This window comes from Rhipicephalus sanguineus, chromosome 9 (assembly GCF_013339695.2).
Source record: "Rhipicephalus sanguineus isolate Rsan-2018 chromosome 9, BIME_Rsan_1.4, whole genome shotgun sequence".
Lineage (NCBI taxonomy): Eukaryota > Metazoa > Arthropoda > Arachnida > Ixodida > Ixodidae > Rhipicephalus > Rhipicephalus sanguineus.
The window spans coordinates 37,639,430-37,707,359 of NC_051184.2; the positions used below are offsets into that span (position 1 = coordinate 37,639,430).

General features: G+C 47.1%; 2 protein-coding genes across 2 annotated transcripts; one reads left to right on the plus strand and one right to left on the minus strand.

The window, feature by feature from the left end:
- The first annotated feature begins 8,525 nt into the window (after positions 1 to 8,525).
- LOC119405004 (uncharacterized) lies at positions 8,526 to 29,899 on the plus strand. The gene is given in 15 exon segments (XM_037671752.2): positions 8,526 to 8,647; positions 10,889 to 11,078; positions 13,511 to 13,572; positions 14,331 to 14,362; positions 14,364 to 14,424; positions 15,185 to 15,397; positions 18,048 to 18,151; positions 20,253 to 20,358; positions 20,893 to 21,109; positions 21,814 to 21,878; positions 23,582 to 23,671; positions 24,233 to 24,472; positions 24,894 to 25,000; positions 25,401 to 25,542; positions 26,366 to 29,899. Coding segments are annotated over 15 exon segments (1,875 nt in total). The 5' UTR covers positions 8,526 to 8,556; the 3' UTR covers positions 26,521 to 29,899.
- Positions 29,900 to 40,826: 10,927 nt separating this feature from the next.
- Positions 40,827 to 53,084, minus strand: LOC119405005 (uncharacterized). The gene is made up of 8 exons (XM_049419154.1): positions 52,494 to 53,084; positions 52,215 to 52,400; positions 51,894 to 52,121; positions 50,575 to 50,703; positions 45,213 to 45,473; positions 44,208 to 44,683; positions 43,171 to 43,342; positions 40,827 to 41,346 (listed from the first exon to the last, which is right to left on the minus strand). Exons 1-8 carry the CDS (start codon positions 52,896 to 52,898, stop codon positions 41,233 to 41,235), a joined length of 1,971 nt encoding a protein of 656 aa, XP_049275111.1. The 5' UTR covers positions 52,899 to 53,084; the 3' UTR covers positions 40,827 to 41,232.
- Between the last annotated feature and the right edge of the window lie 14,846 nt (positions 53,085 to 67,930).

Genomic DNA, 67,930 nt, shown 5'->3' on the forward strand with positions numbered 1-67,930 from the left:
ACACTTCAGTAGGTCCTGAACACAAAGCTGGTCAGACGAAAAGCAGAGGATACCTCCCCTGCCGAACTGGCGGACCTCCGAAATGGTCTGAAAGTGTGCTGTGGCGGCTCGCAGCTCCGCTTGTATTACTTTGGGATTCTTCATCCTTATGTTACCATCATGGGTTGGGACAAGGGCCACAGGAACAGAAGAGATGCCGTTTCGCAAGAACAGGGCCACTGGTATCTCCTGCGGCGGAAGAGAAGTGGACCAGAGGAAAGCCCCTGGTCCAGGTGAGGAAAACGGCATGTCTGTTCTTACAAGCGCAAAAAAGCACTCACTGATCGGCAAGAGCACTAAAGGAGCACTGAGCAAGATAAAAATTAAGCAGCAACCACAGAAACTTCGGCCACAACCCCCAGATCGAGGGCCTCGGTCGCAAGTATGGCGGCGTTCTCGACCCCTCAGCAAGCTTCCATGACGCTTGCGCCTTCTCCGGTCCGCCGCCTTGTCTTCTTCGTTCATGCTATTATTATCGAAGCGCACTGCCAGAGTGGAGCGAGCGCCGCATGCTACAGTTGGCTATGCTATATGTGGTTTTGCCTGCGTTATTATCATCATCAAGGCTCTCGAAGAACAAGAGGAAGAAGACTTCTCTTTCGCGCGAGCGTGCGCATGCTACAGTTGGCTATGCTATACAATGAAACCTCGGTGATACGATCACGGCTCATGCGAATTTCGGGGCGATAAGAATTTTTCTTTGGTCCCGGCCAAGGCTCATTGGCCTGCAGTGTAATGGAGTACGGTTGTTTCGAACTGATTTTCACCCCGCGACGTTTGATATGAACGTACGCTACCGCGCAGGTACGAAGAGGCGCTGTCCGTGCTGTCGCGGAAGACGCGCCAAGCACGTGCGGGCGCAGAAACGCAAGCTCGGGCATGCGCGCCGCGCCGCCAATCAAGGGCGTCCGCATAACTTTTTGCAGGGGGGTGCATCCGCAAGGAGGGGGGGGGTGTGTGGGGGGGGGGGCATCTAACACAGGCAGCCTTTCTTTCACTACCGTGATATGCATGACCGACAAGATTAGTCAGTAGTAATGTGTAACGTGCGAAGTTGGCTCGCAATATTGAAGGATCTTTCACACGAATATATGGGGCCGGAGTGTGCTAATCAGGCTAAGTAGCTCTGCAAAGAAAACTTTAAGGATGCAAGGGGGGGTGCCCCCCCTTGCACCCCCTTCCGGACGCCCATGCCGCCAAGTGGTCAGAATCACGGTCTAATAAAAAAATTTGGCAGATCCCTCGTACCGTGAAATAGATGTTATGCGAAGCATGCGCGGGATGGTGACTGTTGCGTAATTTTTCACATTGAGCGAAACGTTACGGAATTACGCTATAGAGAAATGTGGAAGTGGTATACGCACACTCATATATTGAAGAGTCATATATGTATTATGTAACCAGTTGTTTAGAGTTGCGTAATTATGCCAACAGCAACATGGGTGTTACCAACACCAGACGTGGTAAGCTGATATGTGGTGCTTATATTCTTCAATACTGGGTAGCGCGAATCCGAACAGGACAAAGAAGGAACACAGATGCACAGGACAGGCGTCACTTTCAACTAAGCTTTATTCAGGAAAGGTTTCCTAGATATATACACAGCCGAGTGGCACAGGCAGGCGCACTGCACGTACGTTACAGTCACACTTCCAGTCGTTACAGTTGTTATGCTTGCACTTGTCTGTTATGACGGAGAACGTACGCACGTTTCACGAACCCGTGTGCATATGTGGAAGGGGTTCTTGACAGCTCTCGAGCAAAGTCATCATCACCGTGATCAGTGAGCACCAGCAGCTGGACCGGACTTGTTAATCGGATCCATTCGTGATCGCTGTTTGGGTCTAAGTGTAGTGAAGTGCGAGGTATATGGGAAATCCTGGATGCCTCTTACGATGAAATGCTCTATGATGCCCCCGGTCCTCGACGTGGCAGCGCGGTCTATTGATGCCCTGTCCACATCCAAGCCGTCTTTCATGCAGTATAAGGACCAGACGTTGTTGGGTCTTTCTAAATCAATGTTGAAGTCACCGGTAATGATGAGAGGCCTGGTACTCTCGGCATATTTATTGTAGAAAACATTGGCCCCGGTTTCTGCGTAATCCACGTGGTCCACGTTGCGGACCACGTGAACGAGTGGATAATATAGTTGAGCGTCTTCCAGGGGTGTTCTCTTCAGCTTCCACACTTTCTATGCGTCGGCCGCGGTGGTGTAGCGGTTACGGTGCTCGGCTGCTGACTCGAAGGTCGCGGGTTCGATCCCGGCCGCGGCGGTCGAATTTCGATAGAGGCTAGATGCCCATGTACCGCGCGATCACGCAACACGTTAAAGAATACCAGATGGTCAAAATTTCCGGAGCCCTTCGCTACGGCGTCTTACATATTCATTTAGGACATAAAACCCCAACAATTATTATTCTTTTATCACTTTCCTTCCGTGTCAGTGTGTGTGTGTTCGCGATTACTGTGTTGGTTGAGACTCTGTATCATCTGTGGCACATACCCGCATAACATGAACTCTGATATGCGGGTATGTGCCACACGTGACTGAGAGAAAGGGTTTCATGACGTACGCTACAGGTATTTTGCGTTATTGAAGTCATGACCAGTGAATCGTGTTTGTCATACACTGATCCCCTGCTATGCCAATTTTGGTATATTACAAGTTAGGGAGACGACCAGGAGAGCGCCCAGACGTAGGCGGCTAGATAGATAAATAGATAGATAGATACGTAGATAGAAACGGCCAAAATGTCTGAGGTTCGCTAAGAAATGCTTCGCATTTAAAATAATTCTCTTTTACAGTGATCAGAGTAAACCTTCAGTGACGTGTCGTAGCCTCCGAGATTGTGTGCGTGAATCTTGGAGGCCCTAATGCGCCTCCGTGCGCCTTCGCGTTTAGATTACAAGCCATGTCTTCCATGCAAGCGATGTCCTCGTGAATCAGACACACTATAAAGGTGGACGAGGATCCAAAGACGACAAGGGCGGTCTTGGCGAAGGAGCTAGGCGTCACAACGTCAACATGCACGACTGTTGGGGACGCACTTGTGCGGGCATGGCGGTAAATCTCTCGAAAAACATCCCCAACACCACCGCGATCAGAAAATAATAACGTAGGACCACGTTCGGGAAATTTTCTTGCTTTCATCTATCGCGTCAAAGCGCTCCTCAAGTCACTTTTGCCGCAGTACTCTGTGTCATGCGGAAAAGCATATATTAAGATTAGGAAGGGGCTATAGCTGTCGCGAGTCAACAACACGCCTGGTTCAATAATTACACACGCGCGCACGGGCTGTATATATATGAGTGCAGGTATAATTGTTGACGTCTAAAAACTTCACTGGCAATCATTCAGAGCTGTTCGTGACTTTGCTACGGCACTGAAAAAGAATAAATGAAAATGTCCGCCAGCTTTCTTTTGTCGCATGCTAATTTTGCATACTTTCTGGTGATACGAATTTCGGATGATGCGAATATTTTTGGTGGTCCCGCGAGATTAGTATCACCGAGGTTTTACTGTATGTGGTTTTGCCTGCGTTAATGTCATCATCAAGGCGCTAGAAGAACAAGAGGAAGAAGACTTCTCTTTCGCGCGAGCGTGCGCATGGTACAGTTGGCTATGCTATATGTGGTTTTGCCTGCGTTAATATCATCATCAAGGCGCTCGAAGAACAAGAGGGAGAAGACTTCTCTTTCTAGTGTGCCTCGATGTGTGCGAGGACAAAACGCGCATCAAGGCACCCTATCTCTTTCGCGCGAGCTGCGCCTGTAGCGGTCGCCTCTGGAACTAAGGTTACGCTTACGGCGCGAGCTGCCCCAGCTTAAGAACCTGGCGAGCCAGCTCTTAAAAATTAATTAAGAAATAATATCCAGGATGGAACGGGGTTCGAACCTGGGCCCTCTGCGTGGGAGCTCCGTATTTTATCTCAGAGCCATGCGGTGCTTGACTCTGCTTTGCAAAAAGGCCCTATGTCGGGAAGTAACAACATTAACGTATGTAATATAGCGTGGTAGAAGAGTAAAATAGCAACTAGGCGTCACACAATGCGAATTCTGTATCCAGGCGTAACACAATGCGAATTGCGCAACGAGTGAGTTGTTGAAGGCTTCCAACCCATTGCAAAGGACTCTGCCATAATTCTTCATCGTCATCAGCCGTAGCATCAATAAAGGGCACATGCCTTACAGACGGTACTTCGCTTTTCCGCGGAATTACGAATAATGGCGTAGTGGGTGCTTCCCAACTTCACAAAAATTATTATTTGTAGTGTAGTGGGTACGTTGCTAGTGTACTTGCCCCAAGAGAGTTTATAACGGGCTCTAGAAATGCCGCTCTCCCAGCTTTCTCTGTGACTGGGCTGCGCTTTCCGCGCAGGCCTGGCGTTTTTCCTCTTGTCCGGCCGTTACCACAAAGCAACCACAAAGGTTTGTTTTACTTTCGTGTTATACCGATTAATATGACGGAGGGATGAACCGTGTTTTTTTTTATTTCTTTGACTCTCTCTCTTATTTCACCCCCTCTCCTCCGTTCCCTCCTCCTACCCCTCACATCCCTCCTCCTCGATTCCCCACCAGCTGATATGCGATATCGTACGTTATTATGCTATGGTTTACCCTCTCGCTTTCTCCTTTCCCTCCTCACCCTAACATCAGGCCTCCTAACCCTCACTGCCCTTTCCAATTCCCTTGCTAAACTATACTCTACAAGGCTATGCCATTCTTTACCCTCTCCCCTCTTCCTTTCCTTCCTCCTCACCTTCACATCACTCCTACCCACCCTTAATACCATTTCCCACCCCCTTGCTATACTATACTATGCATGGAGGCCCTAATGCTATGCTAGCAGCTGCTGTGAAACGGGCACGCATTAGCTATGTTTTACTGTGTAGGTAAGAATGCCCAATACTCGTCATTCAAATGTTCGCCGTGGCTGAATATCAGGGAAAATCGAAATACGCATTTTTCGAATCGAATGTGTATCGAAACGCGCGGAATATATATATATATATATATATATATATTGTGAGACGACGGTCAAGCCGAAAGACTTTATTTTTTCGAGCCTGAGCCCCGCTACCCAGACCCAAGTGGTGATGATGAGTATTTAGCATATGAATAATTCTCACAATATATATATATATATATATATATATTGTAGGTGCGACAGCTAAGAAAAGCATTGTGTAGCCGGGCTGTCATTGTACGCTATAGTTAATTGATGCACGTGATCAGCGACTTTTTTTGACGGCCACATCAGTCATAAAGTATGTCCATGCCTTGCCTATTTAAACAAACAGATGAAACACACAGAACGTGGAGCGGCTCGCGCAGCAACAACGTTGCTTTCGACGAAGGGTCTTATTTAGTGCGTGCGCGGTGTGCATACACCTGATGCGCCTTTTTATCGCGAAAGCAGAGCAATTCTTTAGCAACGCAAGGTTACCTTGCAAGTTTGAACCTCATATTTCTTCGATTACGAACAATTTCCTCCAGCACTTACCTCAGATCCAAAGTACGTGAACGTCGCCATCAACAGAACAAGGTTTGGCGTCAAGTGAGTTTGCGAAGTGAAACCGCATTTTGCCCCGATACTATGTTCTCGTCGATTTGCGGAACCGCAGGAAAGTCCGCCGACTGCTCGCCGCTTGATGTCGAAGGAAAAAATTCGGCAGATCCCACGCATTGTGGGAATCGATGTAATGCGAAGCAGCCAGCAAAGAGCTGCATACATGGCCTTGTTTGTCTTTGAGCCAAATGAAATCATTCATGCCATGGCATCTAGTCCACTATATATCACATGTTTGCCATGCACGCATGCATGCACAATATAGTGTACACCATGCCAATGAAACGCATATTCTGGTATATAAATGCATGACCTGTCGCTTGTGTTCATTACGCACTCGTGTCATGCCATACCAATTTTGGTATATATCAGGTTAACAAAACGGCCGGAAGCGCACCATGACAGTGGCATGTAAATCATACCGTACATGACATGCATACCATGATTCGCATGTTAAGACCTCTCATTTATGTTCGTCATACAGTCACATCGCGCAATACCAATTTTGGTGTATATCAAAGGAGCGAAGTGGCCGCAAGTGCACCATAAGTAGAGCATGTAAATCATGCCATACATGACATGCATATTATAGTTTTTCTTGTTACCACCTGTCACTAATGTTCATCATACAGTCACAGCGCGCAATACCAGTTTTGGTGTATATCAAGCTATCGAAACGGCCGCGAATGCATCATGAGCGTGGCATGCAGGCCATGACATACATGGCATGCATGTCATAGTTTTCATGTTACCACCTGTTATTCATGTTCCTCATACAGTCAGATCGCGCAATACCAATTTCGGTGCATATCAATCTAGCGAAACAGCCGGGAATGCACCATGAGCGCGGCATTTAAATCATGACATACATAACCTACATGTCATGATTTCCACGTTACCACCTCTCATTTACGTTCGTCATGCAGTCGCGTCGCGAAATACCAATTTTGGTGTATGTCAAGCAAGCGAAACGGCACGAGTGCGTCATGAGCATGACATGTAAATCATGTCGTGCATGTAATGCATGTCATGATTTTCATGTTACCACGTCTCATTTACCTTCGTCATACAGTCGCTTCGCGCAATATAAATTTTGGTTACATAAGGCTAGCGAAGTGGCCGCGAATGCATCATGAGCGTGGCAATTAAATCATGATATGCATGACATGCATGTCATGGTTTTCATCTTACCAACTGTTATTCATGTTCCTCATACAGTCACATCGCGCAATACCAATTTTGGTGTATATCAATCTAGTGAAACGGCCGCTAGCGCATCATGAGCGTGGCATGTAAATCAGGTCGTACATGACTTGCATGTCATGATTATCATGTTACCACGTCTCACTAACGTTCGTCATACAGTCGTGTCGCGTAACACCAATTTTGGTGTATATCACGCAAGCGAGACGGACGCGAATGCACAACGAGCGTGGCATGTAAATCATGACATACATGTCATGGATGTCATGGTTTTCATGCTACCACCTGTTATTCATGTTCTTCATAAAGTCACATCGCAAAATACCAATTTTGGTGTATATCAATCTAGCGAAACGGCCGCGAGTGCGCCATGAGCGTGGCATGTAAATCATGTCATACATGACATGCAAATCATGATTTTCATGTTACCACGTGTCAGTTATGTTCGTCATACAGAAATGTCTCGTCATACCAGTTTTCGTATGTATCCCTTTATTTAAACGGCCGCGAGCGCCCCGAGACCATGTCATGTAAATCATGCTGCACATGACATGCGCGTCATGATTTGCATGTTAGGACCTGTCATTATGTTCGTCATGAACTGTTGTCACGCCGTACCAATTTTGGTATATATGAAATTAACGGAACGGCCGCAAGAGCCCAAAAGCCGTGAAATGTAAATCACGCTGTTCATGACATGCGTGTCACGATTTTCATGATATGACCTGTCATTTATATTTGTGATAAGGCCATGTTATGACACACCAATTTTGGTATACATCCTATTAACGGAACGGCCAGGGAGCCCAAAGGCCGTGGAATGTAAATCATGCTGTTCATGACATGCGTGTCATGATTTTCATGATATGACCTGTCATTTATGTTCGTAATAAGGCCATGTTATGACACACCAATTTTGGTATACATCCGATTAACGAAACGGCCAGGAGAGCACAAAGTCGTAGGCGGCTAGATAGATAGATAGATAGATAGATAGATAGATAGATAGATAGATAGATAGATAGATAGATAGATAGATAGATAGATAGATAGATAGATAGATAGATAGATAGATAGATAGATAGATAGATAGATAGATAGATACGCTCAAAGTCGCAGAAGTTCGCTAAGAAATGCTTCGCATTTAAGATGCTTCGCATTTAATAGCTGCATTTTCTAGGCCGAAGAGTTCTGCAATCGGCTGCCGCTCGGAATCTCCAATGGAAGCACAAGCAGACGATACCGCAACTGCATCCATCGCAAGATGGCGGACGATTAACCATGATAAAGATTGACTGTTATAAAACTATTCCAGGGATCGTAATAACAATGCACTTACCGACTCCCGGCTGTCAAGCTTATACTACAGTGGTGCGAGCTAGAATTCTTGCTCGTTACCTCCATTTCATCGAACAAGAGAACGGAGAAGGCAAAACGAAACCGCTTTTCTTCCGAATGTAATGGAATGTGAGCTTTCGACGTCTGCTTACTGCAGCTTCCCGAGCTCACTTTAAGAAATCAATTTTAGACCGGTATTTCTTTCTCCATACTTTTTAATGTTAAATTTTTTACTGCAATTGCCACCCCAGTTTTTCTGACAAAATGTTCGTAAGCTCAAAAATTACCTAGCGTAAATACGGCCTCCAAGATTATATACCGACAACTCTTTTTTTTTTTTGAGCGTTATCTCGGAGGCCACGCGTAAACCGGAAATATGGAGCGTTGGCAACAACGTCGCTGCAAACATGGCGCCTCCCTCGGAATGTCAGCGTTGGGGAGGTGGCTATCGTTCGCACTTTCTTAGGATTTTACTCTTATCTTCGGTTTTATCCGCTGGTGAGTACTGCACGAGCTATCTATCGCGAATCCTATCGCAGCGTTAGCGTTCGATCGCAATGTTTCCGTAAAGACATCCGTGCGCCGATCGCATATGAGATAGGCGTTGTCCGGAGCATTGAACCGTTGATTCGTTGAGCCGTTATCGCTGTTTGTGTCGCTATCATCAGTGGCTCCCGGTTTTCGAAACGGGAAGAGGCATTAGTGCACAGTAGGCTAGAACATCTTTGTAAGAGCTGTCGTTGAAGATGAGATAAAGGGGACGTTTTCTAGTTTGCGCTGTACTTGTGACGGGCATATGTTTACGTCGTGTTTACCGCTCTTCAGTTTGAATACTTATGTGTTACTTGCGTGTCTGTACCTTGATGCATTGTCATATTGCTGCCTTTGAGCCTTAACTCACTGAATCCAAGGAATTCTGTGCGCTGTTTGCTTTAACTTGTACCCTACTTCCCAAGTTTGTTCTGTCGTGATCCCATTTCTTATAAGCACGCAGTTGTGTTCACCCAGTTTGTGTTTGTCGCTGCAATTTGACTTCGTAGCGGCGCGCCCCATGCTACAGACGGAATCCTGTACTGCTTGCGTATCAAATGTTATACGAAACCGTTGTTTACGACAGGCGCGCCGCGTTTTCCACGTCACCGTTTGACTCAGCTTGCAAGCACGCATGATATGCCGTTTCCTGGCGGGAGCATTGAGTGTTCTATGCCGAGCTGCGTTCCACAGAACCTCGTCGTAGCGTGTGTCGGTGTCTGATAGAAACGTAGAAGTTAGAAGTCGTTGCGCTTCACTTGGTGGTCTGTCTTTCCTGTAATGCGAAGGTTGTGGGTTCGGTACCCACCGGCGGCGAGCTGGTTTTGCATCCGCTTTAAATCATTTTTTTTTTACCTTTATCGCATAATTAGTGCATTTCAATTGAAAGCTACAAATGACACCCTTTATGCTTTTATTAGCGTCATTTGTTGGCTTCGTACGGCTGTGCTTAACAAAAAATAAAACGGCTTTTTGTTTTATTCCTCTTTTGTTATGTAAGGTGGTTGGTCACGTGACCTGTATAAGCCTGTTTCAGCTGAAACATTTTGTTTTTCTATTTAATAGGAGTAGGAGTGCATTGATGAAATACTCTGCATGAAGCTTCTTTGCCGATCGCATTATCTTGCTGTCTTAGAGCACTGCATCGCAAGCTAAATAGTTGTAGTTGGTGTTGTGCAGTTGTCACAGTGCAGCAAACTCTACGGGAATGAGAATTTAACGAGTGCAAGATTTAGCACTCCCAAACGCTGGAAACTGCACAACTGGCAAAGTCATGAAAATCTGTATTTCGAAATCCAAAAAAAGGCAGGAGTCGGGGAAAGACTAAAAATTCTGGAAGAGATTGAAAAATTGACTCCAGCACACACCCTGTTCACGAATTTTTCATCTCTTCTTTATTTCGAAATGTCACTTAGCAGCAATGTGCAGTCTGGGTGTTCCCCAGCAGTTCCGTGTTCACAAGAAAGCTGAACGTGCCTTCGTATGAGTGTCTTTCTCTTCTTAAATGCAGCCACGCTTTTGTGTGGCTAATACCCCTGTAGCACGTGAAGGCTTAATGTCATTTGTAGCTAATGACATTCGACACATCAAATGATATTAGTTGTCGTGAGCCAATACACAGCAGGATATAATGTAATCTGTAGGTGATGTCACTCGCGATGTAGCGAAGACCAGAATGAACAAAAATGTCACAGTGTGTGTGCAAAAAAGATGTTCTTATGTATATAAAATCCTAATAAAAATTGTTTACAGCAGATAACTGTCAGACTGCGTTGACGCCATCGGTGGTAGACAGGCTGTATGTCAGACTGACAGCTACATGGCTGGTGACATTTGTTACTGTTTCGCTGGGAACTAGAACATCCGTACTTTTTAGAACAAATAAGTTAAATTGTTCGGTAAAAAATAAAACAATATGTTTAAAAATAAGAGCATAATGATTGTTATAATGAATTATTTACCATTTATTATATATTTGCACGCGGACCCTCTTTGGTGAGAGTACTTTCACAACAGAAACGCGTTAAAATGAGTTCAGCAAACTCACTCGTTTGCACAAGTAATTTTCGTGTAATGACATTACTTTTCCCGTGTGGCAGCCAACTAACCATACTAAATGTAAATGCCATTAGGTACAAATGACATTAAACCTTCTCGTGTGACAGAGGTATAAGCCAAGCTTTTTCTTGAACCTTTTCTTTTTCTCAGGACATGCCTACTACCAGAGGCCTTCAGAGAGGTGCACGATACCTCAGACGTTACAGGGCGAATGGTACTCCAAGGAGCGCGGTGACGACACTTACACGACCATCGACAACAACCGCATGTCGAACCGGGGCGACTGCCTGCATCTTGTCAACAGAAATAATGACAACTTTACCATCATATTCGAATACAGGTTGGTGCCCCTTCTACCCTGTGCATCTTTAGTGCGAATAAAACCTGGTAGTGAATGTGCCTTTCAGTGGCAAATTTAGTAGTGAGCTTCCTAGACTTTAATCATAGTACATTTACGACCGAACCTCATTATAACGAAGAAGCATCGGGACCATAAATTAGTTCAGTACGTCCAATATTCGTTATAACAGTAGCGACAAAAATCGGCTTGAACAAGTCGCCAATCAGGCTTGCAAAAAATCTTAGGTACAAAATGCCCTAGTGTAGGCTTCACAACTATAAACGGGACAAACACCTTGTTTATAGTGGCTAATCTGCCTCTTTCATGGTGCCATGGTGCATGCACCCTTCCCCTAGCGGAAAGGTCATACAGTGCCCTTTCATCTCGGAGGCTTTCTTTCTGGCAATACTGGCTGTCCTGGCCCCTACCAAAGCCCTACCAGAACGGCAAAGGGCAGCACAGGAAAATGAAAAAGGCAGATTACCCCCTTGCGCCATTTCAAACTTCGGTTCATGTGGTGCCACAACCAGTCAAATGCACTTTTCTTTGCACTAGATGACCAAAATTTCTGTAAACTTTTGAAATATTTCAAAAGAATAGTGGTTGCGAATTGTCTTTCAATATATATTTTACCTTTTTTGCTAGATTCCGCGTTTTGACCAAGCCGATATCGAGGGCACCTCTTGCGTTTTCGGTTTTGTTATGAAAAGAATAAATGCCGCTGAGATAAAGCATGACCAAGCAAGGTTCGAACTACTTAGTTCTCTATAGCCAATGATTCGCTATACAGTGCAGACCACTTATAACGTAACCGCATATAGTGCAGGACCGGTTATAATGCGGTCTTTTTCTTTGCCTTTTTTTGCTACCTTCCGCGTTTTGACCAAGTCGCGAGCCAAATGTTTTTTCTTTACAGTTGATATCACGGCACCTCTTGTGTTTTCGGTTTTGTTATAAAAAGAATAAATGTCACTGAGATAAAGCGTGACCAAGCAAGGTTCGAACTACTTAGTTCTCTGTAGCCAATGATTCGCAATATTAGTGTTCATTATAACGAGGTTTAGCTACGTTGTATGCTTTTGTAGGCAGAGAGAGTCGTTGCTGCTGCCAGATGTGGCGCTGCCCAACTTTCTAAAAAATTATGTTTCGCGTGTGTGTCTACTGTCAAAAACGACACACGATTGTTGCAAGTTTTAGGGTGTGCAACTTTTGGGGAGACACACTGCACCACCCTCAGTGGCTGTGGCATACTGCTAAGCTCAAGGTTGTGGGTTTGATACCCACTGCAGAGGTCGCATTCCGATTGGTGCAGAATGCAAAAACGACCATGCACCTTAGCTTTGAGATGTGGCGTGTTGAAATGTAATCTTAAGTCTTCCATTACACCATGCCATATAATACAACTGTAGTTTTCGAACATAATACAGCAAAATTGAATTGGTTATTGCAGTGAACCAGGACAAAAATGTAGAACTGTAAGATTAAAGAGAAAAAAAGTAAACAGTTGCACTTGAGGGTAGTTCACTACAGAAGCCAGTAAAAGAGGACTGTGCTTTATTGTTCGCATATATTTTTGGGCAGGGCTGGTAAGCCAAATTCCAAATTGTAGAGGTGTATAGCTTTTCCTTGATAACCTATGTAGTATGTAAATTCTTGTGATTGACTGTGCTTTCACATGCTGCAATTGTACCTTGTTTTTAACACTGCCTGTCGCATGCCAGTCACTGGACTGATAGCATAGAAGCCATGTAGACATTCGTCTACTTTATCTTCAGCGGGTTGTGTATCGGCCATTCCTGCTGAATAAATATCGCCAAGAATTAAGAGGTATTGAAGGGCTTCACACGAACAGTATTCACATTATGTTAGTCGGCATAATGGCTTGAACCAGTCATGGATATTTTCTTTGTGTTGCATAAGTAGTCACTTCCAGATGCGTGAGTCGGATACCCAGCCACAGCAAAAAGGCTCGCTAACCTAGATTTGGGTACATGTTGAAGAACCCCAGCTGGTCAAAATTAATCTTGAGATCCCCGCTACGGCATGCCTCGTAATGATATCCTATGGTTTTGGCACATAAAGCCCCAAAATTTAACTTTAATTACAACTGGTTTAACTTCGTGCGTACCTGAACATCAATTTACTTGGGTGCTGGCACCATTTTTTCTGTATTGCAGCGCACATTTCTGGTGCTCCAAGCTCACTGTGCTCTAATTAATGGCCATCCAAATTGAGTAGTGGGGAGCCAAGTATGCCAGGGTTACCGAAAATTCGACACCTATTATGTGGGGGCATGTGAAAAATGCATATATATGCTGACGGAAACCAGAGAATGATTCCGCATTTTTAGAATTGATGATGGCCAAAGGACTAACACTTTACTGTACTTTCAGTTGCTACTGACCTAACAAAAACCATTATATTTTTTGCAGTGCCTGTTACTACTGCGTCCGCATATTTGTGCGGACCCTGAATGTCTTGGAAAAGATTGAGAGTAAGTCGTCTTGCCTAGTCTCGTAGCACACCTTGGCATCAACGCGTCGTATGGCTTTTGATGATAATAACGATTCCTTAATTATGTTCGCACATGCACACTATGGGAAACGGACCATGAACCAGGTAGTTTATGATGATGATGATGATGGTGCAAACTTTATTGGGGTCCAGAGAAGACGCACGAGAGACCCCATGCCACCCGGCTAGTCCCACGTAGGGACCGCCAAGCCGAGCTTGGCGGTCCCTAATAACGAAAAGGAATGTGTAGATAAAAATGTGAGAGAAGCTTTACTAAATCAGATGACGTAAGTGATACTACGTAGATAGTCAACCTTGTTTCAGTATTAAGTGTAGACAAATCGTGATAACCCAATAACAAACATAAAGGAAAACAAATCTCAACGCATGCATTATCAGAACGTCAAAACAACCAAGCTCTATTTATCGAACCTTCCTGTCCTCGGAAAACACAGCAGTACCCCCAAATTCTGAGAGCAAAGCATACCATAGCTCGTATGTAAAAGCACAGATGATATCAAGTCAATACTGAACACAACTTTTTGAGTAACTCCACTCCAGTGTTTCGTATGATTTCTGAAAGATGGTTAACATACATGGGGCTATATTTTTAACATAGCAATTTTAAGGCTAATGTACAAGCTTAAGTTGCTAAAAATTTTGTACTTGGCAAACAGTTGTTTGTCATGGTATTTGTGTTTATGTACATTGTTATTAAATTTTCTCTCTTGTCTCTAGCTGGCTGCGTCAATCTCAATGAAGGTGAAGTAGCCTGACATCAAGACTGTGTGCCGCTCTCTTGATATCAACCAGGAGAGGATCACTCTTTTCTGTGAGCATTGCACGATCTTTCAAAGATGCACAGCTTTAAAGGGTCCCTCACCAGGCCACCCAGCAAATTGCATTAGCTATGCACTGGAAATTGTTAGATGCCCAATAGAAAGTGGCATGCAACAACAATGTGAGGAGGGGAGCTTCACACGCTTGCCACTTGCTGCGTCGAGCCTTCCCTCCGTTCTGCCGTACCGGAGCCGGAGGATCGCATAGTGCACACGCGTCAGCACGTGGGCCACGTGCTTACGGTGCAGCACGTGGCCTACATGCACGGCCACTCCCACGACCACGTGCAGTGCGTGATGCGCCCTCCTTCTTTCTCTGGAGCTTATGCTGCACTTGAGTGCCTCGATGTCTTCCTCACCAGCCACTCTGTGCGGCGGGCGATGGGACATTGAAGTTCCTTTTGCTGCACGGCACAGCACCTTTATCTACGTAGACGCACTCTGTGTTGTACACCATCACCCCATGTTGAAGCGTGGTGTCCGCGAGGACAAGGGCAAATGACATTCAGTTTGAAATTTGAGGTCTTTTCACGACTGCGTCACGATGTAATTCTTGGCAAACACAATCATGAGCATGCAGTGAAAGCATTCTGCTTGTCTGTTCATAATAGCCAGACCTGATGAGAGGCCCTTTCAAGGGGAGCACAGTAGTCTCCTCGCTTCGCAAAATTCATATTTCCTCTGTGTACATTGCCTCTTGTTCTTTCTTTAATGTGTGCCCCCTTCTTCTCCCGGGCCCTTTTAAATGTCCAGCAACCAACCCGACGGCAAAGAACTGTCGTTCGAGCTTGGAAGGCGTGTGGAAGTTTGCGTACCGAAACACGTACAAGTTCACGGGCGAGTGCAAACATCCGGACGCCAACATAACAGCCTGTCAGATGCCGGGAACTCAGTTCTTCGTCGTCAACCAGCAGTTCACCATCAACTACAAGCAGTGCGAGGGCATGCAGGAGACCGAGGAGGGAGGTGAGCTGTGCTTTTACTCGAGCCAGTTAAAGGGACACTAAAGGGACACTAAAGGTGTTGTATGTCAAGAACGCAGGATCAGAGGGCGGAAGAGGAACTTTATTGAGCTGCTCGTAGTTACAGAGCCTCGAGCTGACTGCCCTGATGGAGGCAGAGTCCTCGAAGAGGATAAGGGCAGTTACATTGCTCTCTGTTTACGATACATAGCGAGAGCAGCGTCCCTGGAAAAACGTGACTATACATGTCTGGAGTTCGCGGCAGCTGCAGTAGAACATAATTCACAGCCGCGCTCAGATGTAAGCACGGAGGCGCCATGTGATCTCTCACTATACTCACGTTGTTAAACACGCACACTTTGTTGCTTATATGTGTGTGGCTTTTTAGTTCCCAATAAAAGGGAAATATTAAGTTGAGCTTGATTGAAAGATTGGGCTTGTGTAATAACCAGTTCACCATTCATGACAAGAACAGAGGATTTGTTAGTGAGGAAAGAACAAAATTGATAAATCAGTGTGGCGCCCTCTGTCATGCTCTGTGGGAACCTCAGTAAGTGACGTCAGATCATCTCTGATTACTGAAGGGCTTATACATAAAAACTGAACCGCATAAATTTTGACAATAAGTAGACGTCTATAGACGTGCAGTGTCTATGGAGAGTACCTTAGTAACCTGCAATTCGCTGATGACATTGCATTAATGAGTAATTCAGGGGACGAATTGCAACTCATGATTACTGAATTGGACAAGGAAAGCAGAACTGTAGGTCTGAAAATTAATATGCAGAAAACTAAAGTAATGTGCAACAGTCTCAGAAGAGAACAGCGCTTTTCGATAGGTAGTGAGGCAGTGCAATTTGTAAAGGAATACGTCTACTTAGGACAGGTAGTAGCAAGCATTCTCAAATCATGAATGGTAGTTTACCACTGTCACTCAAGAGGAAGGTATGTAACAGCTGCATCTTACCGGTACTTACCTACAGAGCAGAAACCTGGAGGCTTACAAAGAGGGTTCAACTTAAAGGGGTGGTGCCACCATGTTTGTGGCTTGCGCGTTCTTTGCTGTAAGCGTTTCCTAAAGCTCCAGGAAGAACGATGCACGCACCAAGATTCATGTATTCTCGCTAAATAATTTAATATCGCCTTTTGATGTGGACAACTTTCGTTTTCAGTTTCTGGGCGCCGAGGTTGGGCAGTGACGTAGAAGTGTAGGAGGCGTGGTCACGTGACCACACAAGGCTGTGACGCACTTAGCCAGAAAACGATCGAAACTCGGCGAGTGATGTAGCAACCGATGCTTTGCCGGTACTATAGTGAACTAGAATATATTCTAGTTCACTGCAGCCGGTACGTACGTTGCGGAGGTGGCGGAGGTCCGCAGGTCACTCACGTCATTACAGCAGATCTGGTGTGACGTCACTACAACTTTCGTTGTCCATCCTACAGATCTATGTCAGTGTTGGCGCGCTAGCGATGGGTTTTGATCGGGAGAACGGGCATTTAGGTACACTTTGGAAGTGAAATAAAATATATTCTAAACATTTGCTGTGTCCAACCCTTCGTGTGGAGTGTCCTTGCATACAGAGGAAACCCACAACAGGCTTGTTATAGCCTCGAAATTTGATGGTACCACCCCTTTAAACTGAGGACCATGCAGCGAGCAATGAAAAGGAATGTTAGGTGTAACCTTAAGGGACAGGAAGAGAGCAAAGAGTGGGTCAGGGAACAGATGGGTATTAAGGACATCTTAGTTGAAATCAAGAAGAAGAAATGGACATAGGCAGTGCTTGTAGCGCGTAGGCAAGATAACTGCTGGTCATTAAGAGTAGCTAACTGGATTCCAAGAGAAGGCAAACGCGAGGGGGAGACAGAAAGTTAGGTGGGCAGATGAGATTAAGAAGTTTGCAGGTATAACATGGTAGCAGCAAACACAGGACCGGGTCGATTGGCGGAACATGGGAGAGGCCTTTGCCCTGCAAAGGGCGTAGTCAGGTTGATGATGGTGATGAGACGTGCAGTAAGCCAGAGCTGATGCTACATATGGCTGTGGAGCTCTCGGACGCCCGCTGATTCACAGAAATCGGCAGCCGCGGTGGTGGTGTCAAGTCCTCCATTAGGTGTGGGTGATTCAAATTGAGCAGTGGCACCAGAGACTTTTGGTGGCTGTTTCCGGCGCAAAAAGTGTGTTTATTGACGTGCATAAAGTGGTGATGTACTCGAATGCAGGTAAAGAATCCATCTAACCAAACTGTGTTCCTTTAGTGTCCCTTTAATGTCTAACAGGGGTGGTTCAACAACAGTTCTATTTCACTAAATGGAGGTAGACACTGTAGTATTGATTGTGGTGTGCCTTTTAGTGAATCGCTTGAGCAGTAAATTGCCATGAATTGAAAACCAGGGCGTTGCAGTGGCATAGTCATGTCAGTTACGATACTTGCCTACTGGTACACTCTCGGTGCCGTCTCACTTGTGTAAGGTCCTCGATGTACAGTAGTGTTAGTACGATCTTCAAAGGACTGTGCAGCTTAGACTGTTGCTGTGGAATTGCCATCGATGTCAGCCGTTCTTAAAAGATTTTCTTCAGCATGCACTTTGTTAACGTCGTTCCGCGCAGCCCCACGTTAACGGTTGGTTCTCATGCAACTCTTTTTCAGAGGTCCAGTACAAGTGCCTCGGCGACTGGTACATTGGCAAGGACCGCTACTTTGCTGTCATGAACACTCGCGAGAGTCGTATCGATGCGAAGTATCGTTGCTTTGTAAGTTCCCTCAATTTTTTCTTGATTACGAATACTGTGTACAGTCAAATCCTGCTATAATGAACTCCGCTACAACGAAATTCCCACTACAACGAATAATTTTGGATTCCCTGTCAGCCACCCATAAAGAACAATGCGAAAAATGTCTCGTCACAACGAATACTTTTCATTGGTACTTCCGCTTCAACGAAGTTTTCGCGAGTGCTATCACATAAGAAAAAGGGGCTTGCCTAGGATTGCCTCGAAATTCTGCTAGCAACTCGACCATTTCTCGTCGGCTCGTGGCTTCCAGAGCCGTGCGGCTGCATCGCAAGACCCGTGTCTTCATCGGAGACACGTTTTCTGCCACCACACGCACATCTCGGTAAATTTTTCGCCATTGAGGTGCTCAGCGACAGATCATCCATCCACCTTGATGCTGCCGGCAGGTTTGTTGCGTGTGCGAGCCGCGGTAGAATCGTCCTTCAAGAACTCTCGCGATGTTTTTGACATAGTGTTCAAAACAAAGCTACTGCTCATCGTCACTAGCCCTGCTATCGTGAATGACAACCACGGAGTTATGAAGGCACACGCACGGCCAGCGTTCACCTAGTCCAAGCGTAACTACATTCTGCCGCAACCGCTGCAAACACAAATGCGGTCGTGTCGACCACGAATGTATACGCGCGCATCCAAAGCCCACCGACTCAAAGCAGTGCTGCTTGCCAGAACGCTGTGGAAAAACCGCGGTAGATGTGATCACAGATAGTAACGACGCAGTTCCGAAGGCACGCTCACGGCCAGCGTGCACAGATTGAAAACAGAGCTACCGTTTGTTGCATCTGCTACGCAGAAAACCGCGGTCGTGTTCGTCGCAATCATCGATAAGACTTAGCTCTGGAGGTATGCAGCTAACAAAGTGGAAGATTAAAGGCATTACGTAGAGGCGTAAAACAGCACGAAGTGTTTCGGCTTTCCGGTCGCTCGCTTATGACTACGGCAATGCGGTGCTTCGGCGCTTAGTTTACGGTTGGCCTCTAGCGAAGCTTTGGCACGCTCGTTCGTGGCGCTGCGTGCTTGGCGCGCTCCGAAGGTAGCCTAAATATTGTATTTTCTTGTGTATAACCCGCCCCTGCACGTAACGAGCACCTCCTAGTACTAACCGCTGCAGAAAAAAAAAAAAAGATACCCGCGTATTGACGCAAAGCCGTCTTCTTTGCATTACTTTGGACGCATGCCATGAAGCCAGCTTGCGCACCGAAATTCTCGTATAAACTGCACCCCGAGCTCAGTTTCAAATTTTCTGTATATTTCGTGCGTGTTATACACGAGAAAATGCGTTCACTCGGTGTGCGGCCAAGTACACCTGAGTTAGCGAGAGTTCAGTGCATGCACTTGCTGGGACCAAAGGATGAGTCATAATCATCAGATCTTCCTAACTTTTGTGGCCTATAGATAATGTTTCGCTGCAACGAAATTTTACGACAACGATTTTTTTCATGCGTCCCGTCAATTTCGCTGTAGCAGGATTTGGCGTATGTTCTTTCCTTTGTTCAAGTGACAGTGCTCGAGCTAATTTATTGAAGCATTATTGCTTTTCACCAGCATACGAACAGTATGAGGCTTGACAGTTTGAAGTGTTTCTAGCAAATGTTTCAGAATATGCATGAAAGACAGCGCAGTCAAGATTGAGAGAAAGTATTTTCATGAATAATGCTTGTAATGAAATTTTGGCTTTGTGGCATGAGCACCCGAAAAATTAAACTCGTAGACACTCTGGTTACCTTCATATATATATATATATATATATATATATATATATATATATATATATATATACACACACACACACTAAAATATCTAAAAACTTTTAATTTCGGTTACGTTATATCAAGGGAACACTTGACGCACTGTGCACGCTTTTTTTTAAATGTCGGGACATCAGACACGTATGTGTTAGTCAACAGATGCTAGGGAATGCAATTGTCACTCTACATGAATGAACATGATTTCACATAATCAGTAAATGCTGCAAGTGATGGTTGCATAGAGTATGTGCTGCACATATACTGTCAGCGGAAGCTTCTCTGTGTCTCAACGTGCGAGTTGGCATCTCTTGCAGCTGGCAAACAGAGACGACGACATCTATCTGGGTGTCTCCATTGAACCCGAGTGTTCGTCGCTCAAAACGCCTCAGGAGTCACCCGAACGCTACCGCTTGGAACAAGGTAAGGCCAGTGGCTATTCGTAAGCATCGCTCACAGGGTATGTCTTGATAAATAAAGCTGCTTTAGTTTGCTAACTACCTTCTCTTAATGCAGTGTTAAGGAAGTACTAACGTCATGCATATTTTTTACTTGTCTTTTTTGTGTCTGTGTGAAAGTGAAGGCTCTAGGCTAATAAGCCTTCAAATATAATTGACCATAATATTATTATCCATTTCTAGGAACTGGTAGTTCCAGTCTTGTTACCCAGGAGAAAAATGCTTTGAAACATCATTGTACACTGGCTCAAGAACAAGCTTAAAAAATGTTTGTTAGTATAGTTGGATCATGCTTGGAGATTTTAACAAGTGCATATTTCAAAACTACAAGGGAAGAGATAATTAAAGTTAATCTGGCACTTCTGTCTATGACATCTGTCAGAGGCCCAGTGCTGCTTTGGGATCTCGAATACCACGGATAGGTTAATATAACCAGTCATCAGTTGAGATTCAGTCAGTCATTGCATTGGCGTATGACTCGTTCTACCGCTCTCTGCAGTGAAAACCGAGATTGTGCAGCCCAGCTGTACGCTGCCCGACAACTTCACCGGCACCTGGCTGAACACGGCCAACTTCGACTCACTGGTCGTCATCAACAAGACGCACATAGTCGAAACCTGGAAGCCCGACACCGGTCGAATCCGGGAGCAGATCTACGTGTGTGTTGAGGCACGTGAGAACAGATACCTGATGGCTCGACATGGCATCCATGGCTGGTGAGTGTGCACCGCCACAGTCCTGGTGTGTTTTACAGCGAAGCTGGCGTGTGTATCTTGTGCCAACGTCGTCGTCGTCGTCGTCGTCGTCGTCGTAGTCGTAGTAGTAGTAGTAGTAGTAGTAGTAGTAGTAGTAGTAGTAGTAGTAGTAGTAGTAGTAGTAGTAGTAGTAGTAGTAGTAGTAGTAGTAGTAGTAGTAGTAGTAGTACACTCAGACCTCAAAAATACAAAGTCTCATCTGACACGAAAATAAGTTCGTGATATGCAAAAATTCTTTATAAACGTATAGTTGTAACATTATATATGGCAAGGCTATTCTTCATTTACTTCGTTATAACCGACAATTCGTTATGTTTGGGTTTGTTATATCACGGTTTTAGTGTAGTAGCAATAGTAGTAGTAACACCAGTAGTAGTAACAGTAGGGGTAGTAGTAGTAGTAGTTTAGTCGTAATAGCAGTACAGGTGGTAGTAGCATCAATCCTTACGTTTACTTGAATAATTGCGAAAATTTATCCTTTTAAAAGAACTACTGTTCTCAATCTTACGGATTTTAGCGTTGTGTTGGCAGCCTGTTTACGTTTCAGTCCGATTCATAGACAAATCAATTGAAGCGAAAACATGTTCTATGTTAGAATCTCATCATAATTGATGTATGGATGAAAAGATACGCTGGTGCAAGGATTTGTTCACTCTCTTTTTCAGTCAGAGGGACTTTGTCTGCTTCAACTTTGTGCCACGTCATCACAGTGTCATTCGCTACAGGAAAGGTAGTGTACTCCAGCTCTTTTTACACTACACAATACAGCAACGGTAAATAAGTTCACTTAGCAATATCTTGTAAACATTTATCTTCCTTCATCCTAGAGTTACTGATTCATTCCCAATTCTTGAAATTTGTGCCAGAGCGTCAGTGGATCATTGCGATTTTATTGGTTTTAATGCATTTTTTAGCATTTACTTAGACAGTTATGACACGGTAACAGTTCTCGACACTTGCCAAGTTTGGTCTCGATGTCGACATTAGATAATTCTCGTTTATTTGGGCTCCTTGTGTGTGAGCTGCCATGCACGCAATGGAACAGTTAAAAAAGGGTGTTTCAATCCTGGCTTTAGAGTCAGCTGCACTATCTTTTTCTCGTGAATGTGCTGACACATGCAATCACTGCATGGAATTATGTTCTCAATAGCGGTACTATAATTTTATCGGGTTACTATCAAAAGTTCATCTAAGCAAGACAGAAGTTCAGGGGAAGAGGGAGACTTGAAGCAATGAGAAATCGTTGAACGGGGAATGTCGCTGAAGCCTTGTCGACGAATTCTGTCATCGAAATGTTGGCTCCAGCGACACTCTTGTTCAGCGATTTCTCATCGTATCATAAACTAAGCTGTTATCTTTTTGCTGTTCCCCTTGAAGGGATACTAAAGAGAAAAATGATTTTTCTCGTATCAGTAAATTGCTCCTTCACAATGCCAAAATCACTACGCTTGCCGTGAGAAGACACTTGGCAGAGTCGCCAGCTCCGCTTATAATAAGCAGATTTGGGCTTTTTTTTTTTCACAGAGTCGCTTGTAGAATTTTCCAGTTGCTTGTCGCGTTTTTTTGGGGCTTGTTTGCGTTCTTCCTGCAGATATAGTCATTTTACAGCTCCTCACGTTCACTAATAGAACCTTTGTCGATGACTTTCTGTAGCTGAGTGTTGTAATCAGACACACGCTGGAGTATTCAACAAACATTATTCATGCACTGGCAAACATGCAAAGAATACAGATGTGCTTTTGCACATAGTTGCGTATACCTTCTCTTCGTATTTGAGCGACTTCTTATTATAATTAAAGAATATTTTCAAGAATGAGAAAATTGATAAATCTTCGGCCTTTTTTAGGCTTTTTCGCAAAAGTCGCGCCGCTTTTTTGGGCTTCTGTTGGGATGATTATTTGCTCGTTAGTTCGGCAGCATCTGGCAACTCTGACACTTGGTAAGCGAGGTAAACATGCAAGAATAAAATAGGAGCGACGACGCCACCCTGAAGTTCTCTCACCAATTGCCGTGACATCACAAATTTTGGTGGCATCTACTTGGGCCTACATAGTTCTTAATTTGTAAAAATGAAATACATTGTCTACTGAGGGAGCCAGAGACTTAACATACTAAGTTTCAGGAAATTTCTTGGTGCCAGTGTCGCCAAAACATGAAAAAAAAAACACTTTGAAATCGATGACATCGCGTGCAGAGATTTCGGCATGAAATTTGAAAATGAAATTTTGACCTTGATTTTCTTCTTTAATAATAAACCTACACTGGTGAAATTAACAACAGGAGACTTCTGAGAGTATAATTTCTATTCATCTAAACTGATTCACTGTTTCACGTTAGTGTCTCTCTAATCTCTATAACTGTGCTTGGCCGGTGCGTATTGTACTTACAACTGTGCATCATTGGGTTTTTTTTCTTTTTCTTTTTTTACAACAGGCAAAGAGATGATCACTGATGTGTTCTCGACTGTGTGCTCATGGACAATGTTCCCCGACAAGCAGCAGTGGCGTTACGATATTCTAATCTGTGAGTCACTGTTTTCCTATGACTGCGAAATCGCTCTTCACACATCCACGGATTTTATACCCAGCGAGCGTTGCAAAAAGTGTATAAAATCAAGTTGCATTGGTGGCTTTCGAGTAACTGTATCATAATTCCACTTTGCTCATTTTTCTGCTTGTAAGTGCTTGAGTCATTACACGCTAAGTGCAGCCGGAGAGCTTTTTTGTTGTTTATTTCGTGTTCGATTGTGAAGATTCATCACGATATGCATCTAAGGAATTCGATGTAGTGCATGAACACCAGCTTGTTCCACAAATCAATTCACCTTAAATAATCTAGACAAAGACACAAGGAACAAACAGTGACAAGTGATGCACCAAGTGTGAATAATTAAGAAATTATTCACACTTGGTGAAACAGTGCGACATTCCTGGCATACACTTTGTCCTCTTGGCCTGCCCAACTTTGCTGGTTAGATTGCCCCTAGCACTGGAATGGCATCAGCATTTCGGGTACGAAGAATTATTTTTCGTCCTGTGTCAGCGCATGCAAACGTTTGAATGTCTGGGATCTTTGCATTTCCAGCGAGAGAGCCCGTCTCCATCAAGTGCCCGGTGGCAGGCAAGTTCCGGTTCGACCAAACGGGCGACATACCCTTCGAGACGCGAATCCGCGGAGGTGTCACGCAGATTCCGCGGCCCAATGTGTATTGCAAGGAGAACATCTCTGACTTCTCCGTGTGCGACAAGGATCAGAAGATCATCCTTATCGATGCCAACTACTGCATTTCTGTCGACTACTTCGGCCGGCCTGTGGACATCTACAGTGAGTTACTGGGAAGGAGTTGTACTCGTGTGCTTGGCTCCAGTTCCTTGGGCTTTTGCATCATGCTCGCTGTCAATGAACAGCATGGTGCTCTTATTGCCATGCTTCCATTTAAACGCACTCGATGATCTAGTGGTAAATAGTAAGCACGTGAAAACATTGCTTCCTTTCTTACTGCCTTCATTTGTTTTTCCTTTGTTCTTCGCTCTCTTGCACTGTGTTTCTCACTTGCATTATGAACGCACATAAGTGAAGTTCAAAAGTGATCGTTTGTGGTTCATTCTTTGGGGAGAAAACTTCCTCGTCATTGCATTCGTGCATGCATAAGTGTGCACAGGGTTCCCCATTAGGGGGGTCAAAGTTTCATCGCTTCTAGAAGCTGCATGTTAATTTGTGTGTGCACTACGTTTCTTCCCCTAAGGTGAACCTGACTACGAGCTCAAGTGCATTGCGTTCTGGAAAGAAAACTTACGGTCCTACCTCATCACCTACAATGAGGAAGATGCTTACAGCAAATTTCGGTGTTGGGTAAGGTGGCTTTGGTTTTCATCTTAATTTTTTACACTAATGTCGCCGCATTCCTTGGTGCAGTTGCTCAAAGGTTGTAGCATTCCAAGTCTGAGCACTAAGCTGAGGTTAGAGTCTATAATTAAGGTAGTTCACTGTTTCAAAGGCACAGCTTGGCTGCAATCAAGGTGGTGGTGTGAAGTTCAGGAGTAATTTTGAGTCTTGACTGCAAAAACCGTTCCTGCGGACAGGCTAGAACCGTCCACGCCATTCATTCCGAGTGATTATTGAGATGACGCTTGCTCCACCGCTTCAGTGCTTGCTTAAGACATTCAGTTAAACACTTGGGCATGTTTTGTACTTTAACAGTGGGCCTGCTTTGACCAGAGACAGTAAACACGAAACCTTGGCTGCTTTGCAGGTGTACCAACGAGCAGATCTAAACCGTATCCTCATGTCCCAGTCGGTGGGAGCATTTTGCCACGTCTTACAAGATGTCACGTCCAACAACTACACCGAGGGTGCCGAAGTTGCCCTCGACATGGTCGAGTACGAACGTGAACGTAAGTATTGGTACCGTTTCTCCAGTGTTTCACCTCGAAAAGTTTCACGCTTTGTTTCGCCTAATTCGAAGGTTGGGGATTCGGATCCCATTGACGGAAAGGGTGGTTTTTCGTCGACTTCTATTCATTTCAGTTTACGTCACCATTATTACACTATACAGTTAAAGACGACAACTAACGTCCTCTATGCTTTCTCTGGCCTAATTGTCTGTTTGATTCATTTCGTTGTGCCTGACATATAAACAAGCCCCTGGAAAAAAAATGAAGGTTCCTCTTCCTTCGTTCATTCATAGCAAGGACCTCGCCACGGCAGACTTAGTGTCTTTAGGTTAGCATACGAGGGTTTATTGGTCAGCTGCTGCCTCTTGCAAAGATCATCTGCCACGTGACGCCCTCAGGCAAAAAGAGTGTTCCACACTCGCCCCCCTGGGCAATGAGCGGTGCTGGCTAACACTCCCAAAAATTTCATGCACAGAAATGCCCAACAAAGTGGACGGAGAAGTGCCTTCCATCATAGCTGAATTGGTAGGGCATCGGACACGTAATTCGAAGGCTGTGTGTTCACATCACAATGCCGGAAAGGGTAATTTTTCCTCCACTTCAATTGTTTTCAATTTACATCGAAATTAGTGCACTACAGTTAAGGACAACAATTAACGGCCTCTATGCTTTCCCTGGCCTAATTGTCTGTGCAATTCATCTTGCTGTGTCTGAGCTTTGTTTGAGAAATTAAGTGGTCAGGATTGACTTGGGGCTTTCCTACGGCGTCTCAACTAACAAACATGAGTTGAACGTCCCTAATTTCGCTCTCTCTGTATTCCAGATGACGACTGTCCGATGTACTTTGACGACGGATCCAATCCATACCAGCAGATTGCCGAGCAGGCGGCAATTCTGATGGGCTCGGCAACTGGCCTCACCTGCCACCTGTCATTCGTAAACCTTGTGCTTTTGGCATGTCTGCGCTTCTTGTTGTGACTGCAGGGCAGTTGACGAGGCAAGTGTCATATGCTGTGGACCTGAAGAGGCTCAAGACTTAAAAGACTGTAATACTTGTCTGCGCCGTGCATCTTCTGTCCTGCGCGCATGCGAAGTGTCCAAAACGCCCATTACCGGTGCGCAAAGGTGGCCCCCTTGTGTTTGCATTGAGACAACCCGTATGTTGAATTCCAGCCGAGTGTATTACCCAGGATGATTTTGAGACGGTTGGTCCACAGGGCACCAAAGCATACCGTACATACTGTATTAGCATAGGTTGGCGCAAGGCTAATTGAAGTTTGAAGCTAGCTGCAAAATGATTCTGCATGTACTTTCCAGATATGTACAACACATCCGTAATCCGTGGAAGCTCAAATATTTTATGTATGTATTGTCAAAACGCTTAATATAGGTAGAACTTGTGTAGATGGGTGAGCCAAATTCAAGTACTCACTCACATTACGTAACAAGGAAGGGGAACTCATATCAGCATCAGAATCCTTTAAGAGCTGTCTCATAGCACGAAGTGCACAAAAGACGTGCACACAGCAGTCTAGTGGGTACTTGTTGCCTTCTCTCTGTTTTTCAAGCTGGTAAAAGAAAGGAAGGCCAATCTAAGGACTTCCAACTGCATTTGCCTTTGAACCTACAGCTACGTAGCGAGTTGAAATTAATAGTGTCACTCATTTTCCAGTTTTGGCTTAATGCCAAACCTGATAATTTAGTAGTTGTATAAATCTCTTTCAGATGTCGTGGCAGATTAGCAGCTGGGACACTGTGGCACTGAGCATAGAGTTGCAGGCTGATACCTAGGAATGGGCTGGATATCGCCTTTTTCGATTAGAACAGAATGTCAAAACATTTCTGTGAGTGTGCTCCATTGAGTCTCAGAATAGTATTGAACTCTCTAGTTGCTGGCTGTCACTTTGCTTTATGAAATCCTGCCGACCAATCCGCCACTTTGTAGTCAAAATATCATCACGTTCACTCCGAGGTTGTGTAATGCCGAAACAAAGGTGCAGCATCTCAATATGTACTGTGAGAAGTGGAAAGAACTATGTTTCTCGCCCACATTTCAGTTGTAGTAGTATGTGCTTGCTAACAGGTGCCCTCTTTCTTTTTATTACGCATGGCGTACCAGAACAATGTGTTAGCGTTGCATGATTAACGAAACATTCCAAGTTGCCTGACAGGGCAGCAACAGACAGTGAAATGCTTGTGGCTTTTTACACCACTGCCCATGGTTCTTGTCGTGTGGCTAGACTTTTACTGTGCAGCTCTTTTTTGAGCCGTGTTTTTATGTTATTTCTTCATTTTCTATGTAACCTCAAATGAAGTGACATGTTGGAAGACTTGTTTTACATTGTAGTACTACGTAATAGCTGTTTGATGTCACCACTTTAGGGCAGAAAGAATCACGGCTGTGACACAGCGATCCATGTGGAGATAGCTTATGTTTCAGCAGCAGCATATTACAGGCAAGTGTTGCATCAGACATGAACGTACTGGTTGCATTGTGTCTATTCATTTCATTCCGCCCACCTAAACTCCTTTCTGCTCTGATATTATGCATTTGACATCCTAAATTATAAATTGTTTTAGAGGACATGACTGTCAGATTATTCTAAGAGACGTCATAATATGGTCATGTGTGGCTGCAGTGTTGTACACTGTACATATCAATTAGAAATGAAACTGATAACTCAGCTTGCTGTTGGAATCATGATAATTGTCTACGCAAGTTGTTGTTTGTTATTACCTAGCTATTTTCATACCATCCTCCCCCTGCTAGATCTGAAATACATATAACCCCAGATGTTTTACTTTTAATGCATATACATATGTACTTACACATTTGTACAGTATGCCTGTCTTGTGTATAAGATCTTCTGTTCAGCATATGTGATGAAAGTGTTGTTTTATCAAAATGATCTTTGTCTCTTAAGTGGAATCTCATACTATTTACTTTCGTGCGTGTATCTTCCATGTACTGAAGCGAGCAATATTGTGTACGCTGTATGATACAGAAGCATGCCTGGTGTTATGAATGATGCGTGACGTCATGTTTAAACTGCTTGTAACCATGGAGTGAAACTTTGGTGATGTTCACATAAGCGAGATGCTCCCACTAACATTCCTCAATTTCAGAAAGTGAAACCGGTAGAACCAATGTTTTTACGACATTGTTCAGGACTGCTAACGTCAAGTAGCATGTTTTGGCCGCAAGTAAGGCAATTGATTTCCCAGTTAAACAACTTTTGTCTTCTCTTAGGGACTCATTGGAGTCATTGAATATGTGGCAGGTAGTGGTCAAAGTACGCTCATTTAGAAGAAATCATGACTCTAGCAACTGTGTCACATGGTGTTTTGCTTATCTCTGTGTCATGTGCCTGCTAAAACTATCACCAATTCAGCACTTTGAATGGGTACATTGAGTGGCTAATTGTGAGCACTTAACTCAAGAATCTTTGGATTGGTAATGTGTTCACCAGCTGTTGTGGTTGTTGCGGTTATCATTATTTTATGTAAACATTAACAAATTATTTGAAGAGTGGCTGGCACATTATGGGAATGTGGAACGATGAAACTGGTAGTAAGGTGGAATTATTAGAGGGGAGTTCTGAAAACATTAATCTATTTAGAGACATACCCCACCGACCATAAGAAATACGCCCCCTCCTCTGGTCTCAACCTCAATTTTGCACGAGCTAGCATAAATATTATTGTTTCAGTTGTACGACTATTGCCCAAGCAAGAATCAACAGTAACTGTCTCTGCAAGTGATTCCCAGTAGCAGTTTGAAAGTTCTTCGTGGTATGTAAATTTTGTGTACAACCGTACATACACAGCCCACAAGGAGTGTGGTATGAAGCAGAGAGTTTTCTACAATGGTTGTTTAGTCTTTGGAAATGTCGTGGAGGAATGGTACGTTGAGTTAAGCAGCAGTCTTGTAAAGTTGAGAACAAGCTTTAAAAAATCCATCCACTACCTCGGATAATGTAATGCCGATAAAGGTTTTGCATAGTGATCATCGCTACAGTGTTTTTCACAAAGTTTAGGTAGGTTTAGTGGAAGCACCTCTGGCATCGTGTTGTGATGCCAACCAAGCAATATTCAGTTACGTAGCATGTGATGCTAGAGCAAGGCCCAGCTGTGGTTGTCCAGCACAGTACTATTATTAGTGCCTCGTGGCCTTGCGCACAACTTTCATCCGTCCATTTTTAACATGTTTGCCATCCCAGTGATCCAGTCACATTCCATGATCTAGCAGTGCGTTGCTGTTTTGTACATGTTTTAACACTGCTGACCTGGTGTTTTTACGCTCTTTACAGTGAATGGTTTTCAGTGTGCAGTTAAATAAACATTTATTTTTATCTGAGCAGAGCTTTCACCCATTGCAAAGTGGCATTGATGTGAGCTTTCCCCTTTGGCGATGCTGTGTGGCAGAAAATCGTAGTGTCCGTCCTGGTATCCCGACAGACATGGCATATTGTGCTGCTAAGCATGGAGGCAAGGGTTCGATTCCTGGCCACAGTGGCCACGTTTAGTAGGGTAAATCTGAAAAACGTAGATTTAGGTGCACATGCCAGAACATGAGGTGATTGAAATTAATCAGGAGTCCCACACGATGCAATACTGTGTTAACTTGGGATAGTCGGTGCACACTAGAGCTGGGTAACAGCACAAGGATGGGACAGACAGACTGAGACAAAGGAAGCACTATGGTTAGTTTTATGTAATCATATCTTTGCTTCGGCACGCAGAACACCAGAATCAAGTTTTTTTTTTCCTTTTTTTATTTTTTTTGTTAGAAGAAGGTTGCAGCACTAAGGTATTCTCTCGATATTTAACATGCTGGGTGCTTTCTGCAAGCCAGGTTGCGCCGAAACCTCAATATTAGCTGAAATCCGCCTTTTCAATTTTCCTGTTCAGCCCTCTGTCGTTTTGGTAGGGTTTTGACAGGGTATGGGACAAACAGTATTGCCAGAAAGAAAGCCTCCGAGATCAAGAGGTGTTTTGCGAATTTTCCGCTAGGGGAAGGGCGCATGCACCGTGGCATCGTGAAAGAGGCGGATTGCGCCACGCTGCTCCAAAGTAAGGAAACTGACAACCGCTGGTTCGTCTTCTGTCCAGCTTTAGCGGAAACACCTGTATAAATTACTATGATTCTGCTTCGTCCGCGATTTCGGACGAAACGTTCCAGATAGAACTGGAGCTCGGGAAAGTAGGCCTAACATCTGACTACGCCGTGCTGTCATTTATGGCGGTACATATATAGTCTCCCGTTCTCAGCTTGCCAGGCAGCCACCGGCTTTATGCAGATACGTCGCACTGGCGACGCCAAGAGCATCGAGAATTTGCCGGGACCAGTAGATTGCCATGGTAAACACTGTACGCCGCCTCTGCGAGTGCACCAAGTTGCTATTCCGGACATTGTCAAATTCTGACATGTTGTTGAATTCTGCCATTGGTCAAGTCTTATTGGCCCGGAGGGCTCCTACTAATTGACGCCGTTATGAAATTTGACAAGATGGCGCGATTTGACCGTGTCCAGGATAGCACCTCTTGAGCGCACCAGCGAGTGCGCAAGGCTAGATAGTGCCACGTGATTGCCACGCCGGCAAAACTTGCCTTGTCTTTAGACAAGTTGGATTCACTAGCCATGCTCAGCGCACACTCCTCCTAAAGCACAACGCGCGTGGCAGGAACATGCAGCTGCCACACTCGCAAGTTGCAACGAAGACGGTAACGTTATAATAAACGGCCACAGTTGTTGAACTGTATGTGAAAAAATGTGCACTGATCGATTGTAAAAGCTCCGGAACAAGCGTGTGTTGATGATTTAGGGCTTAGATGTAACCATACAAATTAGTACGCCGTGCGCAGGTCACGCGTTGGCCGGCTGCGTGATACATTCATGCCCTTCGTTCCTCCGTGGTTTCGTGCAATGAGGTTCATGGAATGCTAATTTTCATCTCTTGTGATATCAAAAATTAGTGGTGCCCACTAAGACTCGCCTCCACTTTTAATACTCACTGTTACACTACTTAGACTGCATTTTGGTTCATGGCTACACATATCATGTAGTGGTTGTTCTCTTTTCTAAGAAAACTGAAAAAAAAAAAACATTTCTTCTCTCTTAGCGAAGGGGAAGAATTTAACATCAGTTCTTTTGCGTACATCTACAGATAATGAATCGTAGATACTAGTCGGTCCTTGCGCAGATAAAAGCCAGAGCTCGCTTACATAGGGAGAGAAGTGAATGATAAATGCTGCGCGCAGGCGCTAGCCTTCAAAGCCAACAACATCACTTGCCACTCATAAGCCCATCGTGTTGCGATTTTTTCTAGACAGATTACAGCCAGCCAGGCTGCAAGCAGAATCAGGCGAAGTATAAGTGATGTGATGCACTCCTTTCTGGCTACCATCCCAACTTGCCTGCTCAGTGAATTTGAGGAATGCACATCACCGTCTGAACTTTTAGAGCGATAGCTCCGCTCCTCCCGGTACAAACTTGGAAAACGATATAGTGCGTGCATTTGACCTTAAAGGGACACTAAAGAGAAACAATTAATTGGTTTAGATTGATAAAGTCTGCTCGGAGAACTATTGTGTAGTTTATTTCACCACCATAGGTTTATTATTAGAGGAGAAAACCAAGTTCAAAGTTTCATTTTTAAATTTCGCGCCGAACTTTGTAATTCGTGACGTAAAAGATTTCAAAGAGCATTTAACGTATTTTGGCGCCACTGGCTAGACGAAATTTCCACAAACTCGTTATGTCAAGTCTCTGGCCCCCTCAGAGGACAATGTACTTCGATGTAACCGATTAGGAACTACGTAGGCCCAAGCAGGCGCCGTCAAAAATATGTGACGTCACGGCAAATGGTTCGAGAATTCCAAGGTGGCGTCGCCACCTGTATTTTGTTTTTGCGCGTTTTCTCGCTTATTAAGCGTCTTCTCGCAGCAAGCATGGTGTTTTTGGTACCGTAGAAGACTACTTTACTAATGCGAGAAAAATCGTTTTGCTCTTTAGTGTCCCTTTAAACAGGGTTTCCACTGACTTTCGAGTAAATGTCGCCAAACGATGAGCAAAAAGTCGCCAAAAGTTGCCATTTTTTTACACATTTCGCCAAAAAAGTCGCCATTCTAGATATGGGCGGCATATCTAGTGTTACGGGGAGAATATATTTACAATATATATACAGGGAATAAACTCAGCGGCTGGCAAGATGGCGCCCAGCTTGCAGGGTCTGTCAACGTCGTCGTCTTTCTTGTCTTCTTCGTTGTCCTTTTTAGCCCGTTACATTATTTCCCGGCGGCTGAAGCACCGACCCGGTGCTCATCAGGAGGCAGTCGAGTGGTAGGGCTTGAGCCGCGTAACATGAACAACGTCAGTGCGAGGGTGAACGACGGTGGGGTCACTAGGGGCGATTTCGTAGGTGACGTCGGTCACCTGGCGTAAGATGCGGTAAGGGCCTGAATAGCGTGGGAGTAACTTCTCGGAAAGTCCCAGGCGGCGCGTGGGGGACCAAAGCAGAACCAGATTGCCGGGCGCGTAGTGGACGTCACGATGGTGGGCGTCATATACACGCCTCTGGTTTTCCTGCGAGTCCGCTAGTCGGCGTCGAGCAACTTCGCGCGCCTCTTGGGCCTTCGTTATTGCCTCCCGAGCGTACTCCGACGTATAACTCAGTTTGGACGGCAGGAGTGTGTCGAAAGGTAGCGTAGGGTCGCGGCCGAACAAAAGGAAAAATGGAGAGAACCCAGCGGTATCGTGTCGAGAAGAATTATAGGCAAAGGTGACAAACGGTAACGTAGTGTCCCAGTCGCGATGATCAGCGGAGACATACATGGATAGCATGTCAGTAAGAGTTCGATTGAGGCGCTCGGTTAGGCCGTTGGTTTGCGGATGATAAGCAGTTGAAAGCTTGTGTTTGGTGGCGCATGAGCGTAGGAGGTCATCAACCACTTTCGAAAGGAAGTAGCTGCCTCGGTCGGTGAGGAGCTGCCGAGGGGCGCCGTGGTGTAGGATGACGTCCTCGAGGAGAAAGTCGGCAACGTCAGTTGCACAGCTAGTTGGAAGAGCCCGTGTGATCGCGTATCGGGTTGCATAATCAGTTGCTACTGCAATCCACCTATTGCCCGCAGTGGACGTAGGAAAAGGGCCAAGGAGATCAACACCCACACGGTAGAATGGCTCTGATGGTATGTCGAGCGGCTGAAGGCGTCCGGCAGGATGGGTAGTAGGTGTTTTCCGTCTTTGACAAAGATCACAGGCAGCAATATAACGGGAGACGTCGCGGTACAGCCCAGGCCAGAAGAAGCGCCGGCGAACTCTGTCATAGGTCCGTGAAACGCCGAGGTGACCGGCTGTCGGCATATCGTGAAGCTGGGCGAGAACAGTCTGACGCAGGTGAGGAGGAACGACGAGTAGTCTGTCGGGGCCGTCAGGACGCATGTTGCAACGGTACAATACACCATCATGAAGCTCAAACATTCTAAGGGAAGGGTCGGGCGTCGCGGATGTTAGCCTTTGGATGATATCGTGCAAGAAGGTGTCCCGCCGTTGCTCGATTCCAATGTCGTGAAAAGCGGACAGAGAGAAAACGTTGGTAGAAAGGTTGGCCGTAGAACTGTCTGGGGGGTCAACAGGATATCGGGACAAACAGTCGGCATCTTGGTGCAAGCGGCCGGTTTTGTAGACAACTGAGTAGTCGAATTCTTGGAGGCGCAGAGCCCAACGACCAAGGCGGCCTGAAGGGTCTTTCAGGGACGAAAGCCAACACAAGGCATGGTGATCAGTGATGACTGTGAATGGCCGGCCGTACAAATAGGGGCGAAATTTTCCGACTGCCCAAACGAGCGCCAGACATTCGCGTTCAGTAATGGAGTACTTGCGCTCAGCAGCAGAAAGAAGGCGGCTGGCATAGGCAACAACGCGTTGCCGACCTTGTTGTGTCTGGGCCAGGACTGCACCGATGCCATGACCACTTGCATCGGTACGGACTTCTGTTGGAGCTGATACGTCAAAGTGGGCGAGAATAGGTGGAGAGGTAAGCAGTTGTACCAGATTGGAGAACGCATCCGCTTGCTCAGGACCCCAGACGAAGGCAGCGTCTTTCTTGAGGAGCTGAGTGAGAGGGCGCGCGACGTCGGCAAAGTTGTTGACAAAACGACGGAAGTAAGAACAGAGGCCGAAGAAACTGCGAACGTCTTTGGAACAAGTTGGCACAGGAAAATCTTTCACAGCCCGTATTTTATCTTGATCAGGGCGAACACCGAAGGAATCAACGAGATGCCCGAGCACAGAAATTTCACGACGGCCGAAGTGGCACTTGGCCGAATTTAGCTGCAGGCCCGCCTTACGGAAGACAGATAAGATCTTCGATAGCCTTTCAAGGTGCGTCACAAAGGATGGAGAAAAAACGATTACGTCATCCAGGTAGCAGAGGCAGATGGACCACTTGAAGCCATGCAACAGGGCATCCATCATACGTTCAAACGTGGCGGGCGCATTGCACAAACCGAACGGCATCACTTTAAACTGGTAAAGGCCGTCGGGAGTGATAAAGGCCGTCTTCTCACGGTCCATCTCGTCAACGGCAATTTGCCAGTACCCGGAGCGAAGGTCGATTGAAGAAAAATATTGTGCACCGTGAAGGCAATCCAGGGCGTCGTCAATGCGTGGCAGAGGATAGACGTCCTTCTTTGTGATCTTGTTCAAATGCCGATAATCAACGCAAAATCGCCAACTGTTGTCCTTCTTCTTAACAAGTACAACAGGGGACGCCCATGGACTGCTGGAAGGCTCGATGATATTCCGAGAAAGCATTTTGTCGACTTCTTTTTGGATGATTTGTCGCTCAGTATGGGAGACGCGGTAGGGTCGCCGATGAATTGGTCTCGCATCGCCTGTGTCAATCCGATGTTTAACAACTGACGTTTGTCCGAGAGGGCGGTCGCCATGGTCGAAGATGTCCCAAAAGGACGCAAGGAGAGCGCGCAGTTCATCAGCATGTTGGGTAGGTAAATCGGGTGCAATCATCTGAGTTAAGGCACCTTGGTCTGATGGAGTAGTAGGGGAAGGTTTCTCTGCACACGAATCTCTGTCGTAACTTAGAGTTGAAATGTGGCAGTCGGCCGCCGGCATGATTTCCGCAAGTGAAATGCCACGAGGGAGAACTTGTGGACATAGGCCAAAATTCACGAGCGGTAGACAGGAGGCGTTGTCCGTTATAGTAACGAGAGTGTGCGGAAACGCAACGTTTTGCGAAAGCAGGACTTCAAGATTTGGAGACACTATATAGTCACCGTCGGGTACAGGTGGTACAGGTGAGACGCCGACGTAAGTAACTGTCCGTGGAGGAAGGCGAAGGTGGTCTGCGGAACAGAGCCGGCTTGGAGCAACGTTTATAGAGCCAGGTCAGTTGCAAAACTGAGCGATGTTGCGCGGCGCCGCCGCCATCAGCGACAGATGTGGCGCTGCTGTCGCAACAGGATTCACTCACTCCGCTCTCTTCAGCCGGTGTTGCGGCGCGTCGCGTCAGTATCCGTGGAGGCTGCTTTCTGCGCGAACAGCGTGGCGTTTTCTGTTGTGCTTCGGATATGCTGCGTGTCTTCACCATGCCGACATATTCTGTTCCGAGACACCCCGACATTTCTTTTGTGCCTAGGGTTACCAACTCTTCAATGAAGGGAGTCGGGACGGATGGGGGGGGGGGGGGGGGGGGGGGGGCATTGTTTCGGCCTCTTCAGCTGGCTACGTGCTGCTCGCAACACTTCCTCTTGCCGGAGAATGTATCCGTAAATGTTGTCGCGTTTCGCACAGAAGTTCAGACAAAGTAAGTGAAGCCCTTCGCAGCCACCGCTAGCCACCACAACATTGCTTCGTGCGTGCTATTCGTGACAACTTTGTGTTCTGGAGCGTGACGCGCGTTGTCAGGCGTGCGTTGGATCACATAAATGTTCTAACTGGACGGTACGGAATAAATCCGGGACATATAGCTGTCCCGACAGGGACGGCTCGCAACGCTGTATAAAAAGTCGGGACAGTCCCGCGAAATACGAGACGGTTGGTAACCTGTTTGTGCCCCGTGTGACCTTGACCAGCGAGCGACGTGGGATCGCGCCATTCCTCGTATGGACAAGAAACTGTCCGACATATCACTTGCATGTGATATGCACATTCATGAGGAAGACATCCTGAAGACTTTCACTCACACGATCAACGATAAGAATTACGATTGAAATCGCCAGCGGAAAGGAGCCTCGTCGAAGATTGCGTCCCAAAGATATTCCCGAACTTGCCTTGATTTGAGTGATCCTGAAAATTGTGCTGTAAATAATTTTTTACAGTTAATTAGAGCTGTCTTGATAAGGTTTAATGCCTGAGACTGTAAATAAGTTGTGCCGTTTGTGTGCATCACACCATACATGCAATATCTGAAAGATTGTTTTTCTGCATTGCGTGCGAAAAATAAATACAATTTTTCTTTCTGTAGCAGGACTGAAATTGTGGCGTGTAGTACACACACGGCGATTTTACCATTCAGTAATTACAAGTAACGACAGCCGCGGTACAGAGTGAAAACTCCTCACTTCAAAAAAGTGAAAGTGAAGAATTATCGAAAAAAAATAGCGCGAAAAACTACGGAGCACCAGAAAAAGGATTACACAAACAACAGCGCTGACTTACAACAAAGATTTATTCGTTAACACCACGCAATACTTGCACAGTCCAAAACGAAAAGATATAAGTACCAACACGCCCAAGCATCCGCTTTAGCTAAATAATTACGCTACGAGAATGCGCCATATAGTTAATTTCTTATAGGGTAATGGACAGACTCGTATACTATGCTATCAAGCGTCAGTTATCTTGGACAGTCTTGAAAGCCACAGCTTTACTGACTTCGCCTTACCGCTGCTAAATATTACTCAGTTTTACATTGCAGCGGCAGCGCAACGAAAAATCACGATAATATACAGTCGGCGAGTAAACAACCGAGCACTTTCTGAACGGCTGACCCGGCGTTTGTCACGCAGACTACGCGTTTTCGTCTGCTAGCGGAAGCTTGTTGCGCCGCCAGCGCCACCAAACCGGAAGCTGTCCCGGCGCCGCGCGACGGGTTGGCTGACGCGGGGAGTTTTGCAACTTACCTGGTTCTATAAACGTTGGCTTGGAGGGCAACCGGGAGGGTCAACAGCAGTAGGTAGAGCGAGTTGCACAACGCCGGAAGAACAGTCTATCAAGGCCGAGTGTTCCGACAAGAAATCAAGTCCCAAAATTAGGTCGTGAGGGCAATGTTCTAGGACGTAAAACATAACCGATGTGTGGTGTCCGGCGACGGTCACACGAGCTGAACACACGCCAATCACGGCAGCTGTTCCACCATCGGCAGTTCGGACCGCAGGGCTTGGGGCAGGAGTAACGACTTTTTTTAGGCGTGTTCTGAGGTCAGCGTTCATAACAGACACGTGCGCGCCAGTGTCAATAAGGGCCGTAACTGGTACACCGTCCACGTCTACACTGATAAGGTTCCGATGTGCGGGCAGGGTCAGTAGAGGATTTTGGCATCGGGTCGTGATTGCAGCATCACCTCTAGGAGCTGCTCCCGTCAGTTTTCCGGAGGTGAGCGCCGGAAGGAGCTTGGGGACGGCGATCGACGAGATGGGGGCGAGCGGGAAAAACGGCGTTGCGGCGAAGGTGAGCGGCTGAGTCGAGTGGGCAAAGAAGTGTCAGGCATGAGCGGCTGTGTTTGCGGCGATGAGCGTGGATTACCGGGAGGGAGGCGATGGGACGGAAAGTAAGGCCATGGTGTCGAGTTAGACCATGAACGGCAGTGACGAGAAATATGGCCTACACGACCGCAGTTGAAACATATTGGCCGGTCGTCTGGTGTGCGCCATTCCGCCGGGTTACGATAACGTGGGGGAGCGGAAAAACGTCGGTTCGGTGTGACAGCAACAGGTGGAGTTGGTGGAGCATATTCAGGTCGATGAATTGAGCAGATGTTGTTCAGGCCGACGTTGGCCAGTTCCTGACGCACGACGGACTGGATGAGGGAGACGGTGGCGTGATGGTTGTCGGAGTTGAAGGTTGGTGACGTGAGCGGAGCAGCGGCTTCGATTTCTCGGCGGACAATACGGACAACATCACTGGAACTTTCCGTAGAAGGCAGGCGGGGGTCTTCACAGGTGGATGTAGCAGCCGTGTTAGGTAGGCGTGTAAACTGGTGGAGAACACGGCGGCTCTTAGCTTCCTCAAAGCGCCGGCATTCGGAAATGATGTCTTGTACGGTAGACGAGTTCTTGAATACAAGCAGGTGAAAGGCATCATCTGCTATACCCTTGATGACATGGGCAACCTTATCGGCTTCCGACATCTGCGAATCCACCCTGCGGCACAAAGCAAGCACGTCCTGAATGTACGTAAGGTAGGATTCGGTGCATGTCTGAACGCGAGACGCGAGCTCTTTTTGGGCGGAGCGCTGACGTCCCAGAGGTCTGCCAAATAGCTCCCGAAGCTTTTGCTTGCATAACTCCCAGCTGGTCAGCTCTTCCTCGTGCGTTTCATACCAGACCTTCGCGGTGTCGGTTAGGTAAAAGATCACATTGGCCAGCATGAGCGTTGGGTCCCATCGCATACGTACGCCCACACGCTCGTATGTCTTTAACCAGTCTTCTACGTCAACACTATCGGTGCCCGAAAAGGTACCTGGGTCTCTCGGGGGCTCCAAGATGAGGGTTGACGGCCCGGTTGGAGAACGCACAGTAGCCGCTGAAGGGTCGGCATTGTTGACTTCCGTCGCCATTGAAGAGGCAACTAGGCGCCCGCTGCGAAGCTTCGTCTTGCGTGAAGTTAATACCCCGCACCTTCCACCAAAGATGTTACGGGGAGAATATATTTACAATATATATACAGGGAATAAACTCAGCGGCTGGCAAGATGGCGCCCAGCTTGCAGGGTCTGTCAACGTCGTCGTCTTTCTTGTCTTCTTCGTTGTCCTTTTTAGCCCGTTACACTAGTAATAAAAATTTCCGCTCATATATGGCACCATAGAATACAGTGTCATCCAATACCCTTAAATTATATTGACGTTTCTCAATGCCAGTCGTATCGCCCGCTTCACCAGGGGAGTCTATGGTGCTACTTCTCCGACTAGCCGCAAGATGTGCGTGGTGGCGCTAGGGTGAATGAATGAAACGCTCATGATATCCTTCCATCCCTGTCCGCTCGTTTCAAAGGTACAAGTGTGGTAAACTTTGGGCGAAAACCGCGAAAGCGTTGTTTGTAAACAGCCTTACTACCCTTATATGAATTAAAAGCGTTAAAAGGTTTATTGAAGCTAACACGACAGAAGTCTTACAGGAACCGATCATTAGTGAGTCTTACACCTTTTCAGTGTGAACTAATATGATACCGGACACGCCGACCATTTCTTATAGTCACTTATATCTACACGCGTCAATCCGATGCGTTAATAATAAACAGGTAGACAATGTAAGATGTTATATAGCAATTGTTTTCATTGCACGCGCTCACTGAGAGCAGTAAAAATGCTTCAATAAGTATTGTTTTATTTCACAAATAGCCGCGTATCCGCCTCTCTTCGCTATTCCAAAACCGCCTTTACGAGCTGACTTGGGGGTATTGAAACAGTGAATAAGTCACCAAGCTATTCAGAACAGTTAAAGCTTTGGCCGAACAAATGGTCGGAACGCTCGGCCGACCCGTCGTCTAGCCCCTTCAGAAGCGAAACTTTAGAGAAGCCTAAAGCACCTAAAGCCATAAACTTATAGTCAAACATTGGCTCCTCGTGATTTGCAAGGCAGTCCGCTGACTTGCATTTTGCTAGAATGTCGCTGTGGGACGTTCAAGTACCTCCTGCATCTAGGTGAATTGGAGATACACAGGAGTTACAGGATGGACTACCGAATGACGCGTAATGTTCACATTCTACTCGTGGGCCTAAAACCAAGGAAAATACAGAGAATGTTGCCGCTCATTCGTTTGGAAGACACTGAGCTTAGGATCCATAACTCAGTGGGGACCTTCGCCGAAAGTCGCCAAAAATTCGCCATGTCACCATTGATAATTTTAGGTCGCCACGGGCCTCTCAAATTCGCCAGTTTGGCGAAAAGTAGCCACCATTGGCAACCCTGCCTTTAAAGCTCCTCGTACGTGCGTCGTCATAGCAACGGACATGCGCATTGTCAGCTTGTTCTCCTTTCCCGCGCAGTCCTCTCTGTCGGTCGGCGAGAGCCATGAGCCGGCGGGCGCACGCGCCTGGGGACCTCCGCTCCTATCGCGGGACTCCCGCGCCGTCAAATGAAGAACAGTGTGGACAACGCGCCGCTGCTTGCCATGCGGGAGGGCCGACGCGCGGGACACCGCCGCGGCACGCTTTCCGCGGTAGCTGGTGCTATCGCTGGACAAGCTTGGTTTAAACCACGTTCAACCACATATTTTTTTTTATGCAACTAGGAACATGAGATTCATTGCACTGCAGATATCTTTGCAGGACAGAAGATACTTGACATGTATCGGCATAAAGCATCAAGAAGACTTAAGCGACGATACGAATGAATCGCAATGTAAAGCGCAATACACGTTACGTGGCCTGTTTTGCGTCTCGGCAGACTTGGAAGGTGCTTGCTTGCAGAACTCCAAGGCACGGTTTGACTTGGCATCGCGGTCAACGCTCTCTAGCGAGATATATGGCCAGGGGGGCAAAGCTTGATCGCCATCTCTTCAAGTACGCTGCACGTTGCTGCTCTGAGACGTGTATCCACTAAACCGTCGGTACTCCTGCACATGTCCTGCATATAGGGAATGGCAACAAGACATCAGCCACAATATCACAATATATGGGTTTTAACGTCCCAAAACCACGATATCACGATATGATTATGAGGGATCAGCCATACTTATGCCAGTCCGACTTTCTCGAGACAGCCTAATCTTTAAAGGGCACATCAACAGGTTTGGTAATTGGAAACAGACAAGTGTGACACACGCGCCATACATAAAGGGGCATCGGACACCCCCTCCCCCCTCCTTAAATAAATTATGTAACAGGCACTCTTCGTAACGTCATAGACACGGCCCGTAAATTCGGTTCTTCATCCAAGCCGGAGCCCACAGTATAAGTGCAGCAATGAAGCAAAATAAAAAGAGGAGGAAGAAAAGGAGGCGGGGCTCATCATGTAAATGTGACCTGCTCCCTTGCCACGGAATTTGGGAGGAGGCAGCAATTGCGGACTTGGCTGAGGCAAAGGTAGATAGTGTCTGCTTTGGTAGTGAAGCTGTTCTCCTGGAGCCATGGTAAAAGTGCAGTTTCATTTCTCCTTACTCGTCCAGTGATGGACGGTTGTTACAACGGTCTTGAAAAATTCGTTCCGCGACCCCTTCCCTAGGCAGCATAGGGCGGCAAAAGAAGTGGAGCTCACTCGGACTCACATAAAAACTATATTTTGCGCTTAGGGCTCACTCAGACTCAGACTTGCTGAAAATTTTCTTAACTGGACTCACTCAGACTCAGTCTCACCAAAATTTTCCTCAATATGACTCACTAAGATACGCTAAATTTTTTCTTAACCGGACTCACTCGGACTCGGTCTCACCAAATTTTTCCTCGTCAGGACTCACTCGGACTCACACTTGCTGAAAAATTGTTCTAACTGGACTCACTCAGACTCACTCTCACCACAATTTTCCTCGACCGGACTCACTCATTCACTCAGACTCACCAAGGTATTACTCATGCGGACTCAGACTCAAGGCTGGATCTGAGTCTGAGTGAGTTTACCTACTTATGCTAGGCAGTGCCTTACAACTTTCTCTGTTTCATAAAAATTTGCTTTGTGGCTTAAAGGGACACTAAAGACAAATAACAATATGTCAGAGCGAAAGCTCAATGTATGACAACGTCTAAAACGGCAACATTATCAACTGCAGTGCCCTGCTTACTGAGAAATTAAGCCAAATGTATCACACGACATGCGCCACGAGTGGGACATTTCGGAAATGATCCCGATGACGTGAGAGCGTCCGATTACAATTAATCACTAGTAATCAAACTAGCTGCAATAAATGAGCCTTCCGTGCATCAAGAGACGTAATAAAATGCTGCCTGTACGTTTCCGTTTGACTCATGTAAAAAAGAACCTTTTTGGCGTTGCCATGGGGAACGGCGCGCGTGGTTCAAAGGTTCCGTTTTCGCCGAACTGCGCTTCGCCCGGCGCCCGGCTTCGCTCATGCGGTCGCGTCTCAGTGGTAGTTTTGGTATCGCGTACTGCCGCGTGTGTTTTGCACGCTCGGGAAAGTCGCTCTGACATAAAGTTCGACAAAAATGCCGCTACTTTCGCTCTGCTTCTACTTGTGTCAGCGGCCACGCAGTAAAGGCGGGCAACGTTGGGCACGGCAACAGTGACGTGAGAAAGACCGCTTTCAGGCGGGTGATTTGAAGTGCGCTAACGCGATGCGGACCTCTAAAACGTGATTTTATTTCAAAATAAGCGCTTCCTTGGCACGAAAGTAGCACTACCAGGTTTCTGGACCGCTATTTCAACAATCAACGTCGACTTAATATTTGCCTTTAGTGTCCCTTTAATGAGGAGCTCTGTGTGTATGGTCGTGCTCACCTGTAGCATCTCGCGGGTGTCCTCGTCAATGTAGGTCATGAAGAAGGCGGACAGGTCGCGGAACAGTCGGGCAGCTTCCTGGCGGGACAGGATGTGCTCTTTCATAAGGTGGATGGCCATTTGAGCGGTGGACTTGCTTCGGGCATTGCCCAGAAGTTCGATGTACAGCGCCCTGTAAAACGAGCCGAAGCAGTGCTTGCGTGCCAGCTCGTCACTCAAGCCAAGTTTTCTCACATTCACCACCTGAGGTCATTCTAAAATAAAGCGAGCAGCGAATCATAGAAACATCTCATTCTAACAAGATAAATGAGAGAAAGGAGTGATTTGATGCAAACTGGGGAGATTTGCCTGGAAGGCCGCCAAACCGCTTCAGGGGATCGCAATTGTAAGTACTACACATAGGGAAAAAGACAGCTCAGAACACACATCAGGACTATAGTACCTAGTTGATGCCATGTCACTTGCATAAAAGTTAAAAGGCACCTTCATATATTACAAGCAGCACTAATCCTCAGTCGAAGTATGACATATAGCTATGGGTGTCGGCAGGGGGGGGGGGGTGCGCAAAAGCGGCACTTTACACTATCACTAGCCTCCCGCCCAAAGACACACCAGCGTCCAAAAACCCAGGTGGCCTATTCCGAGCGAGCGATAACGACACGTCATGACGTCACACCGCCAAAATCAGTGACGTCGTCGATCGGTCAAAAATGAGCCGATCCCGGGAGCAGTCCAACACCTTATGATAATTGATATGGTAGCGCAGGCCAGGAGCGTAGCCAAGGGGGGGGGGGGGGGTTGGGGGGGTTCAAACCCCTCGAAATTTTTCAGTTTTGCTTGCGTATATATACAAGCACACATACAAACGCACGCACGAACATACATAAAGTATGGTCGAACCCCCCCCCCTCCCCCCCCGAAAAAAATTTCTGGCTACGCCCCTGGCGCAGGCTAAGGACGAAGACAAAAGAAAGACACATTCGCCGCCACACAGCGCTAACTTTCAACAACTGTTTTATATACCCGCGAAGCTGTACCTGAGGAGTTGCTCCTTGGGTTCCAAATCGCTGGTCTTGTTGAGGAGGGACGATGGCATGGCTTGCTTCAGCTGCTCAGTGTTGAGAAGTGATATTATGCGCGCAAGCTTCAGCATAATCACGGGGCTTTTCTTGGTCATGTTAAGCTCTAGGCTGGCGAGCTCCTCGGCCACCTCATCGAGGAGCTGAGTGAACACTTCGGGCTCGACCACTAGGTCACTGTAGGCAGATACGTTGAGGTACGCGACCACCTCGGACAAGTTCAGCTTTAGCGAAGTGCGCCGCTCTCTGTCGAACTGCGCGGTTCCCATGGGTGGTGCTGCGTGGCTGGCCAGCTTGAGCTGAAGCTGCGCTCGCACTAGTGCCGGGCCAGTGATCAGGGGCAGCACAGTGAGACTGTCGAAGAGGGCGCTCTCAATGAGGCTGTCGTTGACGCTGTAGTAGGAGACCTCGTGGGCGGTCACCTCGGAGTTGACCTGATTAATGCAAATGTGAACGTGTGAATAGAGGAAGAAAGCTGGACTGTAGTACACTTGGAATCCATTATAGTTGTACGACTTTTTCTCCATAGGTCAAAACTATTGGCGCTGTTTTAGGCTGGTTTGCGCTCAGGCCAGTAGTTCTATCGAAATGTTACAGGTAGACGTATTAAATGTTTTTACTAACTATTTACAGAGTAAAGCCCTATCGTCAATACGGGCGATGGCTTGTCATCAAAGCTCTGCATCGTATCTCATTTTGTTCCTCGCAATGACCATGATGACAAATGGGGTGTCACTGGAGTCAACATTTCGACTAGTGGTCTTGTCTTCTTCAAAGCATCAACTGCCTTGAAGAAGACATGCGCATGCGCATGCTCGTTTGCAGTGTGCATGATCATTTGCAGTCTGCGCTGTTACTAGTTTCTCATAATGCGTAACAACTCCCCCAATTCTAGATGCATTTACAAGTACATACGGCTGCTGTTGTAACTAAGATGAGATGGTGAGGGTCTTCCATGCTCACCTTGTTAAGATCCTCTGGACGTCCGGTGAATGGCTGGTTCTCGAATGTGTTATCTAGAGGCAGTGGAAGCAAGTTGTTGGCCAGATGTTTTGTGCGATCAGCGGGGTGTCTCCGAGTGTTACTCGTGCTGTCCACGTGTCGTCGCTGCAGGCAATCGTCCAGATGCTTGGTCTTCGTCACGTTATAAGCCCTGTCCTCAATGTGGAGATTGGTCAGTGAGTGTACCTCATAGGTGACACGACAGTATCCAGATACACCGTCCTGCGAATGAGACAGCAGTCGATAACATTTTGTGGCAGATACTTGCAGTCGCGTAAATCCATAAAAATCACAGTGGGGGCACATATCTCGCTGTGGTGGCCATGTTGTTCTTATAAGTACGTATAAGTTTTACTTATAATATAAAATTTTAAATCATGCTTTGAAATTTAAGAAAGAAACGAGCATGCTCGGTTTCACACCTCACGTAATTTCATTGCGCTAATGAGTCTTCTCGGAAACCGGTCGAACGGCAGTTGCAGTTTAAATACAGCCTTACAGAGCTTATGGTACTTAACACATTTACCACTATAAAATAAACAAATTTAAGAAAGTTGAATACGAAATGTTCTGTACAAGGTGAGCAATGACCACCTAGGACATCAAAATATGCATTCGACTAGCATATCCATCAAGCTATATGATGATTGAAAGACAAATCTTAAGGGGGAGGGGCACTTGCAAGGGTTTCCCCAGCAGCCTGAAAGCGAGGGGGGGGGGGTAAGGACCCCCCTGACCATCCCCTCCCCCATGATCTATGCCGCTGCATGTATACCTGGTACCCACGACTACCATGGCCGAGCTGTGCAGATAAGGATTGTTGAGGCGGACTATTGTGCAGTGACTGTGTTACAGGGTCAGCTGTGTAATGTTTTATGGCTGTCTGCAGGGGCGTAGCCATGGGGGGGTTGGGGGGGTTCAAACACCCCCCCCCCGAAATTTTTCAGTTTCGCTTGCGTATATATACACGCACACATACAAACGCACGCACGAACATACATAAAGTATGGTTGAACCCCCCCCCCCCCCCGAAAAATATTTCTGGCTACGCCCCTGGCTGTCTGTATAGTGTGTGCCGCCAGTGGGACGATGATCTTAGCCATTTGCCTGAGCTGGACGAATATGTACAAAAGAAATACACACAGACAGGAAGCACGCGCCCTCGCTTTGTGTGTATTCCTTTTCGCCCATGCAAGGGCCTTCGTACTTATTGTCGTGCACATAGCCTGATGTAACCCTTGAAATTAATTATGTTTTTAATGTATACAGCACGAAGACTTACAGGGGCTAATTTTGCAGCATGTGGTGTAAAAATCACCTTCTGATGGAAGTGCCTCTGATGCAAGTTCGCCTGTCTGGTCTACGTGATTTCAGCTAAAACCCACGTATTGGAAAATGGGAACAATTTGCGTATCAGAAGAGCAAGTGATTCGGTTCTTGATGAGTACTGCCCTGCGGTCTTTGTCAGGGTTCAGTGTGGACGTAGAGGGCCTTTTCTACTCTTTGCCATGGCACAGGTTGTTAAAACGCGTGAAGGATTGTATCCAGTTATGCAATGAGGAACTGAAGTTCCAGGACAAGTGTGGTGTGTCTGTGGGATCGTTTCTGGAGCTATTGTCTGTGTATTTGTCTTTAACTGTCATCAGGTGGAGGGGAGATGTGTATACCCAAAGGTCGGGTGTTTGTATAAGTTCGAGGGTCGCACCTGTACTAAGTGAAATTTTCTTACGCTCATTTGATCGCGACCTGGAGATGGCTCTGGATTGGATTGTTGTTGAAATGTTTCGGTACGTGGACGATTATCTCAGGCTGGTAAATTCCAATGGTTGTGTGGATTCGCGCGTGAATATGCTGAAAATTTTTAAGGACGTTGGTGCGGGTCTGCAGTTCACCTTTGAGCTTCCTAACGCATACCTGCCAAGTCTCCCGGATTACACGGGAGACTCCCAGATTTTGAACGTTTCTCCCGGTTGTACGGGTCATAGGAAAATCTCCCGGAAATGGCTGTTGTTTGATGTCGTGACGCGAGGTGGGACGTTTCGCGTACAGATGCGCTACATGCAATTTAAAAATGGATCCTAAATGTGTTATAGGTTATATGAGCCGTTAATATTTCTTGATGATGCGTTTGTGTACACACAAATCTATCCCACAAGTTATCTCGCCTTCAAAATTTTGTGTCACTACTGCTTTAAGAGAACCCAGCACTTAAAAGGGTATAGCCGTTGCCGATGTCTGTCGAGGTATAGCGCGTTCGCCAGCGCTCGCGACCGTCCCCGTCTCAACGGCGCCCCTTATGGTCCCTTGCCCGACGAAATAACTGGCAAGGAAACGACGACAGGCCTCTCACGCGGAGCGATGTTATCGCATGTGCCTGCAGTGTTCTACTGTACATGTGCCCTTCGCGCGACGGTGACGGCCGGGTCGTTTCATCTCTGCTTCAACCGCGTTCGCCCCTAGCGCTAGGCGCTTTCACTCGCACGTGAAACAGACGATGCGTAAGCGATGTTAACGGTTTGGACTCTACAGATCAGCGGCGACCGCAAAATCCCGCAGTATCGCAGCAGTACCCCCCCCCCCCTCCCCCCGTTGAGTAGATCTCCCGGATTCCGTTTCTCCAAACTTGACAGGTATGCTAACAACAACTGCATTCAGTTTTTCGACTTGAAGTTGCGTTTCAATGGGTGTCATACGTGTTGGATATATATGCTCCGAGAAGCGTGAAACCTGTCCTTCACTTCTGTTCCAGGTACTCTAAAGTTGTAAAAAATGGTGTCGCAACATCATGTTTGAAGACCGCGCTCAGGAAATCTTGTCTGCACAATATGGAGGAAAGCCTCGAGGGGCAACTGGACAGGCTCAAGTTAATTGTCCAGTTTTCCTGAGAACCATTTGGCGATGCTGGCGGAAAGGGTTCTACAGGACTTGAAAACGCAGGCAAGAGGCACGGAGCATGGCAGGGGCTTGAAGGAGCTGCCTGTTGCCAGCATACCTACATGGTGCCTCACATCGTTTAAAGAAAGTGGGAGCCAGGCATGTATGTAATGTTTTATTTTTGGCTGGCAACCGTTTAGGCAGCATTTGCGCGGCTGTAGAGAGGAAGGTCGAAGGTGAAGAGCAAGTCAAGGGCTTTTGTAAAGCCAAGCACAGGGCCAGGAAAGTTGAATGCGCCACTGGCGTGTTGTACGACATTCCGCTTTCGTGTGGCAAGCGTTATGTTAGACAAATCGGGTGTTGTGTAATAACAGGCTATTGGATTATAAAGCTTCGATAAAGGAACAACCGTGTTCTAACCTTTCTTTGCGCTGTAGAGAATGCGGCTGGGCACCCTTGTTCGCTGATACGACAGTGCAATCTAGGTTCAAGGATAGGGTAGTGCATGAAATTGAAGAAGCGTATCTCATCAACAAAGCAGATGATTCATGTGTCGCGAAACCCTCGGTCACATTACTTGCCGCAGAGTTAGAATTCCTGGAAGCGCGTCATTGAGACAATCCTTGTCCGCTCATGGATTTTTAACACGTGTTCGTCTAACCACACAAATCTTTATTTTTTTTTTGTTTCAGTAATTTCTGAGTTGATAGTTTGCGCCGTGTTTCATGTTCCTTTCTCCTGTACGTGTTATCGTTTTTTTTTAGCGCCACTGTTCTAAGATGAGTAACCAACTCCCCCAGCAGTTAGTCCTTCCAAAATTTAGGCTTTCAAAACAGCGGCAATCTCATTATGGTACAAGAGAGTAGACTTAGAAGAGCAGCGCCAGGCTATGAGTGTTACAGAGCCTGTGAAAGCCTGGCTAATGAGCCCTTCAGTCGTGTTGCTGTGTTTTCCCGGGGATGAAGAAAAGTGGTTTAATCTTGGAAGGATTTCATCTTGCAAATAAGCAAAGCCAGGACGCCGTGATTTATGATTATACTTCTCGTTATTATTATACTTACCGGAAGCACATGGAAGGGAAACAAGAGTGTGACTCATTGCTCGTGTCACTAAAGGTTATGAAGGGAATGTAACGAAGTGAACATAACAGAGTGAAAATAATGCAACGAAGTGAATGGTAGTTCCGAATGTCGAACATTCTACAACTGTATAGCGTTAGAGTTGGGAAGTACAAACAGATAGCGAAATATTCCTAATAACAATTCAGACAGATAATAGTAAATCATATCTCCAGTAGCTCGCACTCATTTGTATTGAAGGAACTGCACTTACTACCAGTATATAGCACGATGGGCCCTGTCTTACAGATTGTAATCTTGCGCACTATGCCATCCTTTTGACGTTTGTCAAAATGCTCCTTATGTGATACCTGGCGCACCAGTTGGTTTTTCACTGGCATTGTTGCCGTGACTGTGGCTATATATAATGCGTCGGGTCTGCAGATCAGTTATGACACCTTCCTTCGGACCGTTAGGGCCCGGGTTCCAATCCCGCCTCGCCGCGGAAATTGATTTCTTGGCCCCGGCTGCAGCATTTCGATGGAGGCTAAATGCTACGCGCCTGTGTCCTTAGATTTAGGTGCGCGTTAAAGAACATCAGGTGGTCGACATGTCCGGAGCCCTCCACTACGTGCAAACTGGACGCATTGTCTAGTTAACCTCCCTGCCTTTCCTACATTCCTTCTCTCTCTCTCTCTCACTCTCTCCACTACGTGTTCCCTCATAATCATATCGTGGTTTTGGGACGTAAAACCACAGTTATTATTATGCGTGTATATAGTACATTTGGTACCCTGAGCATCTTTTCGCGATGCTACAGATAGTAAGTAGTTTGTCCAAAGTGTTTGATAGACTCGACAATTGTCCACTGTCGGAGGAAAAGATCTTAGGACACTGGCCGAAACCGTCCTCGGTACGGAAAGCTTTGAAAGCATTGTTGCGCTTTTTGCGCACAGCTAGTCTCATAGACAGACTTTAAGCAATGTCGTTTATCGTATTTTTGTTCTTTTTTTCTTCTTCTTCTTCTTTTTGTAACATCTCCTTTCTATCATCTTTCACTCCACCTCCCCTTTTCCCCAGCACAGGGTAGCCAGCCGGTCTGAGAACTGGCTAACCTCCCTGTCTTTCCGTTTTTTCTTCTCCTCCTCCACCTCCTTGTGTGTGTGTGCGCATGTGCGGTGTATTGAGGCTTGAAGGACAAAATTAACCGTTGTTCCTCTTGCAAACTGGCCTTTTGTATATATAGCTTTCGCTGTTACTGAGATTCACTTTGGTCACTTAAAGTACTAGAGCTCATATGTCTCTATTACGCAGTCCCCGTGCAGCATGGTATACTGACATCTGACATGCTATGCCAATCGAATCAACAGATTATATAAAAAACACGTCACCTCGTAGTAGGATGACACAGCTGGCGACTCCCGAGGCGCCTCAACCTGGTTCTGAAGGAGTGTCAGCACGGTCTTGTACACGCTTTTGATCCAAGCTGGGGCCCCAAGGCTGATCTCGTATTCCACCAGCTATTAAAGATTTAAAAAAAAAAGAAGGCGCACTCCATCTATGACATGAACTTCGTGAGGTCATAAGGTCAATAAACCTCAGAGCATGTAAGCATTTTTCTGGCGTTTTCGAAGCATTTTTGCGGCAATCGATTCGTGAGGCAATAGACTACATAGTGAGGTTGTTCTACGATTACTTGGAAAAGTGTTGCAGTCCCCTTTAAGAAATAACACCGGGCGGTCACAATCAGTTCGGTGTCCTGCACGACGGTGTACCTCCTAATCATAGTTTGGCCACGTGGCCCTGGAATATTCGTAATATAAATTTTCAAATCTTTCGCCGTGCATAAAAGTGGCGAATCGTGCCACCACTGCTCCACCTCACTACGAGATCATGTACCTGTCCAGCACGTGACATTGTTCTGTTAGCGCTTTCCTTATACTGATTTCCTTATACTGATTATACTGCGAGTGTGTACATTGACACGTAATAGCAATTTGTTAGTCCGTGCCTTTTTCGTCTCCTCTCATTCTGGTACTCTTTTAGCATTGTTATCTTCAAGTTCGGCACGACTGTCTGAGTGGCCCCTTTTAGAAATTAGTCAAATTTCCAGAATTTACTTACTTTGGGGATGTTTGGTTTTGTCTATCTAGAGAGGAGGGAACAACGACGATTTACCTTTTTATGTGACCCTGACGGCACGTGAATGTAATATTTCCTGCTTCCCAGAGTAACTTTCAAGGACTTGAAATTTTGCACATCCCTTTGTAAACTTGCATTGAGAAGATGTGTGTAAACGCACCGGTCTCAATTTATCTACTGCGCGCAAGGTGTGGTTTACCGCATTCCGTTCGCATGCGATGAAGTAATGGCGGCGAGCTCCACCACCGTAAATACTGGCGCGGCGGTCAGCGTGACGTAGCCTGAGGGATCACGTGAGGACAGCGGCGCCTCACAACTATGGTAGCGGGAAAACGTGGAAGACAGCCTCATTGCAAAGGCGGACCCAAGCTGCCACTTCTGTAGCACGTGTAATCGAGGAGTCTGCTTGATTACACGTGCGTCAATTTACCGTGCCTGTTTCCTGCGTGTTGCCATCTGCTTTGATACGTCGGGTACAATCTGTCACTCTAAAAAAATTCAATTGAAAGCTTGTGCACCATCCTTCCCAGTTGGTTCTTTATAATAACATGAATATAGGCGTCCTTACCTTGCCAGACTGGAGGACGAACTGAACCGGGTAGCCGAGCAGCTGCGACCGGTCCGCATCATTGATCGCTGTGAGCGGTGGATAACGTCTTTCGGGTGGCGCGATAATGAGTGTTTCCAGCACCGGTGGACGGACCTGCGATTGGTCAGCATCCTTGACAGCTGTGAGCGGTGGGGAACTTCTTTCGGGCGGTGCGATGATCAGTGTCTCCAGAACTGGTGGACGAACCTGCGATTGGTCAGCATCGTTGACCGCTGTGAGCGTTGGGTAACGTCTTTCGGGTGGCGCGATGATGAGTGTTTCTAGGACCGGTGGACGGACCTGCGATTGGTCAGCATCCTTGACAGTTGTGAGCGGTGGGGAACTTCTTTCGGGCGGCGCGATGATCAACGTCTCCGGAATCGGTGGACGAACCTGCGATATGTCAGCATCGTTGACCGCTGTGAGCGGTGGGTAACGTCTTTCGGGTGGCGCGATGATGAGTGTTTCCAGTACCGGTGGACGGACCTGCGATTGGTCAGCATCCTTGACAGCTGTGAGCGGTGGGGAACTTCTTTCGGGCGGCGCGATGATCAACGTCTCGGGAACCGGTGGACGAACCTGCGATTGGTCAGCATCGTTGACCGCTGTGAGCGGTGGATAACGTCTTTCGGGTGGCGCGATGATGAGTGTTTCCAGGACCGGTGGACGGACCTGCGATTGGTCGGCATCCTTGACAGCTGTGAGCGGTGGGGAACCTCTTTCGGGCGGCGCGATGATCAACGTCTCCAGAACCGGTGGACGAACCTGCGATTGGTCAGCATCGTTGACCGCTGTGAGCGGTGGGTAACGTCTTTCGGGTGGCGCGATGATGAGTGTTTCCAGGACCGGTGGACGGACCTGCGATTGGTCAGCATCCTTGACAGCTGTGAGCGGTGGGGAACTTCTTTCGGGCGGCGCGATGATCAGTGTCTCCAAGCTGCAACCTAGGCACGCCGTTCTCGTTGAAGGCTTGTACCTGACCATCGACAAGTTAAGGAAGCGTGCCTGGTACGTGTTCTTCCCTACCGGGTAAACGGCCAGGTCTCCAGCGTACCGTATTATCGTGCCTTCGTCCACATTCTGTTCTGGGCTTTCCAGGGTCACGGTGGCGCGAACCTCGTAGACCACACCGCCTGACGACTGGTTCGTGGGCACTAAATCTGCGACAACGGCGTTTGTTTAAAAGCAGTGACGTGGTCTCTTTCTGGTACGCGGATGAACGAGGCACTACGATGTTCGAGCTCACTTGGTTTACGAGCCAAGTACGAATGTACGAGCTTACATTCTTATTCTACCCGGTTAAAAAATTTCTCTCCTCGAACATCCGCAAAAACTTTTCTTGTTTTACCCACTCTCAGCATACGATTAGCAACAGAAAGAAACGCGGTAAAGAGAGATCTCGTAGACGGACGCGCCGAAGGGTCACACGCGTTTGCCGTGAAACGCAATGCTCATGAGATGGCCGCGCTTGTGAGCATGCGGAGCACGTGTGGTGTGGGTCGTAAGACACGTGCGTGCTGTCTCTTAGGGAGATATGGCCTTGGGGACTGTTTATCCTCAAGCATGGCCGCACAGCACATGGCCGATGGCTGTCCACCCGGTGCGAGTCGGCGGTGCGTCTTGATAGACGATCGGCCAAAGTGACCGAACTAGGATGTGTGCTCTCAATAGATAACGCTCGTGTTGCTAATGCTTATGAAAGAGATAGAGCCACATTCAGTTCCTGATATCATGGCTTGTTCAACTATTAGATACATCTGAAGAGGGCGTTTATGTGGCGCCGGAGTACTTACCGAAAAGGATGGCGTTTGCCGCAGCTGGTAGAAAATAAAAAAAATTAAGAAACTACATGTCATTGGCATTCGAATGACGAACCAAATCACAGAAAAAAAATTGTGACATGTATGTGCTAATGGGACAAGAATAGGCAAATTACGAAAGACCTTGGCCGCACATAAAGCAACAGTGGGTTCCCACCAACCTTTATGGACGACAATTTTCATCGCTTGTATAGGGGCAGCCATCGCACACCGAGCTTCGCAATGCTCAAGTTTAGCTAAAAGAGCCAAAGTAGGGGCTAGTTGGCTATGAATAGCGGGCCATTGCAGCGCGCTGTTTAAACGCAAAGAAGGATGCACGAAAAGAGTACACAGGTATACGCAGGGCAGGACGAGCGCTCCTGTGTATGCGTTTGTGTTTGAGCAGCGCGCTGCAACAGTCGGCCTGGTCAATCTCCTTGGCTCAGCCCTATGAGGGGGCAAGAGACTTGGCATGCCAAGTTTCAGAAAAGTTCGTTTAGCTAGAGTGGTAGACATACGAATAAAACATATTGAAATGCGGGACGTCACGCGCGGAGAATTTCGTTGCGAAGTTTAAAAATGAAACTTTGACCTTGATTATCTCTTGTATTAATGCGTCTATGGTGGTGAAATTAACAATGGTGTTTTCAGAGCGCAATTTATCACTCTAAACTGATTCATTATTTCGCTTTAGTGTCCCTTTAAGGTGCCTGTTAATTTAAAAGTGCCTGAAATTTCGTGCTCGCGAATCGTGAATGTCGCACACAAAGAAGCCGCTGACGGGCTTTCCTGCACTGCGATATTCGTCGCATCACAACCACGCACGTCACATCGCGGCGGCTATAGGCGTCCACAGGGTTCTTCATTAGGGGGAGCCAAGTGATACCGTAGCGCCCCCCATTATTTCAGTGGTGGATTCCGAAAGAAAACAACCGTCGCAGTGGAGGCGAAAAATTCACGGACAGTTACGATACTGCCTAATGCGAATTCTGAGCGCAGCTGTTTAGGTGCTTTGATTTTGCGATAAGTTGAGGTGCGACTGCGCGTGGGCGCGTTCCACAACACCCGCGGCTGACAGGCCTCCGTTCATGCAGCGCTTAATTTCCATACATGGTATCCGTGGACGCCCTCGCCGCATACCATAGTGAAGACGTCATCGGCGACCGCACGACGGCGCGCACTACTGTGGCGCCGTTGGTGGCCGCCGCGGAAGCTTGCGTCTTGCAAATATCGTTCCCTTCTGCTCGCGCTCTCCTCGCTACCGCCGTCTATAATCCTCTGTTGCGCTCCGCGCTCGCTCTGCTGGTTACGACGACACCGACGCCGCTCAACACAGGAACGGGCGCCTAAGAGCTGCGCTCTAAAACTTTATTATGGGCGAACTTGTGCTTGGTGAACTAGATGCAAAATCTAAGAGTCCGCTAGAGCGTTCCACACACAAAGTGTCCCTTCGACTAGCGCACGTCTTATACTCTCCCAAACCTCGCAGGTCAACCAACTTTATCGTGCCCGTGTGCGAGAGGTACGCGTTGCGCTGTCACAAGAAGCGCGAGCAGGCACGATGCGCTGCAGACGCTAACACAGCGGCTCGGTTGACCTCCGCGTTCGCTCTATCGGTTACGCCAACGACGGCGACGCCGCTCATCGCGGGAACGGGCGCCTTAGATCTGCACTCTAAAATTAAAATGAAGCAATGACGTGCTACTCAAAGGGGCCTGCCTTTGATCCCGGCTTTCCAGGTCTAGCAGTGGGAAGCACCCGCCACAGTGTTCTAGTGCTTCAGTACGACTGCACCACAAAAAGACACGGACAACGGAGAAGAAGACACACCCAGTGCAGGGTGTGTCTTCTCTGTTGTCCGTGTGTGTTTATTGCGGAGTCGTACTGAAGTAACGGACTACCAACTCGCCCAAAATGCTGCTCTAATTGTGTTCAAGTGTATGGTGCTCGACTGCTGACCCGAAGGTTCGCGGGATCGAATCCCGGCGGCTGTGGCCGCCTTTCGGTGGAGGCGAAATGCTAGAGAGCCCATGTACTTGGATTGAGGTGCACGTTAAAGAATCCCAGGGGGTCGAAATTTCCGGGGCCCTATACACTACGGCGCCCCTCATAATCATATTGTGGTTTTGGGGCGTAAAACCGCAACAGTTATTGCAAATTGGTTCAGCGAAATCCCGCATGGTGGCGGAAGGATTAAGAAAGGGACAATCATTGTTAACGACGCGAAGTAAAAAGTTCTTGGATGAAACCATCGGGGTCCTCGGTGGCCAGTATCGTCGAAAACCTGCATGGCCGTATAAGCCTTCACAGTGAACAATGACGGGACAGGCCGGACTGTAAAAATGTGATGCAGACTTGGCACCACCCTAAGATGATTAGAAGGGGCACCAAGATGATACTTAAAAAGCTCACCTGCTAGCAGCAGCAACGGGATGCCGCTGACGAGGACGTGCATCCTTTGGCCGTGTAACCCCGAGGAGCGCGGCGCTGCAGCTTGTTTACCGTACCGGACGCCGACGGTGTTAAATAGTATCACCTCCCTCGTTGCTGATACATGCCTAACGGCCTCGCGCTGTTGCCCAGCTAAGCAGCCGAGATTAAGATTTTGAAAGAGAAGCACCAGGGACCCTTCTTGGAAGTAAAATGATGCGCGAATAAGAAGATATGTCCGCGACAGAGGGTATAGGGACCAGAGCAAACTGTGTATTCGTAGCCAAAGCCCCGTATAGATAGGCAAAAAAATATGGCCCCAAGAGCACGCGCGCAAATACGAGTATGAGTAATTACACGTGCGCAGCCACAAACACCTTCTCTCTACTGTACAGGTTGATAGAAGGGTCACGAACGCAAACAGTTATAATAATAATTGTTGGGCTTTAACGTCCCAAAAACACGACATGATTATGAGGGACGCCGTAGTGGAGGGCTCTGGAAATTTTGACCACCTGGGATTCTTTCACGTGCACCTAAACCTAAGTAAGTATACGGGCCTCAAGCATGTTCGCCTCCATCGAAAATGCGGCTGCCACGGCCGGGATTCGACCCCGCGACCTTCGGGTCAGCAGTCGAGCGCCATAACCACTAGACCACCGCGGCGGGTGAAAACGCAGACAGTTGCCTTCCTTGATATAGCATAAGCTTCAAGTATCAAACGCGTGTTCGTATTACCACTTCCTTCACGGGCGTAGCCAGGGGGGGGGGGAGTTGGGGGAGGGTTGCAACCCCCCCCCCCCCGAAATTTTTCAGTTTCGCTTGCGTATATATACACATGCACATACAAACGCACGCACGAACATGCACAAAATATGGTTGAACCCCCCCCCCTCGCCCCCCCCTGAAAAAAATTTCTGACTACGGCCCTGGAATGTCGGCGCCTCTCTGACGGCTTTACTCTGACGGCTTTACACATGGTACCGCGATGACTGCTAAACGGTAACACTCGGATGGGTTTTCGTGTTAGATCATATAACCAAACATGGCACTAGGTCAGTCAATTGCTGACTGACCTAGTGCCTTTTATACCCAGGCAAGTTGTGAATGGGCCCTTTAAGCGAACAGTGCTGCAACTACAGCAACAGCTACGGCGGACTCGTTTCGAAGGGGCGAAAGACAAACCGCCCGTGTACTTAGATGAAGGTACAACGGTAAAGAACTGCGGGAAGACGTGAGGTGTTTGCTTTCCCACATATTTTATTTAGCCTTATACTTTGAGATGGACGACCACAGACGCTGTTGCTCTTGCCGGAATCTTTCTTCGCTCGCGCTCTGCTCGGACGTGTGGAGCAGCTGCGGCGCAAGTTCGTCGTTTTCTCGCAGACGCTGACGGCTCGACACAGAACCTTTCTTAATCATATCGTTGTTTTGGCGAGCAGAAGCTCAGAGAGAGGGAGAGTTAGAGACGGAACGAAGGAAAGTGAGGGAGATTAATTATACCGTTGCTTTCCTACACGTGGTGAGGTGAACGAGCTGAGAAATTTTAAACTCCTACCCGGGCCCTGTCTAGCTTGTGCTGACACCGGACAAATGTCCTGTTGCCGAGGCTGCTCGTCCACCTCGAGGATCCCAATATTTGATCAGTGGGATGCCGCGGCGTGTTTCCACACCTTGAATGTGTAGTAGCCGAACTTCCTGTCGCCGCCACATGCGGGATAGTCACGTGACCCATGCAGAAGCGTCACGTGTGACGTCAATGGCAGACGGGTACGTGGCTGTCGACTCTCCGTGGTTCTGGAAAGATGGCGAGAACCGCGAAGCGGCATTGCGTAGGCTACTGGCCTCTCCAGCGACACGGGGCAACCAGTGACACTAGCAAAACAGCGATACTTATGCGAGGCAGTCAGAACATATCCCTTTCCTTCAAATTTTGACGCTGTATGACGTCATACGCAACGTTTCTGCTCAGGCCGCGTGACCCTCCCGCATGTGACGTTGACCGGCAGTTCCGCTACATCGCTTTCTAGGTTATCGGCAGACGTACAGACAGACAGAAAAACTTTATTTTAAGCAAATGTGTTAGACCCCCTTGAAGCCCTGGATCACCACGCATTCCCACGCTGAGTCCTAACGGTCATGTTTCTTTTCTTCAAGACATAAGCACGTGATGCCGCGTTGCTTAGACCCAGACCTCCTGGTACAGGTAATCTAGTGGGCTTAGGTGGCCGCCGAAGCTGAAGGGCTTCCGGCTGCGTAGCGTCGCCACCGACACCTTTGACTTCAAGAGCATTCAGTAAGATTTTCACTCACTCGCCCTCCAACATTCAGTAAATATGAAAGACTCGCTGACGCGCGCGTGATGATGTGGCGAAATTCATCTGAATGTGGCGCATGAAATGATTAGTGCCAACGTAACGGTGCGTCAACGTCACCACCATTTACCGCACCTGCTTCCGCGTGACAATGCTCTCAGTATCACCTGTCGACCCTCTACCAAAAGCAAATCGAACCAACTCTCCGACCTCCTTGTGCTATGATCCGTTCCTACACTGAACACCATTTATACACAACAAAGAAGGAAATAAGCGAATCAAATGAGTATAAATCAGAAACGCCAGCTTCCATATACGTTTTCAGTATTGTAACTAACATGCACGAGGTACTCGGTTCGCCCCTGCCACAAACGCCCAGGATCTCCAGTGCGGCAGTAAACTAACGCAAACAGCAATAACTTCCTACTGAAGCCCGTGTAAACAAAGAAGTTTCGCTGAAAATCAGCGCACCCATAAAAAACTGTTTCTTTCGAAGGGGCCCTGCAAATCCTTTGCAAGTAATCATCGAATGGCATCACAGAAATAGTTTATTGCCTCGCGAATAGAATGCCCGCAAAAAATTTTAAACTTGCCAAGCACGAGCGGCGCTACAGGGACTTGTCACACGCTTAAAGGGGCCTTGCAACACAATTCCAGGTAATCGTCGAATGACTTCATTAAAAGAGCTTACTGCCTCACAAATCGACTGCCTCAAAAAAAAAAACAATATAATAATACTAATAATAAGGCAGCTTCGCGACAGTTGTGCACAGCCTGAAGGAAGTGCGGATTTGGGCGCCTTTCCGTGTTTCTCTTTAGTTTTCTCTTTCTTTCTTTTCCGTCTTTCCGTCTTTTCTGTCTTTTTTTTCTCTCATTATTTCTATATATTTCTTTCTCCCTCTTTCTCTCTATTCATTTCTCTTTCTTTCTCTTTCTATTTTACTTCCGGGATTTTTTCTCTCTCTATCTCTCACGTGCTTCCTCCTTCTTCCTATCTTTTTCCTCTCTCTATGCCTTTCTCACTCTTTCCCTCTTGCTCTCTTTTTCCACATTTGTTTCTCTCTATTTCTCTCTTGCTCATTCTGTCTATGCTAGCTATGCTTTACTCTCCCCCGTCCTCCTTATCCTCCTTCTCACTCCACTTCCCTTTCTCACTCTCTTCATTGTTTGTCATCTTCCCTTTCTCTCTATATATCTATGTTTCTTGCTCTATCTACCTTCCTTTCTCTTCTTTCTTTTTCTTTCTCTCTCGCTTGCTTCCTCTACAAGGTGTTTCAGATAAGAAGCACCACGCATTGAAAAATTAAGCCTAGGCGCTACGCGTCTCCGATTAGCGCAGTATTATTCTGAGCCATATATTGAGCACGTCAGAATATTTTGTCCGAACCGCAAAGCTATAGGCAATTAACGAAGATTGCTTAGTGAAATTTTTAAGTAGTAACTCTAGAGAAACACCTTCAATACAAAAGTTGTAGTGCTTATTGAGAAAGATCGAATTTTTCAATCTATGGCAATACAACTCCTCTGCTTAATTTTTTTTTCGGCCTTTCTTTAAAGCGCGCGAAACTTAATATATACCACGTGACTACCGCCGAACAAGGAAAGGCTACGGGGCGGAGCTACTGCACATGTACTGCTCCGCCAAGTAGTCCGTTTCGGCGCGCGTTTCGAAATTAGTTTTGGTTTATAAACATTCCCTATCTCCTGTGACGGCCGTTTGATTATTCGAGCGGCCGTCACAGGCTTAGACAGCCATTTGTTACTGAAATTCACCACAAGCTCCTTCGGCGAGTCGTCAGAAAAGTTGGAGGGTGACGAGGGTCGCTTAACGTCCATCGTAGTCACCGTTGGCCTGTTCAGTCGATGTCCCTGTGCGAAGCAGCCCTTGATAATTCGTTTGACTTACATTTCAGGGCACTAAAAGCGCCGCACGTTCGGCGGCAGTCACGTGGTGTTTTTTTTTAGAAAATTCGCGCGCTTTATAGAAAGGCCGGAAAAAAATTGAGCAGGGGAATTATCGTACCATAGATTAAAAAATTCGACGTTTCTGAAGAAGCGCTACAACTTTTCTATTGAAGATCTTTTATCTAGTTACTATTCAAAAAGTTCATTAAGCAATCTTTGTTAATTACCGAGCTTTGCGGATTGAAAAAACTATTCTGACGTCTTCTACATGACTCGGAAAAATACTGCGCTGATCGTAGACGCGTGGCACCTATGCTTAATTTTTAATACTTCGTGTTTTTTATCTGAAACAGCCTGTTTATTGCTATCTTCTTCTATTTCTTCTGCGTTCGCAAAAACTTGCGTTGCCTAGCAACCACTTGACGCAGCTGCGCTTGGCTTCGCCGAGTGCGCCGCATTGTAACGCGTTGGAGGAAGGAAAGGCGGGATTGAGGAGAAGAGAAGTAGAGAGGAGGAGGAGAAGAAATAAATAAAACAAAATAAAATTTCTTGGCGAGGTGGAACTCGAACCCAGGTACGAGCGGCCCGAGGATGAGCGTCGTAACCACTCGGCTATCATGCACTCTAGCAGACCAAGTAGTCATGGGAACGATATGACTGCGTTACTACGGGCGAGAGAACGAAAGAAAAACAAAGCGAAAGAGAGAGAGAGAAAGAAACACAGAGAAAGTAAGAGAAAGACAGAGAAATAAATAAAGAGAGAAAGAGAGAGGGAAAGAAACACAGAGAGAAAGTATAGCATAGCAACGTACAGTCAGGGCCGCTGGGTGGTCCTTGCGCTTTTATTGCAATAGCAATTATGTGGACAGTCTCGGCTGGTTTTTGCCGTCCCCGTCGCCGCCGTCATGCACCGTATATGTATAAGTATATATATATATATATATATATATATATGTATATATAAAAGTCTCAAAGAAATGTAATTCAGAAAAATGCTTCCGAAGCGCGGTATCGAACCAGCAACCTCTCGCTCCGCAGCGCGTGGCGCTAGCCATTACGCCACAAAGAGCAGATCCTTCAGGTTGCTAACGGCGAGCGTTATATACAAACCTCCTTGTTATATGCACGCCCTTTACCGCTGTTCTCAGAGACGGCAGGCGCTTATAAGCGTTTCTTCATTACCAGCGAGATGGCGCGAGGAGCGCAACGGGTGTAGAAAGCCTTCATGTACGCGCCTCCGTGCACGGAGGCGCGCACATGAAGGCTCCCTAAACGGGCGCATTTAAAAGTCGTCGGCCAGCTCGCTCGCTTCTGCTAATATTTGCGCAAGGAGAACTTTGCCCTTCCGCTGTCTGCTCGCGCGGTATACTTGCGGACAACTTTTCTTGGCAATGAAGGGAAAGCTACGGGGCGGAGCGTCTGCACATGTACTGCTACGCGAAGTAGTCCGGTTTGGCGCGCGTCTCGTAACGCCGTGAAAAGTGATGGCTATAGCGTTGCATTTCGGCACAAACGCTACTTAGCGTCTAAGGTACGGGTAAAAGGCGCGACTTTTTCACGCACGCAAAAACGCAAAGTGACAACGTACAAAGTAAAAGAAACACATATATCTCGCTTGTGAGCGCTGCGTTCCGTCTCAAAAAGCTACATGTAGAAAATGAAGGAGTATTTTATATATCTCATGCAGAAAATACCGACGCAATTGTTGGACTACATTCATTAGCGATAGGATACGTGTAGTGTGGCTCTGTAGCCTTCGCTTCATTGCCAAGAAATGTTGTCCGCGAGTATAGTTGCTGCCGGGGGGCAGATGTTTATGCAGCGTAGCAGCGCGTCCATCACGGGCTGCTTTTCTTGCTATCGCATTCATTGCTTCGCCCTTGCGGCGAGACTGTGACTTTTTCATCCAGCGGCCGTTATACAGTATAGTATATAGCAAGGAGGTGGGAAAGGGAAGTGAGGGAGAGGTTAAAGCATAGCATAGCCATGCATTGTATAGTATAGCAAGGGGTCCAAAGGGAATGAGGATGAGGAGGAGGGAAAGGAGGAGGGGAACACCCAGCTCCGTTCTTTCCCCAATCTTCTCAATACTATTGTGTAACTGCCCCAATTTTTTTCTTGTGAAAGGGGTTCTGAACCAGCTCTTGTGCTTGGTGAAAAAAAATCACAGCATATCCACGGAGTGAATGATGATGAGTGGCGAAGCTGCGGAGGTTCATCGGTAAACCGTGAATCTTCCGTGAATTCTGCCCCAGTACATCATCACCGAACGTGAGATCGGGCGCGTTTATACTAAAGGTTCGATGAGAGTTGTGACGACTTGCAGCTCACTTTAATTTTACATGTACGCTGTGAATTTTCATTGTTTAGAAAAACCATTGACTTTAGAAAACATCCGGCGTCTTCGTTAAGCAGCTGGCGTCTCTTTTCGTTTTAGCTTTAGAAACATCTGGCGTCTTTTCGCTTTGCTTTTAGAAAACATCTGGCGTCTTTCGTTGGTTTATTTCATCAATCAACGGCGTTTTGACAAAATTTTTATTGTTCAATCACGCACAAGAGAAAATCTCACCAGGCACTACCTTGGAGGTAAACAATGGCTGCTAATGGGAATGAGAGACAGAAGAAGTCGGCTTTTAGCTAACACTTACACTTCTACTTCTACTAACGTTTCCTACTGGAACATGCCAATGGCTGCTAATGGGGAATGAGAGAAGAATTCGGCTTTTAGTTAACGCGCACGCTGCGAATTTTTTTATTGTTCAACAACGCACACGGAAAATCTCCCACACGGCACCACCTTGGAGGTAAGATCTGGTACTAGCGTTACGACTGGTTACGCACTACGACCACTATGGACTACGAGGGACGAAACGGGTGCCGCTTTAAGGAGCTTGAGCTTCGCCTTTCATGAGTAGAACGCGACAGCGTAATCGGGACCCGTGCGCATCCCTTTCTCAATTGCTAGCCTCGCTTCGGTTCTTGGTGGATGCCTTAACCGTGACGCAAGGAAACGAATTTCTGTGCGCGTGTCATTGGCCGTTTCAAACTATTCTAAAATGTCCACTGCAGGTACAGCTGTTAAGTGCCCGCTGGGCCATAATTATTCATTTTGCGAATCAGCGAAGGGCGCACTACGCGTCTGTAAGACAACACGCGAAACTACGCAGCTGCTCACTTCGTTGATGCTTTTGGAGCTGATGATGATCAAATATGTCTCAGCGCTTTGTAATGGGTGGGCCTTAAAAACACCCACTCGTTGCGAAATTAACATGTTTTGACGCCTGAGGCGATTATACGTTTCTTGCGCGCAATATTACATGCGTTACGGACTCCTTCCACTACATCACATTCATATAGTGTTTTTTTTTTAGAACCACATTCAAGCAAAAGCGAGACTCTGTGGTAGAACACCTGCTTGCGACGCAGACGGCCTGGGTTCGATTGTCACTGGAACCGAACGTTTTTATTATTTATTCCACATGTAGAGAAGCCTTGGGACATGGTAATGGGTTACCCTCTCCAGCGCCTTCTAGTGGGTCGTCCTCTTTGGTTGCTTGAAGAAAGAACGCCGCTCGCGCAGGGAGTTCGTGCCTTGCCGTGACTGTCGCCATTACTCATTGTCATTGAGTGCTGTCTATTAAACACCTTAACAATTTGGTGGAGAGTGCTCTGCTCCCATTCAATGCCTCTGGAGCTCCGATCCCGTACCTTGCCATCTACCATGCCTCAAGACGCCGCCCAGCAAACGCCTCCTCTCGCAACGAGCACATGTCCCGGTGTTCCCCGTATACGCGATCCACCTATCTTCACTGGCGCCGATAGCACCGACGTGGAGGACTGGCTCGCAATTTACGAGCGCGTCAGCATCCCCAACAAATGGGACGAAGAAGGCAAGTTAAGCAACTTGGTATTCTACCTCTGTAGAGAAGCCTTGGGACATGGTAATGGGTTACCCTTTCCAGCGCCTTCTAGTGGGTCGTCCTCTTTGGTTGCTTGAAGAAAGAACGCCGCTCGCGCAGGGAGTTCGTGCCTTGCCGTGACTGTCGCCATTACTCATTGTCATTGAGTGCTGTCTATTAAACACCTTAACACACAATATATTTATTATTATATAGGTTTGTTCAATCAAAACTAGATGGCGCCACTGCGCCGTGGCCTTTGGCAGCGATGCTCAGTATATCTCCATCCTCGCCGCGTCGTCTGCTCGTCGTGTCCACATAGCGTCTGCGGACACGCGTTGGGCAAGCAAAAGTGGGCAGACGGCAGCGCTGGAAAAAAGTCAACATGGCGGCATCTGTGGACGCGGTGTCCCTCCGCCTCGAACTTATCACGTGGTCGTCGTGCGCTGTGTGACCCGTAAGTTCTAAGCCTACGCTTTTGTTTTCTTTGTCTTTGCGTGCTGAGACTTCGAGAGCAATGCATTCGTCGGTATTTTGCAGTGTTTCCAAGATTCATTCTCAAATCCTCGGATACAAGGCTTAGCAGGCGTGGCTAAATAAACACATACGATCTCAATATTAAAGACAGAACATACCTGATGCTTTGTCCCCAGCGTGAGATTACACAAAGCGATAGCCGATTTCGCCATTTATTTATTGCTCTTACGACAGTGGGCAAATAACAAGCCTGAGTTCGCATCCAACTGGGCGATTGCATCTGCATGGGTGCTGCCATGTTGACCTGTAACCCCAGCTACTGGCGGTTGCTAATACAACAATTAAAGAACTAAGCCATATAATATAAATGCGAAGTAGAATAAAGGTATCACGTATTGCTCTGGCGTAGTACGTACCAAACAAACGCAAATGTCTCAACGTTATCAACTTTTAGGCGAATACATGTAAAGTATGTCTTGCTGCGCAAGCATCTGACTAACTTACACCCTGCTACAACCAGCTTGTGTGGTACAGCAACGCCTTTAGGAGACATTGGGTACGGCCACGGCCGCTTTGCTGGCCCAATGGCTGGGGCTGGGGGAAAGCCAGTTAAGATCACGTGATTAATCATGGCCGCGCCCGTGCGCCGCCGCGAAAAATCTTCTGTAGACGCCTGTGCGCTCATCGGGGGCCGTCATACAACAGACGCTCCTTCACACGACAGATTGCTTCTAGAGGTCGATAGCTGACATAAACCAAGAGCGGCGTTTGGATCAAATGTGCTTCTTGCCACGAGGTGCCGCCACGTGCAGGCACCACGCTCTATAGTGTGCTAAAGTTACGCAATAGTCACTCTAGCGCGCACCGGAATAACGGCGGGAGAGAGCGATTGCGTTTCATGACTCACGCTCAAAGTCATGATGCGGGCATGACGTATATTCTTTTCTCCTTGTCATCCCTCCCAGAGTGGCTTCCAGCTCTCTCGTCGGACAGAAAGCGCTTAAAGCGTGCGACAAGACACTGTAACTCCGCTCGTACTTGGCAGATTCGGAAAATTTTTCCATCGATCGATGCAAAGGCAATAACCGCCGATACAGAGGCCAATCCATCATTACTTGGAAAAGTGGTTCAGGAACCCTATAAATGATGGTGTTTAGTAGTCGCGTTATATAGTTGTATGTGACAAGAAATTATAACGGCTTCCGACCCTGCTGAGACGTGGTACTCCATTGCAATGACAACATTAGTGGAAATCCGACTTACAAAGCCTTACAATGGGAAAGAGATTTGTCCTTGCAGCTTCGTGCTGCAAAAGGGGGTGAATAGTTTTCTTTTTCACTTTCGCGAACTTTCCTCCCCCCTGTGGACTCCCTCAGAACTTATTTATTTCCACCTTATCTTAGTGTAAGGTAGTGGTCCCAAACACGCGGCCCGCGAGCCTCTGGCTTGCGGCCCGCGCATGACCGTTTTCACCGCAATTTTTTTTTAATTTTCTTTATAAATAAAAGTCACAGTTTCGCCGCAAGGCCGAAGCAATGAATGCGATAGCAAGAAACTAATGCTATATGAAGTGAGGCTCGCCAATGGATACTCTCAGTTTGAACAGCGCTCCTGTTGCAAAGGCGGCCGAAGCAGCGAAGGAAACTAGCGTGCTTCAAGTGTCGAGCTGTGACACTTGATAGTTCGCGCTCATCTTCTGTTTGTTCGTTTAGCGGCGTCCCTTGAGCTCGAGTGGCTTTCGTACGCTCCGTAACATGAGCGCGGACATCACGGTGAAAGCGTGAAACATCCCTCTTCCCCTCAGCACAAGAAAACCGCGCGAGCAGACAGCGGAAGGGCAAGGTTCTCCCTGCGCAAGTATAAGAAGAAGCGAGCGAGCTCGCTGACGACTTTTAAATGCGCCTGTCGCGCTCCTAACGCCATCTCGCTGGTAATGAAGAAACGCTTATAAGCGCAGCCGTCTCCGAGTCCGTCCAGCGGTAAAGAATGTGTACATAACGCTCGCCGTTAGCTACGTAGAGGATCTGCGTTTCGTGGCGTAGTGACTCGCGCCACTCGCTGCGGAGCAAGAGGTCCCTGGTTCGATTCCGTGTTTCGGAAGCTTTTCTCTGAATTATTTTTCTTTGGGGCTTTTATTTATATATACATACTTATACATATACGGTGCATGACGGCGACGGCGGCGGCAAAATTCAGCCGAGACTGTCCATATAATTGCTATCGCAATAATATTGTCACTTTCGCTTACAACAGCTCGCGCCACGACACTGCTGGATATTCTCCCTTTTACCTTTTGTATGGAAGAGAACCGACCTTGCCGTTCGACACGCTCGTCCCATCCCTGACCACATCTCCACCGAATATGCTCGCCACGCTATCAGCACAGTCGAAAAGGCCCGTCAGATCGCCCATCGACGCCTTTCGGACTCTCAACTCAGCCAGAAACATAGATACGACAGTTGCCACCGGAACGTTCGCTTCAATCCGGGTGACCTCGTTTTCCTGTGGTCTCCGTCTCGGCATGTTGGCCTGGCCGAAAAACTTATGCCCAAATACTCCGGCCCCTACCGTGTGCTACGCCAGGTGACTGAGGTTACCTATGACATCGCCCCTCTGGACCCTACGGCGCCCTCTACGTCTTCAAACGTCGTCCACGTCGCTCGCCTGAAGCCGTACCTTTCGCCCACCACCTGCTAACAGGCGCCGAGTCGGCGCTTTCGCCGCCGGAGGTCGATGTAGCGGGGTTGCAGCTATGACTGTGGTGAGGTGTGCGAAGAAGAGGCAGACGACGTGTCGGTGTGCTCGAAGTAACAACCGCCATCTTGACTGCTGGACCATCCTACACTGTAAATAAGTTATAAATAAAGTCGCAACAATATGTTCGTCAGCTAGACAGGCATGGCTGGTCTAAGGCATTGTTTTCGTAAGGAATCCCATGTGGTCACCATGTGTTGAAACATAACCGTGAAATAAAAAAAACGCGTATCTGCGTGCTTCGCTGCAAATGTCGTCTAAAGACGATAGAAGAGGCGCTGCGTGAGATATGGACGCCATCTGGCAATACGTCGGGAAACATGAGTGCTGTGTTGCGGGCTGGTAGTCCCGGCGGAGCGGCAGGCGAAGACCGGCGGTGACCAACGCGACCGGTGGGGACGCCGGCCAGCCCGAACACGCTGTTTCGCGCGATGCGC

Coding starts and splice junctions, on each gene's coding strand:
- LOC119405005 (XM_049419154.1), bottom strand. CDS start 52,898: ATGGTCAGGTACAAGCCTTCAACGAGAACGGCGTGCCTAGGTTGCAGC. Junction 52,401..52,493: donor ACGATGCTGACCAATCGCAG/GTTCGTCCACCG, acceptor GACCAATCGCAG/GTCCGTCCACCGGTACTGGA. Junction 52,122..52,214: donor AGGATGCTGACCAATCGCAG/GTCCGTCCACCG, acceptor GACCAATCGCAG/GTTCGTCCACCAGTTCTGGA.